At 51.1% G+C, this 71542-nt stretch overlaps 4 protein-coding genes across 4 annotated transcripts; 2 read left to right on the forward strand and 2 right to left on the reverse strand.

Annotated features, from left to right (window-relative positions):
• Positions 1–12497: 12497 nt before the first annotated feature.
• On the reverse strand, positions 12498–13229 carry LOC120847245 (CBL-interacting protein kinase 21-like). Its single transcript, XM_040219048.1, has one exon. It carries the CDS (start codon positions 13227–13229, stop codon positions 12498–12500), a length of 732 nt encoding a protein of 243 aa, XP_040074982.1.
• Positions 13230–19792: 6563 nt separating this feature from the next.
• LOC115332661 (serine/threonine-protein kinase pim-1-like) lies at positions 19793–20620 on the forward strand. Its single transcript, XM_029995070.2, has one exon. It carries the CDS (start codon positions 19793–19795, stop codon positions 20618–20620), a length of 828 nt encoding a protein of 275 aa, XP_029850930.2.
• A 22-nt stretch (positions 20621–20642) lies between these two features.
• LOC121833877 (sialidase-like) lies at positions 20643–22845 on the reverse strand. The gene is made up of 2 exons (XM_042287581.1): positions 20962–22845; positions 20643–20764 (listed from the first exon to the last, which is right to left on the reverse strand). The coding sequence occupies exons 1-2, from the start codon at positions 22187–22189 to the stop codon at positions 20667–20669; spliced, it is 1326 nt and encodes a 441-aa protein (XP_042143515.1). The 5' UTR covers positions 22190–22845; the 3' UTR covers positions 20643–20666.
• An 11274-nt stretch (positions 22846–34119) lies between these two features.
• Positions 34120–52981, forward strand: LOC120847273 (Fanconi anemia group J protein homolog). Its single transcript, XM_042287594.1, has 3 exons — positions 34120–34127; positions 51389–51578; positions 51897–52981. Exons 1-3 carry the CDS (start codon positions 34120–34122, stop codon positions 52857–52859), a joined length of 1161 nt encoding a protein of 386 aa, XP_042143528.1. The 3' UTR covers positions 52860–52981.
• The last annotated feature ends 18561 nt before the right edge of the window (positions 52982–71542 follow it).

Genomic DNA, 71542 nt, shown 5'->3' on the forward strand with positions numbered 1-71542 from the left:
CATTTTCGGCAGCGTCATAAACAAACAGGGCGTCGAGGCAGCGCAGAACCCGAGCTCGTCGTCCTCGTTCGAAAGCGCCTTTGTGGGCATCGAGCCCATAGCCAAGACTACGCCCATGCCACGCAAATACATCAACGTCCAGACGGTCTACCTTCTGATCCACCTCTTGCCAAATTACTTTACCATCGAAAAGAATTTCCTCAACATCATGAAGCACGTGTGGCGTAACAAACGTACTACAAACGACCAGACGACGGCCGAGTACCGCAAGCTCGTGTCCGAATTTATCGAAAACCTAAAGCACGAATCCGTGTCCCCAGACCGACCACCCGACTTTCTCGACCACGCCCTGACGCGCGTTCAGCAGATATTTCGCTTCTTCGAAATTAGCGGCACGACCGTCATGTTACCCACCGCCATACACAGACTAAACGCGCTCCTCCAGGGCTTTGACATCTTGGACGTTTCCATACCGCAACTCAAGGAAAGCACCCAGAAACTCGGCAGGAAATACGGAGTCGTGGTCCCGGTCGTGTACGCGTCCAACAATACCGAGCTGGACTTTACCAAACCCCAAGACCGTGCGGCCTCCGATAGTTTCCTCAGAGGCAGCCACGCCCTCGTGTTTATGGGTATGGCAAACAGCAACGTACGCGACCTGTACAACGTTTACGTCGCGCCCGACCTACGACTCTTCTCGATCGCCGACGTGCTGCGTTCCCACGCGTGCGACAACGTCTTTCTACTGAACCTGCTGGCCAACATGACTCGAATCAATCCGTACCTTCAAGGTAGCGTCACCAAGTATTCGGACCTCGATGTATTTGTTAGGGCGGTCGAAGTAATCTATACCGGCAAGTATCCCTTTGAAATATCTAATTTCTCAGAGTACATGTCGGCCAAAAAGAGAATACTATGTCTCCGCGTGGCTCAAATGTACGTCGAATTACAGTTTAGCGCCTTTCTAAAGTTTGGCTTGATATTGTACACCGAACACATAATCAACACGCTCGCTTTCTGGCAGTCCTTCTTTTGGACGTTGCCACATTTATTGAAACGTCTCTTGAGTACGGCCACGAACAATCCTGGCCTGGCCAAGGTGCCCATGTATCTTTTTTTGGATCTTGTTCGGCAGCTCGAGATAGACGAAGACAAGTCGACGTACGAATACACGACGCCCAATCTCAAACCATACATGTCCGTAGCGAATCCGGTGTACATGGCGCTCGAATTTATAGATATGATGAGAAACGTCCATGGCTATTTTCCCTCCGACACTCTACTCGACTTTGTAAAGTCGTTAGAAAGAATATACGGAGAGCGTTTGGTGCCGACTTTCCAGACGCTCTGGCGAGACATGAGGGACCCCCGATGTTCACGCTTTATGCCAAATCAACGAGTAGCGCCTCCGGGTGATGACGAAGATATGGATGTTGATATGGAGGGAGGAGGAGATTACGACAACCACGACTACATCGAGGCAATGGGTATCATCGATCAGATCGGCATTAACGACGAGGTGAAGAAAGAACATGTCGTAAGGTACCTCTCTAGCGTGCTGGAAGAACACTCCGACACTGGTACGTTCGACATTTCGCCCTACGTAGGCGAGGAAAACCTTGACGAGTACGTCGAAGTGTCAGACGACGAAGAGAACGACTTGGCGATAGACGAACCTGTCGTCGACGAAGTAGTGCAGGTTCCGGTCGAGCCGCCGCGGCAAGAAGAGGGGATTCCAGCCCTAGAGTGATTTACAGGAGATTAACGCGACGTGCCACGTTAACCACCATTCGTTTCTTGGCCTTTAGGATCATGTATGTAGATCCTCCACGCTTCTCCCCTCTAGTTTTTTCGTTGGATCCGCGCGAACCGTAGACCAAGTCCCGATCGACCGCCGGATCAAACATACAGGTCCGTCTCGTCCGCTCCACTTCGTGTTCGCTCGGGCCCTCGTACAGGTTACTCGACGCGTACTTTTTCAAGTCTTCGCGCAACAGCAACCCCTCGATCGGCGAGATGTATCGCTTAGCACGGTCGTCCAGAAACTCTTCGATGTATTGAAAATCGTTGAGCTGGACTCCGTCTTTGGCGGTCGTCAGGTCAAAGTTGCATTCGCGTAGACAGTAACAAAACGAACGATCCGACTTGACCGCGCTGTCAATTTCTTCAAAGGCCTCGGAACCTGCGTTTCTATAGCGACCAAATAAAAGACCTCGAATCGCTTCCCGTTGCACGGACAGCTCTTCCTGGACCTGAACACGGAGGTGGTGCGTCAGGACCCTGTAGCCCTTTCGCTGCACGACGAGTTTCTTTAGGATAGCGTACAAGATTTTCTTGTAACTGGCAAAGAAAGATTGGTTGTCCGACACGTAGGTCTCTAGTTTGTTGACGGTCTTTGAAGAGTCCTTTAGCCCACCCATCGACGGTACGACGTGCTCCAGTAGGATCCTGCAGATAGCGGCGCCCATCTTCTCCTTGAAGTCTGGACTAACGTAATTTCTGTTGCCCCCGAGCCATCTCTGTGTGGGGATGAATCTCGCTGGCTGCTTGATTGTCTGAATCAAGGATTCCGACAGTATATCCTGGTAATACTGCGGAAAGCAAATTTTTTTATAGTGCAGATTTATATTGTCTTGAGGAAACATGGTGTTGGCCTGTTGGTTCATATTGACGACGCAGTCGAGCTTGATGCGCGGATACTCTACGTTAAAAAAGAGTCGGCAATAGCGATCCGCGACCATGTTGCCGATTAGGTTGCGCCGCAAGAGGGCCCGGTCCTGGATAAAGGTAGACAGAGCCGGTACGATCATGATTCGCTTCTGTTCGGCGCTCATGTGTAGCGGAATGTACGGTAAGTCGTTGGAGGCCGTGAGAAATTTGGAAGTGAGTATGAAATCGTTGTTGCAACGATCGTAGGGTTGGCGGTTGGCCACCGTATTGCCTCCGGTATATTGCTTAAATTTCCGGCGACCGCCTTCGTCCATGTCCAAAATCGGCATCTCGCTCTCTATCACAAAGCGCACCTCCTCGGCGTTGTAACGGAAGGTTGCGTCCATGCGCTGGTCCGACTTTGACGTAAAGAAATTGGACGGCAAGTGTCGAACCAAAAGATTGTCCTTTCCAAACATCTTGTTGACCAATTCCAGAAACATTGACTTTCCGTTCGTAGACTGGCCGTGGAGAAACATGACCAATCTCCCGTTACTGTCTGTCGAGAGCCCTAGTGCCAAAAACTCCAGGACCATGCGTGCCTGTTCGCTAGATCCAAACACTTCTATCAACATTGTCCAGACGAGTTGATCCCAAGTGACCTGTGTCGTTTTGTAGATCACGGGACCTCCGTCGTCGTCCTCTTCCGTTGGGGTAAATGCGTGCGCCATGATCATCTCCGATAGATAATAGTGCTTCTTGAGTAGAAAGCGTAGCGCGAGGAGATATATGATGACGCAGATGTAGACACCGCGCTTCGAATTTTGGAGGAACAAATTCATAACCTCGTCGTAGCGCTCAGACAACCTAAGGGTCGGAGTTTCGTCGGGAGTGGTCACTTTGCCTTCGTCGTCGAGCTCGTCTTCGTCCGACGTGTCCTTGGGGTATATAAAGAGGTCGCGGTTGTAATAAAATTCAAACTTGTTTGGCGCGTCGCTCACGAGCTCGTCCATGATGGCGTCCATGTACTCTTCCTCGTCTTCATACTCGGCCATCTTTTCGCACACGACGGGACCCAGATTCTCCAAGACCAGATACACGTCGCAAGACAGACCGTTCTTTTCGAAAATGTTCAACGCCTTGTGGGCAGCGTCGATAAACAACTTGCATCTGTACTTGAAGCCACCACGCAGAGGGTGCAACTCGGTGTACGTGTGCGGAACGAGTTCGTCCTTTCCGAGGTCTAGCCTGCACTCGCTGCGTACGGTGCAAACCTGATCTTCGCTCCAGGGAATAAATTTGCACTCGTACAGGTCGTACGTCGTTTCGTTGGGAAACACGAGGTGGCGGTTGCTCGTGAGGTGAGCGGAATGTGCGCACGCCATACTCTGAAAGTACGAGTGCAAGTCGGAAAAGTCAAACTTGCGCTCGAGGCGACGAGTCACGTTTATGATAAATTTCTGACACAACATAAAAGGCATAATGTTGTCCGATACGTACTCCTTCTGGAAGCAAGTCTTGGCCGCCAAAAGCTGTAACTTGAGGAAGACGCTCTTGAGCGCTTCGGCCGACATTACTCCGTTGGACTTGTTGTAGATGAACATTTCATACGTGTCGTTCGCCGTGTTGTGTCGGATCATCTTGATCTTTCCTAAATGCAGTAGGCGCTTCAGGTATTCTTCGAGCACCATGTTGATGCGGCCGTATCCCTTGGACATTTCGGAAATCAACCATACCGACATCTCTTCCTCTTCTTCGCTCATCTGAAAGAGGGGTTCGTGTTGCAGACGGAGGATGCGTCGAGGCAAGGAATACGGCTTCACCTCCTTCTTGTCGGCGGTTGGCTTTTCGTACACCACGTCCAAACGACCGTTCATCCAGACGTAGTTGCCGGCCGAATGCTGTCCCGCGCTTTCTTCGGTGTCCTCTTCTTCCTCGCTGGCATCGTCGTTTCGCACCGGTTTAGAATATTTCCAGAGCCAGGCCACGGCCCTGTCGTAGTGGTACTTGGGATCCTCTTTCATCTTTAGTTTCTTGGTCTGCGACAGCTGGCGAAAGATTCGCAGACCCACGTTATAATTTAGGTTGCTCGCTATTATCAAGAGCATGCGACTCCATCGGGCATAGTCGTCGGCATAATTCTCGAGATATACGAGCTGAAGGAGAGACCACTTGAATATAAATTCCCTGGCTTGAAGACATTCTTTAGAGGCCACTTTGAAGAAACCATGATATCGTTTCGCCAACTGGATGCACTCTTCTGGTGAGTTTTCGGTCGCGTCGCCGACCGCGAAGCTCGGTGGACCGGACGGGTAATGAATCTTTAGGTTCCCGAAAGCGTCGCGTTCGAGATCGCCCCACTGGTCGTTCTTTATCGAAAACGCCGTAGACTCTCCTTCCACATTCTCCTCCGCACATTCTTCGTCTCCCTGCTTGTCGACAAGGTCCTCTTGAAGACCCGGCGAAGCTCGGTCCCAGTCTACGATAAAATCCTCGTCCTCGTCCACAGGCTTGTGCATCGATAGGACGAAACGCAGTCTCCTGTCGCCACCGGGGGGATCCGTCTCGTCCACCTCGCAGCTATACTCGTAGGACGACGAGTCGACGATAAACGTGACTGTGGCGGCGTACTTGTACGCCGAAGACGACTTGTACTTTTGGCTGCCGTGCACCAACCAGAGCGCGGAACCGGCCAAGGTGTCCAAGTCTGTCCACGACGCTCCGACGGCTGCCTTCATACGCTCCCAGACGGACGTCAGGATGTGATTTCCGTTGCGAGCAAGGTGCGAGAGGACGACAAAATTGGAATAGTGAACGTGCCACCGCGTCACTCGCTGCCCGTCCACTTGCTTAGTCCGCTTCGTAAGCACGCACTTGATGATGTGAGCGTCTTCCCTATCGGTCTCCCCCATCCGCAAGGACCGATAAGTGCGTACCAGATGAGCGGCGCCCTTACCGCTCCTCGCGACGACCTCGTCCAAGTCTAGCGGCGGTTCGTCGGCCCGGCAGTCGAAATCGAGGACCAGCCTGTAAATGTACTTTCTGTATTCGTTGTCAAGCTTGGCTCCAATAAATTCTTGACAGTTTGCAGGCGGCTTCTTTTCCAGCAGCAAAGCGGCCTCGTCGTCGTCGAGGGTGCACGTCCGTTGCCCCACAAGGTGCGTGCCCATGTCGCCTGGAAGCAAATAATAAAAAGTATTGCAACGATGCCGTTGTGTTGTCACAAACCTTCCAACATAATTAAAACTACCAGTCAGGGTTTTTGCGCAGACGAAATGAGTCGAGTTATATTCATGTGCGGCGTCTGTTTTAGAATCGTGACCAACAAGAACGGTCCCGAGCGACGAAGAAAGCCAGCAGCCCCGCTGTACATTCCGCGTAAATTCAAGGTCGACGCCACCTGACAATGTACACGCTACTATACGCCATGTATGCCGCCGAAAACGGCAAGGCGTCGCTAAACAGATTCAAGGAGGTACTCAATTCGGAATGCAACACACACTCCAAGCGCGTGGCCCACATGGCCATGCGCAACAAAGTCTTTCAGACGATCGTGGACTTTATGGAACTCTACTACACTACCATGGGACCGATCCAGATACAGACAGACCTCGGAGACGCACGTTCGGCAGCACTCAAGCACATCACCAAGCTGTTGGACGACGGTCTCGTCTTTAGTAGCGAGTGGTACGAACCAGACCTATGGATACGTCTGGCCAAACACCCTGTGATCAAGCTCTTGGAACCGGTGGTGGTGGCTTACAGGGGAGTGCGTAGGTCTTCCAGCAACCTGGCTCAACTCTGCTCGCAGCAACTGGATGACACTATTTTTTAAGTCTACGCGCTTCGTATCATTCGTGTACGCTGCATACAAAACAAACCAACACCACGCTCTCTTCTCCATACTACCGAAGGCTAGTTTATTTCACCTTCACTCGCGACTCCAAAACCTACAGCCGAGTAACGTCTCCCTCCGTCCCATCGACAAGAGCCTAAACAACGTCGTCCAGGGAGAATTTATATGCAAGGAATACATCGAGCGACTCCTCCACGAATGCGAGACGTCGAGTGTAAGCGACGTGACAAAAGTACCCGCGGTAGAGTACTACGCACAGGCACCCGCTCGAACAATGGTGGACAAGGCATTACAGGTAGATTTCCTCCAGTTGTCCAAATCGCTCGCAAAACTAGAGATGCCGGTATTGGACAATTGTTATGTCCCTTCTGGAAACGTTGAAGAGGAAGAAGAACACGTCTACGTCCCGACCAGCATAAAGAAAAATCGTTTAATGGCGTCTTCTATATATAACCCGTTCAATTAAAGAAAGGATCATGCCTTCTACCAAGACAATGAACACGATAACGTTCGGGGACCTGTTGTACAATTTCCCCCAGTACGTGATGTCCTTCATGAAAATAGTGGACGGAAGTCGGCACGCGACTATGGGTTGCGTTCAATGTTGTCGCGACAGACGCAACACGACGGTCTACGTCCCTACACACTCGTCATTCGGCTACCTGTTTGTCGTGTCAGAGACGTATCCACGAGGGGGTAACGAACGCAAAGCCTACTGCATGTGGTATCAGGTCCCTATTGAAAGCTCCCTTCCCACCAGAAGCTTCGTTTCCGAGCACCCCGACGTTAGCTTTAGTCTTCGAGACGACGCGCCCCTGGTACTCTCCATATTTCCCGATTTCTGGGATCACCACGACGATCGGATACGTATCCTCGACTCTTGGTTGTACCTCGGGTATTCGCTCACAAACGTTCCGTATTGTCAGAGAAGAGCCTTCGCTCGCAAACTCGGACTTCGAGCCGTCTCTTCATCTCGAAAAACAAAAAATCATTCAACCTGGTGCGTACTACGGCAGTTTGGAAAGTACGTCTGGGTCCCCTCCGAAACGTCCTTCAACCTTCTAGTAGACGCAAAAAGGAGAGTCTACTCCAACCAGGGCGACATGTTGACGGCAGACTACTGGAAGCCCGTTTCGCGGGCCGTAGTGGCCAGCTCGGGAGACCCCATAATAAATCTGTACGTAACGAATTGCAAGTCGGGACACAAAATAAAATTGCTACATTCTCGCGGTCGCGACAGAACCATAGTGGACGTTCCTTCTCTCTTTGTTTAAAACAATGGAAATCAAATACGACAAAACGCTAGACAGGAGCATAAACGAGGACGTGGCAATAATACTGATTCGACTTACCGGTCGATTATTTCTACGAGAGGTTACGTTTCCAGGTTTTCGCAACCCGTACTTGAAGAACGCTCCGCCATATAGGGCCGACGCCGCTTCCGCTGGCCTCAAACTTATGGTGGAATACAACGGTCCGTACCACTACGCCGTCGACAACTGGCAGCGCACGCGCAACGACGTTTTAAAGCGCAGGTGGTGTAGATTAAACGGATACGATCAAATAGTGGTACCGTGTGTCGTGTCAAAGACTCAATTGGAGCGTTATATATACTTTCGTCTATTGACGGACACGACCTTGACACCATTAAAGGGTGATAGCCACGCTGAGTCAAGGGTCACCTTCAACTACGCCTACCTACTCGACCGAGAATTGCCAAGTCTCTTTGAAGACGCGGGAAGGACATTAGAGGTAACAGAGTCGAACGAACGGACCCAGGAATACACGTTACGCTACCGGATCAGGAGGGAGCACGTGTTTGATCCGGCCACGAACGCCTACCTGCACGCGTACGACGAAGGCTCTAGCGACGAGTACGGCTATATAGAGGTGCGTTTCCGGCAATCCATGCCGTTGGAAAATATAAAAACTCCACGAGTGTTCCACGTGCCGACGTTTCTCTTCAAGAACGAAAAGACTCTGGCGAGGTACTTGGCGGCTCGGATACTCGACAGATTGGACCAGGCCACGCTCTTTTGGAAAAAGGCCAATGTTTTCTAGATACAAGGAGAAGCGGATGGTGGCTCATCTGCGCTCTCTCGGTTGGAACGTTTCGGATCAGTACTCGCACGAGGACCTGACCGTCGACCGAATGTTTACCACTACATCGGCGATCGTCGACAAGAAAAGAAGTAGGTCGCTGCGGATCGACGCAATGTGCGACCGAAAGGGAAGCCGCGTGGCCTTCGAGTACAACGGACCGTACCACTACTACTGCAAAAAGATTAAGAGGAAACCCACGATCGCTTCGCTCAACAACGACTGGTGTAAGCGCCTGTGGTGTCGCTCAAACGGCGTGCGCGTAATTTGCGTTTCGCCGGCGGCACCCACGGGTCGCGATTACCTCGATTTCAGGTACAAGGTGTCTAGTCTGGCGACTTGTCTTCCGCTCAAAGGCAAGATGAAGTACACGACGGACTCTGCGATTCCTCAACGCCATAGGAGACGTCCCCAAGTACCTGATGCATCTAGGCATGTGGACCGTGTACGTGATCCGGGACGACGACGCCTGTACCACCTGTCTGGTCGTGTACTTGATTGACCCGGGCTACGAATGCTACTGCGAGGGGGCTGGTTTTTGCGTGGTCCGCCAAAGGGAACCTAGCCTGTGTGCCTTTGCCGTCACGAGCTGGTGGCGAGAGAAGCAGCTCGAAAAGGACGTCGTCGCCTACTCAAAAGCCCGAGATAGAGGCGGTGACAGAGTCGTGTCCATGGACGACTACAGTTCGAACGGGGAGTCGGTGCATATGCTCCCGGTTCACATACACGTTCCGAGATACCGTTCCACAAACAGCAGATACTTGGCGTGTAGGATCATCGACGAAGTTGACGACGTGGCCCTTTTTCTCCTACCAGACCAAGATCTCTTATTCGGAACAAAAACAATCAAGGAATGCGTGGCCGACCTCTTTTTTGCGGCGAAACAACGTCGCCGTACACTTAGAGTATAATAAAGACAAATTCACACACGACGACTAGTAAAGTGTTTATTACTCGTCGGTACCGCGGCAGTCCTCTTCCACGTATCTCTCGTAGTCTATGTGCTCGGGATAGGTAACGACAACGTCCTTGGACGCCATTGCAAACCCCTCGTCGAATCGAACGAGTTCTCTGGGATCTTCTCCGACTGAGCGAATCTCGCGAGGCACTCGTTTAACAAAGTCCACAAACGCCCTGTGTTTGTGCGACGCAAAGTAGAGTGTGTACTGTATTTTGAAAGGGAGATATTTTCTGGCGTATCTCACGTGGGACGGTTCGTAGTCCCGCCAACCAAAGTCTCTGTCAAAATCTTCGCTAACTTGTAGGTACTTTCGAAGTGCGATGCTCATGCGCACGCCGTACGGTCGGACATAATACCGGAGTAGGCTGCGCTCCAGGTCCGCGTTCTACTCGCTGACGACGCCACTGTATTCGGATGAGGTGGTGGCTGCTTCGAGACCGAGCATCCGATCGCAAATGAGCCAATTTTCGCAGAACGGTAGCGTCACCAGGACGTGTGCTGCAACGTCTTGCGGAAGCACATTCTCGGGCTTGAGCATCCTGGCAGAGTCCGACGCGTCGAGCGTTGGCAACACCCTCTCCTTCCAGTATTCTACGAGTCCGACGACAAGCTCGTGCGTCGAGGGGACATAGTCTTCGAATACTCCACGAGCTTCCTCGAACGTTCCGCGATACAGGTGTCCGAGTCGTCTTTGTATTATGTCTCGAATTTCACCAGTGGGTGCTCTAAAGTAATTTACAAACACGTCGTCTTCGCCGCACTTTGTAATCTCTTCGGCGAAGCTGGCCAAACGTCCCCTTCGTTCGGTCGAAGTAAAGCAGGGATCCATCAGCAATACTCGTATTGGTTGACGACCACGTCTCTCGTCGGAATCGCCAATTCCTGCATGCGTATCAGGTGAACGGGGTCCTCGCCCAGCTGTCTAATCTCTTCCGGAACCCTCCGATCCAGGTAATCGAGGACTCGATGAGTGACGCGGTTATATACGTCGCGTTGGACCTGAAAGGGCAGGTACTTGAAGGCGTAACGAAGTACGCGAGGCGATACCTGCAATGTATTGGCGATATCGTCCGCGTTCGATAGTCTGTCGCGCAGGAACGCGCCGAGTGCGACTTGGTGCGGTTTTACGCAAATGCTCAGCATCCTGCGAAAGACGCTCTTGTTCCAGCACGTTCCGTAAAATCCGAAGTCAGTCGACTTGTCGCGAACAAACGCCTCTTCCCCCAGCAAACACTCGTGCACGAGCCAATTGTCACACGACGGCAGCGTGACCACAAGGTAGCCGCAGTCGCCAACTGCGTTCTCTACGTTAAATAACGTGGGAAAGTGGGTTTCGGGAAGCACGTGCTTCTTCCACATCTGTATGCACGCATTGAGCACGTCGTATAGCGGAACCAGATAGTCTGGGTCGTCGGGGCTCTCTGTATCGTTAGTGTAAAAATGGCGGAGCCTCTTGGCTACCACGGTCTCGATGTGCTCGGACGGTGTGGGAAAGTCGGCGTTCGTAGCCGCGACCAACCTCTCTAACTGTTCGTTGTCGTATATTTGCCTCGACAGCTCTATTCGGTTTGCCTCAAACAACTTGTCCATATAATCGGCCACTACCACGGCTTCCATCGCGTCTACCCCCATCGTCGTACGAAATGAAGATAAACGAAAATGCGAGAAACGTACTTTATTTTTCCAAGGTCATTCTGTCGACGAAATATTTCGTCGTTTCTAGACTCTGTCGCTTCTCTGGAAAGAAGGCCAGGCACTTCCAAATCAGCATCCGCACGTCTCTGGGAAGGTTGCAGGTGTTCTCGACCAGTCTCGACTGTAGGTCTTGAATTATGGTAACTTCTCTCTTGACCTTGTTGTACATAACGTTGCGGACGAGGTTGCCTGCACACTTGAGCTCGCTCCGCTCAAAAGGAATGCTCGACAGGTACAGAGAGTATAGACCTTTTCTGTGTACTCTCGTCCCCAGCCACCTAATAGGCGTATCCGGTATGGGCGACGAAAAAATAATCCAACGTTTCAACCTGCAAATAATAAAAAAATAAAGGGGAGGCAAAACGAGAAAGTGTGACGGTTACGCTTATATCTTAAATGCCTTCTATTGGCGCGGCAAAGGCAAAACAATGTTTTCGCCCATACTGGAAGTGACGTCAATTCAAGATGGCGGCGCACTTGCAGAAAAGGTCTATAGAAAGATGCCGAGGCTCCAGACGAGCTGCTTTTCCGGACAATAGTCCATCTCTGCGTACTTGTCCGTGCGATGGGCCTCCGGCGATCGACTGTCCTTGTTGCAGGCAGTGAACACCTCCGTCTTCGTCGCTCCGGACACGTCCGATACGTCGCCCAATTGCCAACCACCCACTTGGTATTGGTTTTCGTTGAAAAAGACGCAGTGCAAACTCAGGGCCGTGTGGTATATATACCCCTCGCTTGGCGCACTCGTAGACGCAGTAAAACACTTGCCGAAAGCACTCGCAGCGGTCCCAGTTGAGGTAGGCACCGGCGTCCACTAGCGTCTTGACGGTTATGTAGTTGTACGAGAGAGTCGCGTAAAAGACGACGTCGGCCGATATCCTGCCGTAACCAAAGATCCGTGGCAGGCCTTGTATGTCGGCGAGTCTAAAGGATAAGCTAACCTCCGTCGGCACCCCCGTGACGATGCCCTCGACGTCCCAGGATGCAATCATCTTTGACGCGAAGCCGACGTGAAGAATAGTTCGCACGCCACTCGACGCGTGGACTGCGTCGTAGCGGATGGAGACCGGGTCGTAGTCGATGATCGAGAGAACCTTGTAATCTCGAGGATACAATTTGACAGGGTAAGACATCTTTACGCCGTAGGTCTGCAGGAACTACTGGCGAGTCGACTACTAGTCGGCTTAAAAAGAATGGACGAGAGAGAGAGAGAGAGGGAGAGATGGTGAGGAGGGTTTATTCGATGAACTCAAACATTTCCTCCAATCGGCAACGTTCGTTAGGATTTGCGTTTAGCATACGTCGCAACATGCGGTTAATTTTGACAGATTTCACGGTGGCGTCTAATTTTGCATTGAGTTTTCTCTGAAAGGAGGGGACCCTCGACGACGACGACGACAACGACACATTCGTTGTACACGCGTAATAAAGCCCAATCTTGCAATAGTCGATAAAGTCCTTCTTTTCGTGCAGCATGACTCCGACCGCGAGTTCGTACAGTACGGCGCCTAAACTCCACACCAAGAGAAGTTCAGGGTCGTAGCCTTCCATACTTGATTCCGCGACCAGCGATTCGGGCGACGAGTACTCCGTAGTGCAGGTCCGGTGCCTCGGTTTCTTATTGCCGACGAGATGCACCGAGCCCCAGTCGATCACCTGGACGTTTTGCAGGGTCGCATCGACAATCACGTTGCCCGTCTTGAGGTCTCCGTGGTAGACTCCGGCCGAGGCGGCGGCAGTGTAGACGCAGCGCAGGATTCTGGTAAAGATTCGCATAATGTCGGCCTCGTCGAAAGACATCTTGTTCGGACCGTGGATACATTGAAAGAGGTCTCTAGAACCCGTGTCTTCCATTACCATGTAGCCAATCTCCTCCTTGTTCCAGCGAAAGTAACCGTAGTCCAACAGTCGAGGTACGTCGTCGACTCCCCTCGCACATAGGTGCTCGATGACGTCAATCTCGCACATCTTGTTTGTAAAGAGAAAGTCGTAGCCCCACTCTTTGTCGTAGGATATCGGAACGTTCTTTATGACGACCCTCTTGCCAGTGTTCTTGTTCAGGGCAGAGAAAACTTTTCCGAAAGAGCCGGAACCCTTGGATTCCACGATGTGGTATTTTTAAAACATAACTTCATCGGTCGTCATTCTATAGCCACTATCTGTGATGCCGGCGTCTTTATATAGGGTGGGTGACGAAATATACAAAGAAAAATGTTTCATTATTATTCATACGTCGACGACCAGGGCGAAAAATACGTCATAAAGATAGGGCCGTCCACGAACGTGTTAGTCCTAGATTACGATATCTACCTGACAGTGTTCCCACTCGAGTTGTACGTGCTGGTTATATGCGCCGGTTGCAAGCAGATGCCCGAACTGGTGAACCACAGGGAAAACTGCAACGGCTCGACGTTTGTCTTCAAAGACGCGGCGTTTATGCGAGCCGCCTACCTACCGGATCTCGACAAGCTCTACGTGCTGGAGCAGGTCCTGGACTGCATGCTGTTTTGTGCCGAGAGGCAGGTGTATCACGTTAACCTCTCGCTAGAAATGGTTCATGTCAGCAAGCTCGACCGTCGTAAAGTCTGTCTTTGACTGGCATCGGAGCATTTACCTGCAAAACTACGAGTACGTCATCGAACCGGACGAGTATGACAACGACGCGTCCAGACCGCCCGAACTACGGCACTCGGTGCCCGACTCGCTAGACTACGAAAAGATTGTTTCGTGGCAGTTTGGTCGCCTGACATACGAATACTTGCTCGAGCGCGAGTTTGTCTTTCCACTCGGCGCGGGTGCCTGTAGGGAAATTGCCGCCCTCAACGAACGATGGATAGACGGCGAGTTCTACGAAGAGATATTTAATGCCGAGAACAAATTGAGGCGTGCCATAGACGTTGGTGTGAAATCCCCCGTGATTCGGCTTTTATTGAAACACACGCTGCGCGCATGTCCCGCACAGCGCGCCAATCTGAAAGAAATTCAAAGGTTAACGCTTTCTCGCTTCGACGTCCTTGCTTTCCCGCTCGATTTCTTTTTCCGCTGAACGACTTTTCTACGAAAGGTGTTTAGTATGACTTCCTTGTTATTGAATATGGAATAAAAGTCAGCCGCCATGTGTTGGGCGTCTATCTTATTCTTATTCTTTCGCTTCAAGTGTAATTGGGCTCTTCCGATTGCGATGGCCATGGCATATTCCAGTATAGTCGCCAATGTCACCGCCGCAGTACTGCTAGTCCTCCACGTGTACATTCGATCCAAGAGGATTCCGTGAATGCGCCCACGGGGTATTATGAGCTTGACCCTTTGCCTCCTGGTCACAGATTGCGTCGACTTCTTCGGCATGTCTGTAAAAAACCAATCTGTGCACGGTTTGGATATCTATCGAGTTATATATTCCATCATGAAGAGACGAGATTTTCATTGCTACATCAGGAAATACACCAAGGATAAGTACGATTGTTCGATCGATGTCTAGGCAGCCGACATCGTGAACGACCTTCTGCACGACACGTTGAACGAGGTGTGTGACAAAACAAGTCAATTGGTCCACAGGTCCAATCGCCAGACCATGAACGCGTCAATGATCGTGTCCGCGATACGCCTCCTCTTAAAAAAGGACATATGCGAGGACTTGGAGATTCAAATCCAAAACAGGTTAAAGGAATATATGATTCACGAGAATAGCGAGTAGTAAAAAAAACCCACGCTTTACTGTTACTAGTACGCTTTATCTGGAAACATGTCTACGTCCGCTAGCCGGTTTCGTGCGCTGAGTTGCCTGTTCTTCATCGTCTCTATATTATGGATGATATGCGGCATTGTGATGTGGAACCAGACAAACTACATAGAGACACGCTCAAATAGCTCCGATCCCATTAGCTTACGCATACAGATATACAACAGCCTCGGCTTTATCATAACTATAGCCATCGTCTGTATTAGTACATACGCAAGCTATTACGAATTCAAAGAAGAACGATCGTTTGCCTCTTTGACATTTCTCGCGATCTGCTACCTCGTATACGTACTAATAAACGGAGCACTCAACGTGGTCGTCTTCTACATATTCAGCAGGACCGAGGTACTCTGTCAAACGTACACAGTGAATCGAACACCGGCGTGCATTGACGTCACCTCAATATGGCCCGGTGACAGAGTTCCGTTGTGTGGATACGACGCGGAAGAGTTTTGCGAAGCTCTCCTTCCGTCCTTTACCTACACGCTATCCTGGCTCGTCTCTACGATTCGAAATACTTTGGCTTAAACATGTACGATTCTCCAGAGGACATTTGTGACATGTGCAAACAAAACAACACGAGGTGCCCGGGCCACCCCGCGCTGGTCGACTTGGGATTTCGCTACGTTCTACCCCTGTACGTGGGTAAAATTCAGTCCATGCTGAATACCAAAGACGTAGCATCGCCGGCCGCCGTCGAAGCGTTTCGCATCGCATACCCCGACCAGTACGAGCGCTACACTTCCAGATACCTGGTGGTGAGACCTCCGTGCGCGCGCCTAGAATTTATGAAGGACAAGAACTTGCAGCAGCTGATTCATTCTCAAATCACCTATGAGTCTAGATCTTTAAACGCCATGGTCAACTCTACCTCCCAAAAGAATCACACGTCCAAGCCAAAGACCGTCTACAGGCCTTGCGAGTACTATCCGATCCTAAACAAGCTCATCAGCTCCGTAGAAATCTCGTCCGACAACGTGCCCGTCGTAGCTCCCGAGATAAAGGCAAAGATCGTCACGATGATTCACAACATGGCCATAGGCAAAGTCGTCGGCAGTAGAAGCGCCGGCTGCTCTTCGTCCTTGCCTTCCGGCGGAAGCGGCAGCAACGACGCGGCCTCGTCCGTATCTAACACCATGTATATGAGCGTGTCCACAAACAACAACGCCATGATCCCGTCGGACGACATACGGAGGGACGTCGCCTCCAACCGATACAACGGCTCGGTCACCAACAACATCTTTTCTGGCGGACGCATTCACATGTCTCCATGCTGGACGTCTTGGCGCACAAAAAGGGTCTCTTTAGACAAATGTACGGAGGCACTAGACCCATGTACACGGTGCGAGGAGTCATAGTGTGCGACACCGACATTGACCTGTGGCAAGTCGGCGTGCCCCCCAAGGTGTACAACTACGTGCGGAACAAGGACGTGTTCCTCTGCAGGCACTCGTCAGGAATGCAGCTAATTCAGCCGGTGCCGTACGACGACGACAATCTACTGGTCCTTAGCATCCACCACGAACTCAGCGGCTCCTTTAACCAAGACTACGACGGGGACGAAATGACGCTGTACGTCTCTTCGACCAGCTACAAGCCCTGCGAGCCCGACGCCATCCTAAACTCCTTACCCGTCCTCTTATTTTCCGAAATTAACGGAATGGGCATAATAAAGTGTTCGTACAATACGGTGATGGCGATATTTGTCTTGATTTCGTGGCCAGACGAACGTCTGGACGACGCCTTCGTAGACTATTTGCGCCGTGCTCGCTCAATCTCCACGAGGCCGCCGCGGACCTATCGGCAGCTGTTTGAGCACGTCACGTACGAGTGGATGTTTGGCGCGTCGCCTGTCAAGCCACGATTCCCCTGGACCTTCGAGAAAATCACGGAGGCCTTTGGAAAGTCCCCGTGGACCAAAAAGACGACGAATCGATTCAATGCGTTCGCGGTCAGGATATGTAAGGGGTACGAAGAAGACTACCTACGCCACAGGGGGTGCGTGACGCGTCTCTGCGACGACTTTATGACGCAGTACGGCTTTGATTTGTCTGCGCAGGAAATGAATCGCTGCAGCAAACTCTTTAAGGCCGAGTTTGGAAAAATACCGGAGCACTTTAAAGACACCAAAGACATGGTTTATTACTGGCAGAAGATCACATCTTCGGTGATGAGCGTCTTGGACGAAAGGGACACGCTATCCGTGATGATCAACTCCGGAGCCAAGGCCACGTCAGTTCACTTGCTTCAGGCACTCGGATGCATCGGTCCGTCCATAGTAAATTTCTATTCGCGAAACTACGTACACATGTGCAAAGACGTCGGCGTTTGCGTTTTCGACAACGATGGTGGTGGCGGTAACGGAGACGTGGCGTGCGCGTGGCTCTCCGACTGTCTCTGGGACGGTCTGCGCCCCGTGCAGCAATTCATCATGTCTTGCAACTCGATAGAAAACATGGTGCGCTCCATCGTCTGCACTGGCGAAGGTGGATACTGGCGTCGCTCCGTCCAATTCACTCTCGACGGCCTCTCGGTGCTGGAAACCTACTCTGTGTGCGACGCCGATCACGACGGATTCGTTTACCCGCCCGTGTGCAACGTCGGCGGAGCGGCCAAGTACGTGTCGGGCCAATTCTTCGCACGGTTCGGGATACCCTACTTTGTCAACGGAACCGAGGACGTGTACTCCAAATGCGTCGATTTCGACGCGGGTGTCGTCCTGCGAATCAACGGGACCAGCTTCTTTGTCGACTCGGACGGAGGCCTGGTGCGAGAAACGACCAGCTGCAACTCGCACTATATCGTAAATTCCTTGTTGGCCGTCAATAACCTGCCTTGACAAGGTACGCCTCAATGTCCACCAGTCTACATCTCTCCTCGGGCAACGGGGCCAAGCAGAGCCAAATCAATTCGGCCACGTCCACCGGCGCCGAGTACACAGCCTTGGTGATCTTTGACTCGAGTTTACGAATCGTTTCCTTGGAGGCCCCGACTATTCCACTGGGAAGCAGGTCTTCCTTGGGTCGTTGAAAGAGTATTTTGCGGAAATAAAGTTCGTACAGAAAGACTCCCAGGCTCCATGTCATGAGGAGTTCCGGATTGTAACTCGTCTTGCGGCTGCCGCAATATATTGTCACGGGTGGTGACCAAAGGAACACTAAATAAACAGAAAGAAAGAAATGTTTAATGTGGCGAACTTGTGCCAAAAACTAAAAGGGTACAAAGATAATAACAGAGCGTCGCGGGCGTCGAAGTCGGCGTAGCAGCACAGTCGAACGCTGGGACGAAAAACTGACTGCGGCTCGCCACGCGGAGCCCCTTATGTACATGCGTGGTCTTCTGGAATAATCGGCGAAGAAACTTCGACGCGTGGAACATTCGGGCCTGGAACAAGCAACATGATTCTCGAATTCTCCAGAACACTAAATTAGAGGAATAAACAAAAGACATGTCGCTCCAGGATTCGAACCCTAGCTTTTCGCGTGGGAGGCAGGCGCGATAACCATTAGGCCACGCGCGCGCTGCCTACTTGGCGAGCGCGCGCGGCAATATGGCCACGACCTCCGGTGACGAATACGCCATGGTCGTCCTGACGGCAGCCGGATCCGAAACGCTCGGTTTGTGTATAGCGGGAGCCAGGTAGGCGCCGCCCCAGTCTATGACCGTACACTTCATGTCGGCGTTCACTACGACGTTGTTTGGCTTTATGTCACAGTGAAAGACGTTGCATTTTTGCACGCACGCGTGTAACGTGCGAAACACTTGCTTAAAAACGCTTCTAAAGTTTATCGAGCTCTTGTCGTGATATAGTATCCGGTCTAGGGGCCTACTCACCGAGTCGGCAAATATTATCGCCGCGCCCTTGTCGAACGCTACCTTACTCAGGCACTGGGGTATGCCCTCGCTTATTCCGCATTTTCTCAAGACCGAGAGGATCGTATACTCGGCGTATATCTCGCTCCCCTTGTTCTTACGCACTTTTATCACCACACTCTGGTCCTTGTTGAACACGAGCCTGTATACTTTAGCATACGACCCCTTGCCTAAAAACACGCACTTCATGCCCGATTATTATTTTTGTAGTGTGTAGAAAAAACTCCCTCTTCGCATCAAGTCTCTCCACAAGATAGTGATATCGCGTCAAATGGAGGAGGTTCATAAATACTACGTCGTCGAAGAGTCAGAGACCGATGGCAGCACGGTCGTGGTCTCGGAAGAACTACGAGATCAGGCGACCTCGATTGCTAAGGTCATTCGCGAATCCATCTTACCGCACATAACGGTACCACCACCGGTTTCTTCTCCCGTCTTGATCGAAAACTCCGTCATCTTCCACAAGGACGAGAGCAAAACGGAAGACATTCGGACCATCGGCGCCTTTATCGATTGGCTCAAAGAACATTACATAAAAATGCATTTCAACAAAAGCGAAGACGAAGAAGACGAAGAAGAAGAAGATCCGTCTGAGGAAATAGACGATTGGGATCAACAAGACACCGCAGTCGTCTAGTCATTTAACCCACCCTGCGCCATTTAATTGCACGCATAAAAATCGCACCTCCACCCATCACTACCATGTCCACGCGCTACTTACCCAACGTGCTCGGCATTCACCACCAGATAAAGGTGATCTACAGCATTCAAACGGGTGGCGACGTTCGCAACATCCTAAACTCGGCCTACAATGATAACGTCTACATAGAGCGCAAGCTGACCGACGGACATATAGAAAAAACGTTTCTCGGTGACGTTTTCGTGAGCAAAAACGTTTACTGCGTCTATTCCCTGTACGATGATTAATCTCGAATTCGAGCTGGCGAAACGAGGCTACGACGTCGATACGACCTACAGACTGGGCAAGGGCGGCTTCGGAAAAGTCTACGCCGGCAGACGCATCTCCGACAACCTTCCGGTCGCTACAAAATGCATCGACTCGACCATGGTCTGGCACTGGTCGGAATATCGCGTCCCCATGGAAGTCTCCAACCTCCTCAAGGTCAGACTAATTTCGGGTGCAATTTACATGTACGACTGGTTCAAAATCGACCGCGGTGGACCATACGTCATCGTGACCGAGCGTTCCGAAAACGACGTTACCCTCGCAGAGTACCTCGACTGCTACAGACTTCGCGAACGCGAAGCCATTCTACTTTTCATCAAGATAGTCAGAATCGTTTACGACTGCTGGCTACTCTTTGGCCTGCTCCACTGCGACGTCAAAGAAGAAAACGTGCTCGTCGACATCGACACCGGAGACATCAAGCTCATCGACTTTGATTTTGTTCTCCGCGACTCGGACAAACCGAGAACCTCCTTTTGCGGAACTCTCGAATATGCGCCGCCCGAATGGTTCCTAGAGCACGAGTATCTTCCCGAAGCCTCGGCTGTCTGGACTCTGGGTCTCTTATTCTTTAGACTCCTCTTTCACGAGTATCCCTTTCGCAGCTTCCAACAGATACGAGACTTTAGCGATCTAAACTACAACCCGATCTTTATTCGCTATAAGCACACCTTTTCGCTAAACACTATTCGGCTCCTGACTAGACTACTGCGGGTCAAGGGCAAGTCACGCATGAGGCTAGTCACCCTCTATAACGAACTTCGTCTCTTGACAAAGTAATCACCACAGGTAGACAAAGAGGTCCGGTATATGTACAATTCTTTATTTACACCTCATAATCTAAACTGTCTAGATATTCTTGTATTTCGTCATAAAGAGACATGGTCTTGCTCCGCTGCTCCTGCAAGGATGGAATCTTGTGACCTGTAAATCAAGGAATATATACAAATTAAAGACCAGTCTCTTTCCTCGTTCTAGACGGTCTTACTCGCCGAGGCGGTCTAGGACGTTCTTTTAATAGCATCCCGATTTTTACGAGACGCGTCGGATCTTCCATCCCATCAGATACACTCTGCTAGAAAAAAAAAAGGTACAACAAGGAGTTATATATGTACACTCACTTTTTGGGGGAAGGATGACCTCCTCGTCGAGCTCTTCAGTCTCCGTCACAACTTTCGCCACCACCTTATTCACCAGGTCCACAAGCAGGCGTTTGACCTCCTCCTCTTCTTCGTCTCCTTCGTGTTGGCAATTGTATTCACACATGGCCTGATGCAGAGCAGTTTCAAAGAAATCTTCTACTTTGTCGCTTTTAGAGTCTTTTTTGTAGACCGAATCAATCAGGTCGGCTACCATTGCCACGTCCTCGTCTGTCATATCTTCACCCGTAACGCTCGAAGGAGTGACTGGAACGTCGTCGTTTAGGGTGATGGCCACTAGTTGTTGTAAAGTGGTAACAGACTCGTATTCCCTTTCCAGCTGCTCCTCCGAGGGAAAGGACGGGGTAGAGCACGATTCCGCTTCCGACAATTTTGACAGAGCTTGAAATGCGCTCTGCATCGGTGAAAAATACGTATTCTTTTTAAGCGGTGCTGTCAGCAATTGACGTAATAACGAATTAGAGTCTTCGCTCGCCTCAGACCATGTCGAGGAGGAGTCATCTCCAAAAACTGCCTTAGAAAGGTGATGAGCCATCGGTGGACTAAATGCCGATTGAAGCGATGGTGGACAAAATCCAGAGTGAAGCGATGATGAATAAATATCTGTCGACATCGTCTGCCGATGGTCATTCGATAATACAGAATGAGTGGTGGGTACCGCCGCCGCCGCCACCGGTACTTGTTCCCGATGCCACGTAAATGGGACGTGCACTTCATCGCACTGCCGCAGCGCCGACATTGACGAGGGTAGAAATCGCACAGACTGTGGTGCCACTAGCGCATCTTGACCATGCACCCACGTCGCTGGTAGTGGTAATGTTGGAAGCACGGTCTGTGCCTCCGCCACTGGCACTGTCGGAAAGACATCCTGTGGTGTCGGCACTGGCACTGTTGGAGAGAGAGTCTGTGCCTGCGCCACTGGCACTGTCGGAAAGACATTCTGTGCTTTCGGCAGTGGCACTGTTGAAGAGAAAGTCTGTGCCTCCGCCACTGGCACTATTGGAAAGAGAGTCTCTACCTCCGCCATTGGCACTGTCGGAAAGAGGGTCTGTGCTGTCGGCACTGGCACTGTTGGAGAGAGAGTCTCTGCCTCCGCCACTGGCACTGTCGGAAAGAGAGTCTGTGCTGTCGGCACTGGCACTGTTGGAGAGAGTCTGTGCCTGCGCCACTGGCACTGTCGGAAAGACATCCTGTGGTGTCGGCACTGGCACTGTTGGAAAGAGAGTCTGTGCCTCCGCCAGTGGCACTGTCGGAAAGAGAGTCTGTGCTGTCGGCACCTGCACTGTCGGAAAGAGAGTCTGTGCCTCCGCCACTGGCACTGTTGGAAAGAGAGTCTGTGCCTCCGCCACTGGCACTGTTGGAAAGAGAGTCTCTGCCTCCGCCACTGGCACTGTTGGAAAGAGAGTCTCTGCCTCCGCCACTGGCAATGTTGTATGCACAGTGTGTGGCATCAACATTGGCACTGATGGGAGCACAGCCTCTGGCGCCGACACTGGCACTCTTGGGAAGACAGTCTCTGGCGCCGACAGTGATGGAAGCACAGTCTCTGGCACCAGCACTGATGGAAGCACAGTCTCTGACACCGGCACTGATGAAAGCACAGTCTCTGGCACCGGCACTGATGAAAGCACAGTCTCTGGCACCGGCACCGGCGATCCTGTATGTAGAGTCTGTGGCACCAGCAGTGATGAAAGCACAGTCTCTGGCACCGGCACCGGCGATCCTGTATGTAGAGTCTGTGGCACCAGCAGTGATGGAAGCACAGTCTCCGGCACTGGCACCGGCAATCTTGTGTGTAGAGTCTGTGGCACCAACAGTGATGGAAGCAGAGCCTCTGGAACTGGCACCGGCGATGTTGTATCTACAGTCTGTGGTACCGGCACTGGTGGAAGTAGAGTCTCTGGCACCGGCGCCGGCGATCTTGGATACAGTCTCTGGCGACGGCGGCAGTAGGAGCTGCGACGGCGACGTCCTGAACTGTGATGGAGAAAATGAGAGCTCGAGCTGCGGACTTGATGGTGATGAAGATGGATGTGGCAGCTCGGACTCGGGCTCTTGCAGGAGCGGTTCGGCGTTGGGCGATGCCTTCGGCACGATCGGAAGTTCGGGCGAAAGGGATAATACTTCCGAGTTGCTCGTGGAAGGAGATGCCGCTGGTCCGGTGAAGGACGAACACTCCGAGAGCTTCGGACTCTCTGGTAGTGGCGTTAACGGCGGCAGGATCGGAGACTTGGGTGAGGGGGTGAATGATTCCGCGTTAACCGCGGAAGACGATACCACCGGTCCGGTGAAAGACGAGCACTCCGACTCTGACAGCCAGGGACTTTCTGGTATTGGCGTTGACGGCTCGTCCGACCAGAACGGACTTTTACTTTTTTGGGCTTCGACCATTTCGTCATCCGTTGAATCGGATAGAATTTGTCTCCGACGTTTCACAATGGGCCTAATTAGAGAATCCGGAGATGATGTCGATGAAGATCTGTTCTGGTCGTCATCCGAGTCGATATCAATAATTTCGTTTTCAGAATAGTATACAGGTTTTTTTGGAATCGGTCCGCTGTCAGAATCGGAGTCTAGACAATTCCGTTTCCTGAAAGAAGAGGTGTACCGCACGATTTCTTCTTCCTCGCTGTCCGACGAATCAATTTTGGATTTTGGCACTCCTGCGTTCTTCAATACCATCTCGGTTGCAATATCCAATTCGTCATCGTCCGAATAAGAGTCTTTGTTGCCAGATTGGACGCTTTCGGATTTTTTCGCGGAGCCCGGGCTACTAATCGAGTCGTCCTCGATCCCTTCAAACACCTCCTGGCTAGACAACGTGGCAAATACCAATCGCTGTTCGTCGCCGGTAGGCGTCGACTCAGCAACAGGTTGCTGGAAGCCAATCGTTGTCCGAACCGTGTCCATGATAGAAGCGTTTTTGAAAAACCTGCTCGGCATCATGGTATTGGCCACGTTCATCGACGTGGCCAGGAGGGTCGGACATTGCTTCGACCATAGGTCGAGCAATTCCTCGGTCAGCACCTCGTCCTCCCTCGTACTGAAATAAATGAAGAGACCGAGGACGAATGGCCACAGAGTGGTCGCATCGAAATATTTCTTCACAAATGCTTCGACGGTCGCCTCGTCTTCGAAATTGCACAGGTGCATAACGAAGACGCGGCGACTAGACTTTTGAGAAATTTTGGTCACTACTTTGGTATATTCGGTCACGCAGGAGAAACCGAGAAAGGTTTTCAAAGCCTTAATGTTTTTCGGAGTTTTAAGAGTATCATAATTATCCAGGCGGCCGTAATTCAGGTCCTCCTGCGACGCCATGTTATGACGTATTAGTACGGATGAACATGTGGCGGCAGCGTTACAATTGAATGGTCGCAGGAGGTCCGATATTAAATTATAAAAGGCCGCCAGGATAGATTCGTTTTTAGACTCGACAACGAGGCGACAATCCCACACCCGCCGTTTTTCAATAATAACATACAATACATAAAAAAATAAAGATGTCATCAATTCCGATGTCTCCCGAGCGACAGACTCGTACTCCGTGGAATAAAAAAGTCCTCTAGAGAATTCTGCAACATCAAAGTCCCCAATTGATAGGCCGACCCCGGAGATGTAAACCCATGGATCGGTCAAAATGCTCGGATACTCTATGAGTTGCGCCAATTTAGATTTTTTTCTATCCGTCATTTTCCGACTTTCAATATTTGCAATTACATTCACGCATTGATTAAATTCCGACGAATAAAAAAACACAGATTTATACACCAATGTTTTAATGGATTCGCAAATGTAATTTACCATGAGGGCCCTATGCTTTTCAATATTAATACTTAAGCCAATAAACTCGGCGAGTTCTCGGCGCATCGTCAACGACGTTAGCGCTGGTAAGATGAAATATTGCAGGAGAATTACCTTATTAGTTTTATCTCTGCTATCGTGACTGAACGTGTAGCTATAAGGATAAAATACTTTACCCTTGTAGCCGTTAAACATATTTAAAACAACGTGGGCGCGATTGCATTCATACCCTTGATAGTGAGTGAGCAAAAGAGGTTGCACCACGTGTTTAGGTTTTTCACGTGCGCCACGATAAAATACCCCATTTTCGCTGGAGTCTCCGTCCACCGGCAGCCAAACGGAATAGGGGGCCGACGCTACAGAATCCTCGAGAAACTTTAACAATTCCTTCGTTACATGTCTCTCGCTCATCATGCGGGCCACCTCTTCGTTAAGGTAATCGATGAATAAATGCCTTAAAGAATCAACGGGAGAATTGTCCAGATTAGCTATGGACCACATGGCGAAATGAATTAATAAAATGATAAGAGGAGATGGTTTCACCGGTACCGTTAGGAGGTCGTAGTCTTGCGGCATCTCCTTCCACGTCCTCGGAACGACGCCGGGAATGAATTTCACTTTGTCCTTGGTCATTTTCTTTCGCTTCAAACTTTCAAATACTTTCATACTGGTCGAGGCTGGTATGGTCGAATGATTGAAGGTTGCTTTCACCGGCGTCTTCAGATGATGGCCCGGAGCTTCTAGTCGTGCCGTCGGCATTGGAAATCGCCTGGACTCCATGTCTGCCAGTAGTAGTAGTCCTGTCGTTGCTGCGAGGGAGAGGGTAGGCTAGTAGTCGGTGGTAGTGTGTCGCCCGTTTTATACCTCACTAAGACCCCCCTCTCACAGCCCATGTGACTCTCTGGCGGCGAGCTATTAGTAGCATTGACGTCAAAAACCACTCGAATAACAACCAACCTTGCATATTTCCATATCTAGTTACCGCTCGACATCTGACCTTGGCGATGAGACTCGCGTGAATGTAAGATCAGTTCCACGAACACTCGACAGTTATCAGTGACCAGACTTTGAAGATAAATTAATTTTCTAGAAAACATTTTGAGACGAAACTTACAGTGTCTGTCCTGTGCTGGCTTGCTGATACGACTACCACGAAAATGTTCTCATTTATATAATCCCTTCTATGAGTCACTTTGTTTAAGCTTAAATTGAAACTACTTCATATTCATTGTCTTGTCAACTTTTTAACTTTCCCTGGTCATTACCACCACCCTTAGTAACACTATGGTTCAACACTCTTCATTCTAAAAGTCAAAAATATTAAAGGGGTGTTTTTGTTTCTACCTAAATTTTTGTCTTCAAAGTTAGCGTCCCCACGCAACACGAAGGTTAAAACACTCTTAGTCACAAAATATTAAAGGGGTGTTTTTGTTTCTACCTAAATTTTTGTCTTCAAAGTTAGCGTCCCCACGCAACACGAAGGTTAAAACACTCTTGGTCATAAAATATTAAAGGGGTGTTTTGTTTCTACCTAAATTTTTGTCTTCGAAGTTACCGTCCCCACGCAACACGAAGGTTCAACACTCTTAGTCACAAAGGGCAAGATGCCTTAGACTTTCCACGTTCCTCTCCCCCCCCCCCACCCCCCATACAACTATCAGCCTGTAGCAACAGCGCTCTTAGTCAGAAAGGGCAAGATACCTTAAACTGTCCACGTTCCTCCTTACCCTCACCCACACCCCCACACCCCCCCCCCTCCCCCTCCCCCCCTCTCCCCCACCCATACAACTATCAGCCTGTAGCAAACAGCGCTCTTAGTCAGAAAGGGCAAGATACCTCAGACTGTCCACGCCCCCCCCCCTCCCCTCCCCCCTCCCCCCATACAGCTATCAGCCTGTAGCAACAGCGCTCTTAGTAACAAAGGTCAAAATCCATACAAGATTGTTGCTTTGCTCCTCCCCCTCCACTTAAAATTGTTATCATCTAAAGCCGAAATATGCGTATATCTTTTGTGTACTTACTGACGTCAGCTATATGGATTGCAACGCCCCCTTTAGTGTATATATATATATATATATATTGCGAGTAGTGTTACACATCACGACACGACGACTAGTACTAGTACCGACGAAGATGCAGGACGTAATTGCAAGGTTCCGAACTTTCGAGGGTTGCCAAATGCGATACCCGACACCTAGGTGTATGGCATTTGCCGGCTTCCGTCGCCTCCTCGGGGTAAATTTCTGCCAAGATTGCAACCTCGTTGTGACAGACGAATACCTGAGACTCTCAAACTCCAACGCCTCGGCATTGGGAATGTGGGTGCATCCACATAAACTCCACGCCGCCGCATCTCCAGACTGCAAATTTATCAAGACATATCGGGACCCACGGCTGTTTGTGGATTTCGACCCAGTAGTCTACGAGTCACCAGTTCACCCCACCATGTGCAACGTTATGGACAGAATGACGTCATTTGGAAGGCATTCCAAGTACTACAAAGAGTTTGCAAACGCCGGATTCTTTATGAGAGAATGCGAGACAGCCGAAGGAGACGTCACCTGCTTTTATTGCTGAATGCAGGCGTGGATGGGAAACTTCAACGAAGAAGAAGACCCCTGGGTGCTTCACGCTCGGCACTCGCCGCACTGCTTCGTCCTCCGAATGCTCAAGAGCGAGGATTTCATCCGAAAGACTGTGACGGACTATAGATTAAGTGAACGATTCTGGGCACTGGCGCTCCCCGAGGTGAAGAGTCTCTTGATGGAGCGAACGACTCGTTCCAAGACACTGGACTATCTCAGAATGTATTGTGACCTGTCGCGGCCGGACAACGTGAGGGACTTTGTGGCTGCAATTTCGGACAAGGGATACTACGACTTCCGAGTGCCCGCCAGACTATTGAATCCTGTGGTGATCGCTCCGCCGTGCGTCCCTCTGGTTGACGGAAGAGAAGACGTCGACGCTCCCGACGAATAATAACAATAAATCGCAATCAAACAAAATATGGTCCAAGTTTCTTTTCCAATCTGGTCCAGACTAGAAGTGGTCTGTCGACCCTTTTAAAGAGTTCTTCGATAGAGTGGGGATGCGAGAGAACGAAATGTAGAAATTTACGTTCTTCTGGATCGGCGTACACGTAGGGGTTGGTGCGAAGGGACTCGAGTTTGTTTTTTACGCGGAGTAACCAAGCGACGCCTATATCTTCTCGCCAGCCATCGTGTAGCGTCTTTAACTTTATGATTAGGGAACGAAAGTCAAAGTGGCCGTGCACGGCAACGAAGCGATTAAAGTTGCGAACAGTTGCCTCGTAGTCTGACGAATTGAGGAGATAGTCCCACAAGCGCTGCGCCATCGGCACGGTTCGCACAACTTTTTCGTAAAACGCAGACTTTGCGTACTGTTTCTCGACGTTCAGCATGTAATGGAGGTCGCGGAGCCAGTCTCTGTCGTCGTCGCAGCGTGTCTGTGAACGTCTGGCGGCGGTCTCGTACTCCTCGACCTCGTAGACGCTGGATGCGCCACCGTCGTGTCGCATAATGGCCTCGAGTGGCGAGAGCCTCGTTGCTTCCACAATCAGGACTCGAACGCGATGCGACATGGGCGTTTTCGTAATCAGGGTCTCGATATGACAGGCGTTGTCGCGCAAAATGCACAGGGCCGTGTAAACGCGCATCGTAAAGTTTACCCACTGCGTTCCCTCGTTGCGGAAGTATCTTAGCGCCTCGGGTAGCACGCGGGTCCAGTCGGTCGTGACCAAAGACGCGTAGCGAACAAAGTCTTGTAGACTCCTCTTATCGCCGCGAAGCCAGAACCACACTCTGACTAGGGCTGGGTTCGTCTTTTCGTAGAGGAGATGCGAATAAAGGTAACCCAGCACCCGCTCGCTACCGTGTACATTTTCGGGACGCATCATGCGAAACACTTCCATCGAGGGACTAGTCCCGGTCGGCGGATCATTGTCCTTGAGAAACTCGTACACGTCGATGGGCACGTCCCCGCTCGAAAACTCCTTTCCCGTGGTGGAATAGACGAGTTTCCCGTAAAGTCTAAACACGACGTCCGCGTCGTAGTCGTGCTTCCTCAGGAGCTCGGCTGCCACCAGTTCTCGCCACAAGTGCTTGCCCACCCAGGTGTTTGCGGCGCGCGCAATCGCACGCAGCACAACCTCGGAGGCCTCGTTCCCGGCCGATACTCTGCCTTCGCGCCTCTCCAGAAAACCAAACACGTCCGCGTGCTTGTCCAAGAGCCGCTCGGCTATCGCGGTAGTCTTTTCGATCACGGTGGTCCACAGATCCATGTCGTGAAACACCGACCCGTAATCCAAATTGTCTTTTGAAGAAGAATTTTCTCTAAATACGGAGCTCATTGCGTCTTCTTCCGTTTCGGCGTCGCACACGAGCTCAAACAGTTTCACCGCCGCGTCTCCGTGTGCGAGTTTGGCCGCGAGGCTCGGATGGACGCGCTCGCTCCAGTCTGTTCCCGGGATCCGTTCGCGAGGCATCCGCCTGACTCTCCTGATCAGGCCGGCCCAATCCAGCCTGTAGTTTTCAAACGTGGACACCGCCTCACGGTATCGCTCGAACAGCCCTAACAACCTACGCTCGTCCTTCCGCAACTCGTTTATAAATTCGATCACGGTAGGGTTCAGTTCGCAAACCACGCCCTCGGCCAGCACGGTGGCCATGAGTTTAACGTCGATCCAATCGTTTCGGTAATTGAAGGCCCGAGAATGAGAGGTCATCATGGTGTCGTACTCTTCTTTCGAATAATACTCGCGCATCCGCCGAAAAAACCACTCGCAGACGGTGGACCGCTTCGCGAATGTCTTGGCCGCTTCCACGACCCTGACGAGAAAGTACTCGTCCAGGTCGGGGTGATCGTCCACGTAATTCAAGAGCGGAACGTTGGACCGAGCGTCCTTCAGGGTCTTCTCCATTATTTCGCACACCAGGGCGGCCAGCTCGTGGTTGCCCGCCGCCAACAGAGCGTACTTGCGAAGAATCTCAACGTCTCTCTGAAGTGGCGGCGGGGGGAAGCGCCCAAAGAACACGTTTAGAGCCGTCTGTGTCTTTTCAATCGTGCGAACGCAAGCGACGTGCGCGAGAAGAAACCTCATACTGTCGACCGCGTCTCTGACATTTGCGAACGTTTTGGCAAAGGCACTCGGGTCGCACGACTCGCCCAGTTTGGCTCGAATCTTTGCCAGGGCCTCGGCCGCGTGTAAAACCCTGCCTCTGTAATCGGCGTCCGAGAGCACCACTTGCTTGACGACGCGATAATACAGACTACACAATTCCGGAGGAAACACGCCGAGTATCTCGTTGTACAAGTTCTTTACCGACGACACCGTTTTGAGGAGTTGCACTATCTCGGCCGTGTTGTAACCTCTTTCCGTGGCCAGAGTGGACAGCCACTCTTTGGGCGACCGCGTTCCGCGCGTCGTCTCCAACGCCGCGTCGTATCCAAATACCCCGTGGCGGTCTTCCGTGTAGTCGCTACCAACTCCCGTCAGAAAACCCCAGTGCTCTCCGAACGTAGTCAGGCGGCCCACTTCTTCGATCACGGTCCGCGTCCTATTCAAGCTTTCTCTGATATTGTCTTCCAGTTCTGACAACTGCGATTTATTTAACGCACCGGTACGCACGATTGCGGCCCTGAGGTTCTCGTTGTCGATGGTCGCGTCCAGAGGCACGGGCGATATTCGCTCCTTGGCTCTGCGCATGTGATCGATGGCATCGTCCGTAAATACCTTACGAACGTGTGCCTCGTAAGCCGCCAACGAACACACCAGGGTCTCGGCGTGAGGCACGTACACTTCGGCTAGAGACTCCTTCGACACCGTTCTGCCGTCGCGCATTGCCTCGAATTCGTCGTAGAGGCCGGCCTGCGCGCTAACCGCGTTCAACGTCTTGGCGAATGGCATACAGTCGCGCTGGTAGTAGTAGTTGGTCAGGTGGTTGGGAAAATCTCTCCCGACCGCAAACGCCGCAGACAACACGGCCCGATGCTTTTCAAAGAGAGCGGCCCCTTCGCGTATCCTGTCGGCGATTCTAGCTAGTGTCGCTCCAAACTCGGCCAACTCGTCGGACGCCACTCTGCCTAGGACGTCCTTGGAGGCTCGCAAAAACTCTTGGTCCGCTTCGAGGGATCTGACTCGCGCGCTAGTTTGGGGCACCACGGCTAGGATCTCTCGCCTAGACTCCACGTGCGTCTCGTACTCTGCGTCGTAGATACGGTAGTGCTTAGAGGCTCGTTCGTAAGACGCCACGGCCTCGTTCAACTCCCCAGTGGTGTTCAAGTCTAGGCTTTGGACAAGAGACGCGAGGGAATTTTTGACACAAGCATCGTAAAAGGCCAGAAACACTTTATATTCGCGAGCGTTGGCGACTCCCGACTGGATTTCGCCCGATTCAAAGTCCGGGTGTCGCGAAATGTAGTCGATAACGCGAGATGGAAGTCGAACGCATATCCTCTGTCGTTCGCTCTTTAGAAAACGCAAGACTCGTCCGACCTCCCTCAACCGATCCAACAACTGTTGCGCGTCTTTGAAGGAAACGAGCGTGTTGTTTTGCGCCCGGTTGCGCAGGCGTTCGTACTCTTTTAAGTCCTCGTCAAATTTTGTCAAGCCGTTCTTCTTTAACTCGTCCACCGCGTCGGCAATTTCTCGGTCGGACTTGGCCACCCCTATCACGCGCTCGTTCGCCTTCACTATCCCTTCGAGTCTAGATAGGTCGATCCATAACGTCTCGAATAAAGAGTCTAGAAACTCGATCCTATCACCACTCTGCAAAGACGCGTGTTTCTTTAGGTAGACGTCGATCCATTCGACCAGGTCCTTCTCTCGTAGAGCCAAAAAATCTAGAGTTTGTTTCTGGGCACCGTATTGCAGGGCGACTGGTTTCCAATCGCGCACGTACAAGGCGTCCCGCACGTTTTCAAAGACTCGCATCCTGGCTTCCTTCTCAAAGAGAACCTTTACATAGTCGCCCGTGTGCCGGAGCGCGTCCGCGTCCATAGTCGCGAGCGCGTCGGGAGAAGCTATCGCTTCCAACACCCCCGTCGTCCCGTCATCCGAGTCGGCGTACGCCCTGGCCAGCGGATCGGTTCTTCTCGCGCTCTCCGCGTAAGGCGTCAGGTGCGACTCTATCGCATGAGTCACCTCCTTGGTTTCTCGCACCATTGTCGCTACGAATCGGGCCATCTCGGTAAAGTCGCGCGTACTCTGTTGCACGTCGAGGTCGTCCGTAGAGGTGCGTCGGCCCAATACGTCCGTGAGGAAAAGATACTTTTTGGTCCGCGCAATCCGAGCTCGCAACACATTTTCCTCGAACGGCGTCCCGATTCCACGTATGGGCGCGACAATCTCCCTCTCGATGATCGCCCTGCGATCCTTCAAAAATTGCATCTCGGTCGCGTACGCCTCGCCATCGCTCTCGTCGCACACGTATCTGGGCAGGACCCAGTTTGAGTACCAATCGTCGAATCCCGACCTCGAAGATGCAGCCAACGGAGCGTCCGAGTTCGGCCACCGGGCCGCGGCGGATCGTGCCGACAAAGAAGAAGATAGGAAGACGAACAAGTCTCGAGTAAACGGCTTGCTTCTTTTCAATCAATAAAGATTTTATTCGCAGAGACTCGTTCCATGCGTCCACCTTACTCTTGACGGCGCGGGCCGAACGCAGCGTCGACAAGACGCTAAACACTGTGCCAACGACGGGCTCCGCGTTTAGGTTAGGACAGGTGTCGATGTCAGTGTCTGCTTTCGCGGATCGCAACGCTTCCCTCGTCGCGTCCAATTCCGCCAATAATTTCGAATACAACTTCAAATCCCTTTCCAGGTGCAAGTGCCGATACTCTACCGCATCTGCGTCGTCTTCCTTTAGGTCCGACATTGAATTGCCCAGCGATTCGTCCGAGTAGATTCTGGTCACTAACTTTGCGGGCGATTCGTCTTCGGCGCGACGGTGCGCGAGGATGGACTCGTAGATTGCTACGTATTCCCGAGCCAGAGACGCGCGCTTGGGTTGTACCTTGTCCTTCAGACGAACAATTTCTTTCCGACAAGATTCCCACGTCGCGGCAGGCAAGGTGCGGTGCAAGCCCTCCCTGTACGCTCGCCTGACGGCGACAAAGTCGGAATTGGCAGCCGCCTCGTACGCCTCGGCGCGAGGTTCCGTGATCAAACGTTCGGCGTCCAGAGCCGACGAAATGTCTAGCGTCTTTTTGCGATCTTCGTACGCCGCGACGAGAGACCGACTCGCCTTTTCCCAGTCTACCCGAGAGTCGAAGACTCCCTCCAGCCACTTTGGATACGAGACGGTCTCCGTGTCAAATACAGTCTTTGGCACGTCAGGTGCATCTGTAATGTCCCACAGTTTGAGCTGCTTCACTATTCCGAATATCTTGTACTTTTCAAAGACTTTGTACATTGCCAGGTAGTTTTTGGCGTCCCTACACATGTTCAATAGCTCGGAAACGAAGCTTCGAGTCAGGTCGGCGTGATGACGCTTAATCAGGTCTTTTTGCGACATTGTCGTCTATTCGATTCGCTTTAGAAAATCGAGCACTCTCGCGTTATCGCCTCGCTGCGGCCAGGGAGAAAGCTTCAGGTCCCGCGTTAGCCTTTCGACGTGTCGAAAGCAGTCCATCAAGTCCGTTTCTTGGCCCAGAGCCTCGTATATTTCGGCCTTTCGCCGAACGTAGGCCGCTCTCTTTGCGTGGGCGTTTGCGATCCTGTCCCAGGGAAAGGTGGCCACAACGTCGATGGCGCCTTCGCGTATTATCCTGGCGAGGTAATCGTCTTCTCCGGTAACGCCGTCCTCGTACTGACGAACGTACTCTCCGTCCGGAGAGTCCATGCCCCAGTCACGCAGAGACTCTCTGTAGCGCTTTTCGTTTTCCACCAACTCTCTAATCTTGGCGACTTTCTCGGTCACGGTGGCCAGCGTGTCCTTTGGCGAGATCATTTCCGTGTTTAGCCACTTGGCGTAATTCCGACCGGCACGTTCGATCGCCTTACGTACCTCTTCCGATCCGTGCACTTTGAGATTTTCGACTCGGGTCAGGTCGGGAAACTCTTTGCGGACCGCGTCGACCATCTGCGCGTAGGCGGCGTGGCACGCCAGCCACGCCTCTAGCTCTGGTCTCAGGTCCGTCTCGTCGGCGAAATCGAGAAAGAGACGCTCCCTAAAAGTTTCCAGAACTGTGTCCTCTAGCCGTAGAAATCGGCGGTCCACGCACTTTTCCGCGTATTTGGCCTCGCGAAAAACCTCGAAAAACTCGACCGTCACTCTTTCGCGCAAGAGCCTCCACATGGCGTCGTAAGATTTTGCGACGAGTTTGCGAGCGACGTCGGCGTCCTCGTTCGCCACGGTCCAGCGGATAAATTCGATTTTCCAGTCGTCGTCGTCTTCCGCATCGACATCTTCAGCAGACTCGACACCTTGAATCTAGACAGTTTGGAAGAGACGGCGCTTTGCGAAACGCGCAAGGTGCCGACGAGATTGCGCAGGTAGACCCTCACTCGAGCTTCCAGACTAAACTGCTTGGTCTTCCAGTACGCCGTTCGCGCCGCGTGCAACAGCTCGGTGATTTGCGCGACCCCGAGGTCTCGATGCAGCTCCCAATAGTTTTCGCCATTTGCCGATCTCGTCGAAAAGAGATTGTTTACGCTTTCGCGCGACGCCTCGGTGGACGGAAAAAAGGAAGCGCGGTGCTTGCCCCACGTCGCGACGTGTTTCACGTACTCCTTGTTCGCCTCTATCAGTGTAGCGACCGCCGACCGAGCTCGCCTCACAATCTCCGAGTGCCGCTCGAAATTCTCGTGCGCCTTTCGAATGCGATCAAACTCCACCGTCGCTACAATGTCGTATGGGGCTTTGATTTTGTCCAACAAATCCTTGTCGAAACCCTCGTACTCGCCAAAGGCGACTGGGTCCTTTTCGTGCGTCTGCGGGTATCTATCGATGGGTCCGCTCATTCCCCACTCGCGGATCTTATCTCTACGTTCGCGCTCCGTAGTCATTAGGGATTTGAGTTCGGAAACATTTTTGCGCAGCGTCTGCAAGTTACACTTCGACTGGCTAATTATCTTTTCGATCCATAGTTCGGGCGCAGCGTTCATGGTGGCCAGGATCGCGTCGTTCCAAGTCTTTAGGTTTGGTACGCTCGAAGGCAGTTTCACGAGCGGAGGGGCACTAAGCAGGCCGCTGTCACCGAGAAACTTTCTCATGTTTTCGTAGTCTCTGTGGCGTTCCTGTACGAGCCGATAGAGTCTATCGAAATCGTCTTTGGGAAACTTTGACTTGAGACGCACTTTCCACTCGTACAAACCTTTGGAGGTGGCGTGAGCAAACAGAGACGCGGCGTCGGCCTCGTCAAACATACATTTGCCGTGCCTCGCGATTAAAGGATAGTAAGGTCCCAATTTTTCCATTTTTTCATCGACGTCGCCGCTATCGCCCACGCCAGCGAGGAGTAGTCGTCGTAACTCGTTCAGGTGCGGTTTCAATCGCTCAAATTTTTCGTAGAGCACCTTCCAGTCGACGTCGATCAAGGCCTTCTTAATGTCCTCCTCGTCGTTCTCCAGCCAGCGCTTTCTCAAGACGGCGTCCTTGCGAACGGCATCGAGGTCCCTAGCAAATTCTCTCAGGAGATCCTCTAGGCTCCGAAACTTGGCGTAATGTGCCAATAGTGACGTTATGAAGGCGCTACCGTCCTGCAAATACTCGTCAGATTTAATCTTGTTAAACAAGTCCCTCGTCTCTTCCTCTTCGCAGACTTTGTGCGCGGCCGGATGGGTCACCGCCCAGACGAGCGCGTCCCTATGTTTGTGCTCCGTGTAGTTCTTCAAAATCTTTTCGAACGCGTCTAGTATGGCCTGCAACTCGGTCGGCGACAGCGTAGGTGCGGAGAGAAAGACGAACCGCTTGACGTTGTCAATCTTTGCGATTTCGCCAACGGCTTTCAAGAGTTCCGGAGAAAACTTTTCGTCGATAAAGGTCTGGGCATATTCAACCTTGGCTTTCAACTCGGCGTAAATGCGAAGAGTCTGACCTTCCTCGGCGGCGACCCAGCGAACGAGCGCCGCGTCCCACTGCGGCGTGCCCGCGGCATCGAAAACGGCCCGGAGCAGTGGATCGAACGCTGGATGCTGGCTAGACCACGAAGAGTGCCGCGTGACTTTCTTGCACCACTCTTCGAAGAGTCGCTTAAACTTTAGAACGGAATCCTGCCAGATCTGGGACTGGTATCGCTCGAGCACAGAGTTGTACTTTTTAAACGTATTGGTTTTAACGTCGTAGTACATTCCGCCGCTAATGCCGTACAAGTACTTGTCCACGGCATCTAGGTCGTACACGTCCAAGTCGTACAAATTACTAAGCATGTCGTCGCCAGCAAATTCCACGCCCAACGCCTCGGGGTACTGCTTTATCACGTCCCTGGTCCTGACTGTGTACATGAATTCGCCCAGGACGTTGTTTGGGTCCTTATACATTCTGTAGATCAAGTGTTTGAGGGCCGGGATGACTACGTTGCGCAGAAACCCGGGCTTGTATTTCTCGCTGGCCAGCGAATTGACCTTGGACTGAATGCTCTTGAGATAGAGTGTGTAGGAAAAGACCAAGTCTATGGCTCGCTTCGGATCGTACAACGCCGTTCGAATGTCGTTAGCGTGGTTCGCCACAATGTAATCAAACACGCGATTGGCCGTGTCGCCGTAGTCTTTGTAACGGGTAGTTTCGACACCAGCGTTAGAGTACAGCGCGTAGTAAAAATCTTTAAAGTAGTCGTCGACTCTACTTTCCAACCTTGCCTCAAACCCTATGGGAATGGCTCTCAAAGGTTTGAACAAGAGATTGTCGGTGGTCATTTTTTTATTTCAGCTACAGAAACACGTTTTCGCCTTTAGCGCGTTTATTTCTATAATAGGTCATTGTCGCGTAAGTCACGACTCCCGCTGTGGCCAGGACGGCAACTCCACCGACGACGTACAGCCAACCGCTTCCTTCGTCTTCCGCTGCAACAGTCTGATACGGCGTCTTGGCGACGTCCGACACTTTTTCGTTGCGCGTCGTTTCTTTAGGAAGAGCCGAATCTCGAAGAGACGGTATCGCGTCGTCCGACCGTCGTCTCTTGGCCGCCTCCGCCGCAGTCTGAGGGGACGTTTGGGCGACGCCCGACTCCTTCTCTTTGGGCGTCGTTTCCCTAGGAGGAGCCGAATCCCGATGAGACGGTATCGCGTCGTCCGACCGCCGTCTATTGGCCGCCTCCGCCGCAGTCTGAGCTGATGTTTGGGCGACGCTCGACTCCTTATTGATTGATTGATTGGGTTTTAGTGGCGCAAAAGCATCTAAGGCTATACTGCGCCAAGTACATAAACTATTGTCGGGAGAGGGTTAAGGAGAAGAAAGAGCTTTAGTAGCAGATGATAGGATAAAACAATGGACATGACCTATGTATAAGTGTAAAAGGAATGGACATGAGTTCGAAACAGTAAAATCACAGTCGGTGTAGAAAGCCGATTGCTTTGAGAAAGTTAAAAACACAAGAGTGTGGTATGAGGGGTTGATCGCCAAGTAAAATCATCAGATGTAGGGGAGTATGCTCTTTGTAAAGCTCTGAAAAGTGGTTACGGCGTTCTAGGCCATACGCATTGCATTCAATTAAAATATGAAGTATAGTCAAAGGACAATGGCAATGTTCGCACTGTGGGGCATCTTCACCCCGCAAAAGATGCCCATGCGTGAGCCGTGTATGGCCAATCCTTAGACGGCAGAGTATCACCTCGTAGAATCGTTCACGGTGCCGAGCACTCTCCCATTCCTTCAAGAGTTGTTTCACCATATGCAACTTATTGTTTATCTCAGTATCCCACTCATGTTGCCATCTCTGTAGTATGCAATGTTTAACCACCTTGTGATAATCCTTGTGGGGAATTTCTTTAAGGTGCACAATTTGTGTGGCCGCAGAGTGCGCAGCTTGATCTGCCTCCTCATTACCCGGGATGCCAACATGACTTGGCACCCAGCAGAACACAGTATCACATTTGTTTTTGATCGCACAGATTATTTTACTCTGCAGGTGTGAAACCAACGGGTTTGTGGGGATATTCAGGGAAACAAGGGCTTTCAATGAGCTTAAAGAGTCTGAGTATACTACGGAGCGACGTAGCCTCTTCTCAACGATATGTTCAACAGCAAGAAGTAGACCATGCAACTCTGCCGTTAAAATTGTGGCAAAGGGGTTCAGTTGTTGTTGTTGTCTGCGGGTTTTTTGGCGCAACAGCAACGGAGGCCATACTGCGCCAGACTAAATTAACTAATGAAACTCCTATGGTTACCTCATTACAAAAAGATGATCCTGAAAACAACTGGGACTAGATCTGGTGTATAAGGCCAGTACTAGTAATATATGATAAAACTCGATCAAGAGGAATGAGAGGGTGCTTTCCCAGCAAAAGAGCGGGATGAAATGGAATACAAAATCTAAAAAACTCAGGAAAATGAGCGCGACGTTCGGTGTCGAATTCCGGGCAGATCCACAAAATATGAAGTATAGTAAGATTGTCTCCACAGTGCTCACAAACTGGTGGATCCTCCCCATAAAGAAGATATCTGTGTGTAAGGAAGGAGTGCCCGATTCGAAGCCGGCACAATACAACTTCGTGAAAGCGGTTCTTAAGTGAGGAGCTCTCCCAAGACCCAAGGACTGGTTTGCTTACATGGAGCTTGTTATTAGACTCCATGGCCCACTCTGCCTGCCATAGACGAAAAAGTGACGACTTAATTAATGACTCGATATCCTGATAGGGAAAACTAGCTTGATATCGAGAGCAGTTACCTGTAGATGCAGCGAGCCTGTCTGCCTCCTCATTACCCTTTATTCCCACATGACTCGGAACCCAGCAGAATTTTATATTGTGACCTTTACGTAAAGCTCCATTAAGTTTACTTCGCACCTGTTCCACAAGCATATTCTTAGTGGCTTTTAGAGAGCAAACTGCAGTAATCGCACTTTGAGAGTCCACAAATATTACGGCCCGTCTAGTCTTAGTCTTCAGAATATAATCCAATGCAAAAGACACAGCATAGATTTCAGCAGTAAATATACTCGCAAATTCCTCTAGACGTGTAACTTTTACAAAACGACCTGAATGCACGGCACACCCGACAAACGATGAAGTCTTGGCACCGTCTGTGTAGAAGTGAGCATAATCTTTATATTTCTCTTCCAGGTCCAGGAATTCCTGCTGAATAACAAGAGCTGATATGCTATTCTTATTAAACTTAGTGAGAGTCCAGTCACAAAAAACACGTACCACATTCCAGGGCGCCACGCAGACTGTGTTTTGAATTAGGTTAAGTTCGTCCAGACGAAGTTGAAGTGAGGAACAAAATTGCTCTACACGAAAACTTAACGGTCTGACGATGCTTGGCTTATTTTCAAAGAGACGGTAGAATTGAGACCTTTGTATGGAATGATACGTTGGGTGATCAGGGTTTGCTAGGATCCTAGACGCGTAGGTTAGGCTGAGGTATTGACGTCTTTTGCACAGCGACATCTCATTTGATTCCGCATACAAACTAAGTACAGGCGATGTCCGAAAAGCACCCGTTGCCAAACGCAAGCCAAGATGATGTACAGGATCCAACATCTTGAGAGCAGATGGGCGAGCCGATCCGTACACCACGGCGCCATAATCAAGACGAGATCGCACAAGCGCGGTGTACAAATGCAACAGACATTTTCGGTCCGACCCCCATGATTTATGAGCCAAAACTTTCAGAAGGTTTGTGGAACGAAGGCAAATTTCTTTCAGAAATTTCAGGTGGGGAATGAAGGTAAGTTTTTTGTCAAATATGACACCAAGAAACTTGTGCTCCTTCCTAACAGGAATTAGAGTACCGTTTAGTTTCAAAACTGGGTCTAAGGAGAGCCCACGACGTAGGGAAAAAGGCACACAGACTGTCTTTGCAACAGAGAACTTGAAACCATTTTCGTCTGCCCACTTACGAAGTTTGTTTATAGCCAGTTGTAACTGCCGCTCACAACTAGAAAGATTGCAAGAAGATGAGGAGATCTGTACATCGTCAGCATAAAGAGAGTAGGAAATAGACCGAGGTAGCATTCGTGTGAGAGAATTCATTTTCAGTACAAACAAAGTGACGCTCAAAATGCCTCCCTGTGGGACTCCGTTTTCTTGAACAAAAGGTTTAGAGAGGGTGCTCCCAAGCCGGACTTGAAAGGTTCTGTTTGTTAGAAAGTTGTTAATGCATTGCAACATCCTACCACGGATATTGCAATCATACAAGTCTTTCAGGATACCATATCTCCATGTGGTATCATACGCCTTGTCTAAGTCAAAAAACACTGCAACACACTGCTGCTTGTTCACAAATGCCTCGCGTATAATGGTTTCCAGGCGAACCAAATTATCGAGAGTAGATCGACCTCGGCGAAACCCGCACTGATTTTTGTCAAGGACCTTTTGCCTTTCTAATATGTATACTAACCGTCTATTTATAAGCCTTTCAAATGTTTTCCCAACACAGCTCGTCAGAGCAATGGGACGGTAACTTGATGGTAGTGAAGGGTCTTTCTGCGGCTTTAGGAGCGGGATGACATGAGCATGCTTCCAGGCATGGGGAAATCAGGCTTTTTCCCACAATAAATTGAAAAACAAGAGAAGACTTTTCAGGGACTCAGGAGGAAGGCGACGGAGCATTTCATAATGAACTGCGTCGGGCCCTGGAGCAGAAACCCTCGTTATGTCAAGTGCCATTTCAAGCTCATACTGCGTAAAAGGCTGGTTATAAGGCTCAGAGTCTCCTCCAGACATGGAGATATTTTGCCGCTCTGCACGAGATTTAAATCTACTGAACGAATCACTGTAGTTTGCCGAGCTGGATGTGTTATAAAAATGTTCACCAAGGATGTTGGCGATGTCAACTAAAGATGAAGAAGGGGCATCAAAAGTAGGAATTGCAAAGCACCTATAGTCTCCATTTATTTTCCTGTATCTATCCCAAACCTCCTTGGCTGGCACAAAACTATTTATAGAAGAGACATACTTCATCCAGGATTTCCATTTTGACTGCTTCCTGGTCCAACGGGCTTTAGCTTTCCGCTGCCTGAACTCTGCGAGATTACCTGATGTGGGGTATCTGCGAAGTTTGCCCCAAGCCCTGTTTTGATCCGCTAAGGTTGTGGCACACTCCTTGTTCCACCATGGTTTGCATTTTTTTGGCACATTACCAGAGGTTCGTGGAATAGACACCTCAGCAGCATTTAGTATCTGCTCAGTAATATACAGTGTAGCATCTTCCGGTGACATAGAAGAAAGCAGAGAAGGGTCCAAGGTGGAATGTAACCCAAAAAGTGACCAGTCAGCTTTATCTAACTTCCACCTAGGGATACGTTTTAAAAGAGAGGGCAACTGAACAACACTCTCTAAAACAATCGGAAAGTGATCACTGCCAAAAGGGTTGTTGAGAACATTCCATGTAAAGCAAGGAAACAATGAGGGGGATGAAATCGACAGATCTATGGATGTAAATGTGGTGTGAGCTGCACTAAAAAATGTTGGCTCTCTCCCATTAAGAAGGCATAGTCCAGATGCCAATAAAAAACGTTCAACTACACCTCCACGAGAGTCCTGACGAATACTACCCCATAGGGGATGATGGGCATTAAAATCGCCTAGAATCATAAAGGGTTGTGGGAGCTGACCCACAAGACCCTGCGATTCACTAAGATGTAATGGAGTGTTAGGTGGTAAATAAAGTGATACTACAGTTATGAGGCGGTCTAAAAGAAGGCGCACTGCCACGGTTTCAAGTGGTGTGCAGAGCGGGACCTCAGAGCAGGCGACCCCACCTTGTACAACCACTGCCACGCCACCAGAGGGAGTATCACTAAGACGGTCTTTTCTAAACACTCGGTGACGTCTTAAAATATGAGGAGAGCGATCATGAAGATGAGTTTCCTGGAGAGCAAGAGCTGTCGGCCGAAGCTCATCCATGAAATGATTTATATCATCAATATTTCTTAAAAGGCCGCGACAATTCCATTGCATAAAATTCACTTTTGACATTTATAAAATTTGTTTATATAGGAAAGTGTAAATCAATAAAACTCGGTAGTAAAAAGATTAAAACTCGGGAGGGAGACCACTTGGATTACTTCGGCGCAGTAACCGGTTTTTTGTTCTTCCCTGCACGGGTCTGCGTCTGCCACTCCATGCTATCCGGGTCAGAAGCAGGAGCAGCCGAGTCGTCCAACTCCATGGACAAGTCTGCCTCTTGAGGCGTGTCGCTGGTGTTGGCCAGCGTTTTCTTCCGGCTTGGATCACGGGGAGCCAGGCCCCGGCCGCGACCAGCCGAAGAGGCAGCGGAGGTGCTGGGCAGAGTATCTTTCAACTCTGCCTGCTCCGGCCCCTTGAGTACAGGGAGAGCAGCACGAGAGTTGTGCCGCTCTTTGGAGGAGGCCCTCTCCAGTGAGTTGGAACGAGAGTGTCGCTCCTTTCCACCGGAGGAAGGCGTCGCGGTCAGGACGGGCATTGGCATTGCCTGCCTGTCCTGAGACTTGGGGCTGCTGATGTGCTCTCTCCAGAACGTGGGGGAAGCTGCTGCCCCTGCGGGGGGGTGGGGGCCCGAAAGGCCACTGCCAGGGCTTCAGCCGAGACCTGGGTGGCCTTCGATTCCGTTCGCGGCGGAGGGCCCCTGCGCACCGCGTCGGAGTATGTGCCTTTCGAAAGAAAGGAGAACCTTTGGTTTGCTTCCGGATAAGATAAGTTTTCTTTTGCTCTTAAGGTGAGGATTTCCTTTTCCTGTCGCCAGGAGGGGCAAGAACGAGAGTACGCAGGGTGAGGACCCTTGCAGTTGGCACAGAAAGCTGCCGCTTCACAGTTGTCGGTTAGATGGTCGTGGCTGCTGCACTTTGCACACGTCTCCTTCCCTCGACAGCTGCGTGATCCGTGGCCATAACGCTGGCAACGGAAGCACCGCTGGGGGTTGGGGACATAAGGGCGGATGCGGCAGTTAAGTTATCCTGCCTTGATGGTTTCTGGCAGTGCGTTTCTTTTAAAAGTAAGGATTACGTGTTTCGAAGGAATTTCCTCACCATTTTTACGGAATATGATGCGCTTAACGGCAACAACGCCAACACCTTGGAGTCCCTCAAGAAGTTCTTCCTCACTAGTGTGTAAGAAGTCGTCCTCGGAGAGGACCCCACGGATGGTGTTGAGCGTGCGGTGAGGGCTAACCGACACTTTAACATCAAGAAAACTAGTCAGTTTAAGGATCGCTTCACTCTGTTTTTTGTTGGTTACCTCCACTAGGAGGTCTCCGGAGTGCTGCTTTTTAGCTTTGTAGGAAAATCCGACAAGGTTTTCTAGTACCTTCGCAACAACAAAAGGTGACAGCTTTGCAACAGGTTTTTGTTCATCAAGTGAATGAACAACAAAAAACTTCGAAAATGTTTCTCCTTCAGAATCTTTGTCGATGGTCTTGGGTTCAAGACAACGCCTTTTAAAGGCTTGCCCTGAACGAGGTTTGGAAAAGGGGGGCGCCATAGGAGGGCAAAGAGTGTTCAGAACCTGTGGTGTGCCGCCCACCACGGAGCCCAACGAGGGAATAGTTAACGGACCATAACAAAAAGGGCTTTGCTGGAACCGTTAGACTATTAGCACTGCCCAGGTACTATAACCAAGTGTGGTTTTGGACAAGGGGTCTGTCGCCACCCAAGGTTAGCCCTTGCCGCCAAAGGAGTTGAAAAAGGAAAGAAGAGAAATGAGAAGAGTGAAAAGAAGGAGAAGACAAAGGGAAAAGAAGGGAGGGGATAGTAGAAGTGGCGACTGACTGAATCATCCTGGTCGGGCCAAGCCAGGACACCCGTCTACGGGAAGCGGGGGCCGAAGTGGTGTATTGCCTCACCCGGGGGGCCCCGAAGGGTCCAAACCTACCCCGAGTTCGACTCAACCACCAGGATGCCCTTTTCCCCGGACACGGGAAAGCCACGCACAGCCAGACGTGGGCGGGCGAACCCGCATGGCTCGGGGTCCGTGGAGACGCCACTCTCCAAACACCTGCTTTCACAGGTGCCCCCTGCGGGGAAAGGGGTTCAGTCTTTTTACCTTGGAAACAGATGGTCCAACCATTGCACAGCCTACAAACGATTCAGTTTTAGTACCATCTGTATAAAAGCTTGTGTAGTGCTGATAGTGGCTCTGTAGTTCGAAGAACTCTTGCCTCAGCACTTCGTCCGGAGTGTCTTTCTTGCTGTGTTTTGTCAGTGTAAAGTCACAATGGACGAGGGAGTAATCCCAAGGAGCTACAGTGTTTCTGTGCTGTGTCACGCAGGGTTTGGGCTCCAGACCAAAGAGTTCTGCTGCTGTAGTATTTCTCAAGGCAAAAGGAGGAACAAAACTTGGCTTATTTTGGAAAGTCCTTTGAAACCTAATTTTTACCACAGAATCATGAGCAGGATGGAGAGGAACAGACCTTACTCGGAGTGAATACATAAATCCTAGAGCAAAGCGTCTTTTCTCAAGAGAGACCTCATTGGCCTCCGCATAAAGGCTGGGAACCGGGGATGTGCGGAATGCTCCGATAGACAGCCGTAGCCCCTGATTATGAATAGGGTCTAACATCTTCAATACTGATGCTTTAGCTGAGCCATACACAAAGCTGCCATAATCTAGACGGGAGCGAACCACTGAACGATAAATGCGTAAAAGGCACAGTCTATCAGAACCCCAAGATTGATGAGACAATACTTTTAGGATATTAAGTGTGTTTGTGCATTTCAACTTCAACTGCTTAATGTGAGAAACAAAATATAATTTTGAATCAAATAGAAGACCTAAAAACTTATGTTCACTCTTCACAGCTATAGGCAGTCCATAAATGGTTAATGAAGGATCTTGAAAAATTCCTCGCTGGCGAGAAAAGCATACACACACAGTTTTTTCTGTGGAAAACCTGAAACCGTTGGTATCAGCCCAGTTCGTCAATTTGTTGATTGCCAGTTGAACTCTCCTTTCACATATGGAGCGGTTACATGATGATACTGAAACTTGGATGTCATCAACATAAATAGAGTATTGAACTGAAGGAGGTATTACTCGGGCAATGGAGTTTTTTATAATGAAAAGAGTGACACTTAGTACACCACCCTGGGGCACACCATTTTCCTGTACAAAATCCCGAGAGAAAGTTGTTCCAAGTTTCACACGAAATGAGCGGCACTCTAAATAGCTTTTAATGATGCCGAACATGCTCCCGCAAATACCGATGTTGATGAGGTCTTGCAGGATTCCAAATCGCCAGGCAGTATCATAAGCCTTCTCCAGATCAAAGAACACAGAAAGGCAGTGCTGTTTGTTCACAAATGCCTCTCTCACGGCTGTCTCAAAGCGAACCAGGCGGTCCACTGTGGATCGTGCCGACCGAAAGCCGCATTGATACCTGTCTAGAATTTTGTGAGTTTCAAGATAATGCATAAGCCTTCTGTTAATTATTCGTTCCTGAGTTTTTGATAGACAGCTAGTCAATGCAATAGGCCTATAACTAGAAGCACTAGAAGGATCCTTTCCTGGTTTAAGCAAGGGTACTACAAAGGCCACCTTCCAAGAAGTTGGAAAGTGGCCTTCAGACCAAATTCTATTGAAAAGATATAAAATGAGTTGAACAGTTGAAGGATGAAGATGTTGTAGCATAATGTAATGAATTCCATCTGGGCCAGGTGCAGTCTGCTGAGAGGAATGAAGAACCATTTCAAGTTCATGCAACGTAAGTGGAGCATTATATGGGTCTTGATAGCCACTCGAACTATTTACTGACCTTTTTTCTACCTGTACTTTGTGTCGAAGGAAAGTAGGCGTGTAGTTCTTTGAGCTGGAAATGAACTCGAAGTGTTCGCCAAGAATGTCTGCCTGTTCTTCGAGGCTTTCAGGACATACTCCATTTTTTGTCAAAAGAGGGATGGAAAAAGCATGATAAGACCCATTTATTTTGCGGACTCGATCCCATACCTCCTTTGGTGTCGCCTGACTATTTATAGATGACGAATACTTCATCCAACAATGTCTTTTAGACAGCCTGCGAACAAATCGCGCAGAAGCCTTCATTTTCTTGAAAGTAACAAGGTTGCTCGGTGTAGGGTACCGCCTAAAAATGCCCCATGCTTTGTTTTGTTTCTTTTTAGCCTTTTGGCAATCTTCATTCCACCATGGCTTCGGTCGTTTGGGAAGGTGAGTGGATGTCATGGGTATTGCTATCATAGCAGCTTCCAATATGTGCTTTGTAATATGGTCTACTGCCTCTTCAATAGAAAGTTGATGGAGAGATGTAATAGCTAAAACAGAGGATTGTTTGAAAAGTGTCCAATTGGCTTTGTCAATCTTCCACCTAGGTGTCCGAGTTGGGACTGTAATAGGGCGATTGTGAAAATCTAAAATAATTGGAAAATGATCACTGCCATATGGATTAGGAATGACTTTCCATGTTAGAAAAGGAAATAATGTGGGATGCACAATTGAAAGATCAATTGATGTGAATGTACGTGTTCCTGATGAAAAATGTGTAGATTCTTTCGAGTTGAGCAAACATAATCCTGATGACAGTAAAAAACGTTCAATAAGTGCTCCTCGTGTATCTTTTCGTCCACTTCCCCAGAGAGGATTATGAGCATTAAAATCACCCACAAGCACAAAAGGAGAAGGAAGCTGATCACAAAGTAATTCAAGTTCCTCATACTTAAGCTGGTAGTTTGGAGGTATATATACTGAACAAATAGTAATCAATCGGTTAGTCAGTATACGGGTAGCAACGGCCTCTAGTTCAGTGTTTAAGGGTACTTCCAAACATGGTACAGAGCGTTGCAAAACGACAGCAGAACCTCCAGATGGATGGCTTGAATGCTGCCGATCTTTCCGAAACACTTGGAAATGCCTGAGGACATTTGTGTGACTCTCTTTTAGGTGAGTCTCTTGCAAACAGAGGGCAATGGGACTGTGTTCCTCTAGTATATCAGTAATATCATCAAAGTTTGCAAGAAGACCTCGACAGTTCCATTGTAGAACAAGTGGAGGCATTATTATGTAAAAGAGATGCAAGTATAAAAATACAATCAACTACTCTGGTCTTGGGATGACGTTCCCAGAGGAAACTACTTTGGAGGTATTACTGGTTTTTTCGTTTTTTTCTTTGTTTTAGAAATCTCCCATTCCATATCGTCCTGATCGGACGAAAGAGCGGAAGGCTCGGTGGCCTCGTCCCTCGCCTCCACCTCTTGAGACGAGGCTTGTTGTGTAGGTTTGGGCAAAGTCGAGGTACGGGGCCGGACTCCCCGGCCACGACCGCCCTCACTCAAAGGGGCAGCAGTGGAGGTGCTGGGCTGAACGTCGCCCAACTCCATCCGTCCCCGCCCCTCAGCTGTTGAAGGAGCGGCGTGATGCCGCTCCTTAGACGAGGCCCCCTCCCGTGAGTTGGGGCGAGACTCTCGCTCCTTCTCCCTGGGGGGACACCTTGGAGTGGAGACAGCTAGAGGGGCTCCCTGCCTGTCCTGTGGTCGAGAGGCAGCTGGTGCGCTTCCTCCAGAAACCAGGGGAAGCTGCTGCCACTGCTGGGGGGTTGGGGACTGAAGAGCCACTGCCAGGACCTCAGGAGAGACCTGAGTGGCCTTCGATTCTGTTCGCGGTGCTTGTCCCCTTTGCACCGCCTGCGCAAACGTTCCTTTTGCTAAAAAGGAATACCGTTGTTTTGCCTCTTGGTAGGTAATATTCTTTTGTGCTTTAAGGGTTAGGATTTCGTTTTCCCGCTTCCACTGTGGGCATGTTCTAGCATAAGCAGCATGGTTGCCTTGGCAGTTAACACAGTTGAGAGTATTCTCACAAATGTCAGCAACATGGTCGTTGCTGCCACACTTTGCACAAGTTTCACGGCCCCGACAGTTTCGCGAGCCATGCCCGAAGCGCTGACACCGGAAACACCTTTGTGGGTTGGGGATAAAAGGCCGGACTTTGCAGTGTAGGTAACCAGCTTTAACAGTCGTAGGAAGCGTATGCAGTTCAAAAGTCAGGATCAAATGCTTGGTTGGCTGCTCCTGCCCGTCTTTACGGATGGTGATCCGCTTGACGGCCACCACTGCCTGTTTCTGGAGTCCAGCCAGAATTTCATCCTCAGTGCAATCTATCAGATCAGGCTCAGAGATAACACCTCGAACACTATTCAGTGTCCGATGTGGGCTTACTTTTATCTGGTGTTCGCCTAGACATGTCTGTTTTAGAAGCGTCCTGCTTTGAACTTCTGTTTCAACCTCGACAAGAAGGTTACCAGAAAGCTTTTTCGCCTTGAAAGCTTTGCCAATAATGGCATCAAGACATTTTGAAACTAGAAAAAGCGAGAGCTTAGCCAGTGGCTTTTCTTCATCTAGAGCTTGAATGACAAAAAATCTTGGAAACTTTGGCGGTTCGGATGCTTTTTCGAAAGTAAGTACGGAGCAACCCCTTTTAGGGGCACGCGCCGTGTTTGGTTTGGAGGAGGGGGGAGCCATAAGAGGCGGAGAGTCTTCAGAACCTGTGGTGTGCCGCCCACCACGGAGCCCAACACGGGAATAGGTAACGCACCATAACAAACAGGGCTTTGCTGGAGACGTTACGCTACTAGCACTGCCCAGGTACTATACCCAAGTGTGGTTCTGGACAAGGAGTCTGTCGCCACCCAAGGTTAGCCCTTGCCGCCAAAGGAAATGAAAAAAGGAAAGAAGAGAAAATGAGAAGAGTGAAAAGAAGGAGAAGACAAAGGTAAAAGAAGGGAGGGGATAGTAGAAGTGGCGACTAGGCTGAATCATCCTGGCCGGGCCTTACCAGGACTCCCGTCTATGAGAAGCGGGGGCCGAAGCGGTGTATTGCCTTGCCCGGGGGGCCCCGGAGGGTCCAAACCTACCCCGGGCTCGGCTCAACCACCAGGATGCCCTTTTCCCCAGACACGGGAAAGCCACGCACAGCCATACGTGGGCGGGCGAACCCGCATGGCTCGGGGTCCGTGGAGACGCCACTCTCCAAACACCTGCTTTCACAGGTGCCCCCTGCGGGGACGCTCGACTCCTTCTCCATGGGCGTCCTTTCCTTAGGAGGAGGGGGAGGAGGAGGAGGAGTCGACGGCGACTCGTTCGTGCTATCCCGAAGAGACGGTCTAGCGTCGTCCGAAAGTCGTCTCTTGGTACCGACACCCCTCAGCTTCGAGTTGTAGCTGGAAATTAAAGACTCGACGCCGACATAGTCCAGACCGTTGTCGTAAAAGGTCTCGATCAGGCTGTCTACGTCGTGAAGGTCGGCGTCGTACAGCTTTTTTTCCTCGGTCTTCATGACCACCTCGACGCCGGCATCTTTAAGTCTGTCTCGCGTGTACACCGTGGCCAGGAACTTGCCGAGTAGATTGTTCTGATCTCTGTACATTCTGACGATGACGTGTTTTAAGGCTGGCACGGCCACCTTCTCGTGTTCGGCCTTGAGCTCGGCGGACCTCTTAAAGTGAAGAAGAAACGCGGTGTATTCGTTAATCACGTCGTTCATTCGGGTCACGTCGTTAAATAGACCAAGTATAACGTTGCGATACTTGGCCACGATGTAATCGTACGCGGCTTTCATTATCTCTCTGTCGGTCCTGTACCCCGTGTGCGCCCCGGCTCTATCGTACAATTCATTAATGTGCACTCGCAAATAGTCGTCCATCGACTTTTCGAGTCGTTCTTCAAACTGAGAAGGAGGCTTCTTGAGTATAACGTTATTCTTATTAGACATTGTTAGGTGTTTTGTATTAGTCCTGGACGTCAGCCGTAAACTTTGATGTTGTATTCGGAAAGAGCTCGGGTCACGTCATCTACAAAAAGCGTCTTGCGGTGTTGCATCTGGGCGTAGACGACGGCCTTTCCGACGACCTCGGTGACGAATCTATCGACCTCGAATTGCATGTTACCGTACACGTTCTCTGATATGCGATCGATCTCCATCTCCTTGGCCAATCGACGCAATTCGTTCTTACAGAGAACGTCGTCCACGGCAGTCGTTGGCTGTCGACTCTCCAATTGCTGCTGCTTCTTATTCTTGGCTACCGTCCTCTTTTGCCGGGTCACGTTGTTTGAGGCGTTTTTTATGCGCGCCATATTCTCACCATCCATCTCCTCTAACGATATAAGCGGGAAACTTCAGTTTTTTATTTGAAATCGACGTTACAATCATGTTACGCGTATACTACGACAACCTGGCAAACACCATCGCGACCGGACTTCGAAATCCCGGCGACTCCAGCGTCTTTGTCGACTTTCTCTACGCCTTGGAGACTATGCACGCGGCGACGATCCTTCTCGTCGGCCGCCCCTTCATGACGGTAGGCGCAGCGCTGCATCGATTCCATAGCCGCACGAAAAACAGATACAGACTCAACCTGTACGTCTACATGAGACTGGTTCGGACGGAAGTCTGGTACCTCAAGACGGCCTGTCGATACATCGACTTTCGCCTCTACCGCGACGACGCAAGCGCCCTCGGTTCGGTGATCTGCGACTACACGTACGAAAGCGGTCGAGTGTACGCGAACGCGACCGCCTTTCGCTACGAAGAGGCCAGCAAGATTCTGTGTCTGACTCTGACCGACTCTCTCACCTTCTTTGTGGCCTGCGTTCGCAAGTTGAGTTACCTGCTTGACATGCCTCCCGATCGAGTCGTTTGCAGCGTCGTCGAGCCACGCACCGTGAAAAACGCCAGAGTGCATCGAGATTTTATGAGCCTGTACGAGAGCGTAGATCCGAGGTACTTTAGAGTTTGCGATTACCTTGACTGGTTGTGTAGGTATCCTTTGTTTGGGCAATAAAAATAAAAAAAAAACCGTGCACGTTGAGTTTTCGTCTCAATCTCCTCGCGTAAGCATGAGTAACGACGTAGATATGACCAAGGTCGAAGAAGAAGAAGAAGAAGAATGGATAGTGTTAGACGAATGGAACGATGGCGATGATGAAAAAGAGGAGGGAGAGATTACGGACGACGAGGTCAACCACTCCGCTCAGACTATTTATAGTTCCGAAGACGAGACGAACGATCGGTATAATCGTTTCAAAAACGAACGTTGGCGGGTATGGAAGAGGCGCCCCGCTACCGGCTCGTACTACCGGGCGACCGGATACCTTACCCCGTACAAGTGGACGTCTTTGAAACAATGTTGCGCGGATTCGGAGAAAAAGCCAACGTCATGATAGAAGCTCCTACCGGATCGGGCAAGACAATGGCCATGCTCGGAGCCGTTCGCGAATGGATAACGACACGACCCAGCGGCAAAATCTACCTCTGCTCTAGAACGCACCAACAGCTCGACCAAATGGTAGCGGTGGCCAAGGCGTTCATCGGAGACGCCGCGCACATTTCTCGTCTCGTCGGCAAGGACCGAGTCTGCCTCTTGGAACGGGAAGTCCACAGCGGTAACGTGCCCCAACTCTGCAGTCAACACAGGGCCTCGTCAACGTGCCGATTCTACCGCAATTGGAAAGAGCAGCATGGACCAGAGACGCGTTTGCCCGACGTTAGGGACATCGAGGACTTGGTGGAGAGTTGTGCTGCAAAAGATATCTGCCCCAACTACGTCACCGAACAGTACTACGTAGCCAGGTCGAAAATAGTGCTGGCTCCCTACAACTACTTGATCGATCCCTTCGTCCGTAGCACGCTCAACATCAATCTCAGCGGCGCGATTCTGATCCTCGACGAGGCGCACAACATTGAAACGTTTTGTAGAGACGCCATGTCCCTACAAGTGTCCAGATCGCAGCTTCAGACGTACGCACGACGATTTTCTCGCTACGTCGAGCTTCGCGAATTCTTCGAGGGGCTCCTGGCCATGATGAACGACGTTGGATATGCGATTGTTCGCGGCGATGATCTCCTGGCCAAGACGAGACGCTACCTCAAGACGGACAACGTGAGCCTGGGTCAAGTCGTGAGTCCCTTAACGTCTCGACATCCTTTGTCCGACCGGTTAAACACCACGTTGATTGACCGCATCGTCACTCAGTTTTACTACCCCGAGATATTTGGTGCCCAAGGCTTTGCAATGTTTGTCGTCCAGGGTCGCGAGTCGCCAGAACTCAGGATGACCTGCATGGACTCGAGTTACGCCATGAAGTCTGTGTCGTCGTGCACGCACTCTATCGTCCTGGCCTCGGGGACTCTCAGTCCGATGTCGTCGTACGAAAAGGAATTGGGCGTCTTCTTTACTCACAAGGTGTCCGCCAAGGAACACGTCGTGTCCAAGCGTCACGTCTTTGTCCGTAGGATCTCGCATTCGCTCAAGGGTGACAAAGAGTTTTACATGAATTACAGCGCATGCCAGAACGAAGAGCTACTCAAGGCCGTAGGTTCCGTCGTCTACGAGTCGACCAAGATCCTGAAGAAAAATGTCGGCGAAACAAAGGCTGGCGTCCTGTGCTTCTTCCCTTCTTACAAGCTACTTCAGACCTGTCGAGACGTGTGGCGCAAAGTGCCTCTATGGGCCAAGTTGGTCAAGGTGGTCGGCGGGCATCTGTTTCTGGAAGATTCTGAAAACTCGGACCTCTTGTTCGATAGGTACAAGACTGCGTTGATTGACGGAGAGCCCGGCACGGTGGCCCTGTTTCTAGTCGTGCACAGAGGCAAAATGAGCGAAGGCGTCGACTTCTCCGATTCGCTGGCTCGACTCGTCGTATCCGTGGGGTTACCCTATCCGTCGTATCACAGTCCGGACGTAAAGGTCAAGGTCGAGTTTAACCGCAGCAGGGGCGGAGACGGGGACGAATGGTATAAAACGCAGGCGATGCGAGCGGTTAACCAGTCCGTGGGACGCTGCGTACGTCACGTGAACGACTGGGGGGCCGTCCTATTGCTCGACAGTAGGTATTTTAGACCCGACGTTTGGAGCGATTTACCGCATTGGGTCCAGGTCTGCGAAGACGAGTCGTCCACCTTCAAAGACACGAAGAAATCTTTGCTCGAGCTAAACTCGTTTTTGAACGGTCGTCTATGAAAATGCACATCCTCAGTTTGCACACGTATCTGCGCGAACACAGATACACGGCTAGCCGACAGGGCTACGCTTACTGGTATTGCACGATTCGCGACGCTACTATTGCTCCTACACCAGCTGCTTCGGTCAACAGCGATCCCGTTTCGACCGACCAGGCTCCAACACGAGTCGCTACTGTTCCATCGGACAAGCGGGGACCGTCCGACAAGCCTATACTCGAATCGTGCACGTGCGAGACTGCTCCTACACCAGCTGCTTCGGTCAACAGCGATCCCGTTTCGGCCGACCAGGCTCCAGTACGAGTCGCTACTCTTCCACTGGACAAGCGGGGACTGTCTGACAAGACTATACTCGAATGGTGCGTGATTGAATACGCCAATACTCTACCGTCGGTAGAAGAATTTCAAACGAGATACAACCTGTGGACTGGTGGAAGGGACAAGTTCGACGCAGGAGTGTTGAAAAACTTTATGACTGCGCCGATACCTCCCTCTTCGGACGAATATGACACCTACGTTAGAGAAGTGGAGATTGCCATGGAGAAGCTGGGCATATATTTTACTCCGACAATCGTCTCGAACCTCATGGAATTGTACGAAAGATTGCACGGACTGTCGGACGCAGACACGCGCGAGCTGGTGTTGCACTTTTGGAGAAAGCCCAAGGCCACCGAGTGGATTCTCGTCGAGATTCTTCTCTATTGCATAAAGGTGGGCGTCGGTGTCTACGACATCGTTGACGGGCATCTCGACTGGATTCGAGGCGAGATCCGGAACGACATGCTGCGCAACATTCGAGACCAGTTGAGTGCGTCTTTCGACCCGGACAACGTGCAGCGAGACAAGTTGGAGAAGGACATTCTCGCGTACCGAAGAGACCTGCGAAGACTCTCTCGACAAGTGTGCGTCAACACGGACCACGAGTTTACGCACGAGTTTATTGCACCACTCTCTGGACATTGCGAAAACTACGTGCCGTGCAAGAAAGGCCGATGGTATCTATGGTCTTAATAAAATACGTACGAATGATTGTCGAAGGTGTTTCTTTGGAAGCTCTGTACTCGCGTTTGAGCGAAATATCCGCCACCGAGATGGAACCAGCGACGCGACGACGCTACCTGACGTGGCTGCTAGTAGAGTACATTTTGACCTTTCCACCTTTCAAAGACTTTAAAGCGTCGCTCGCACACTGGTTCAGTCTCGACACTAGGTTTACGCTCAGGTTATCTACACGCGAAGGCGAGTTGACCGATTTCCTCCGCGTGCCCGCAGCTCCAGTGCAGGACAAGATCACCAGGGACCGATACGAATACGTCCGCGAAGCCGGACTGAGAAAAATGGGGGTCCATTGTACGCCAAAGGCAAAACTTTATTTAAAGAATGCGTTCGAAAAGTTGTTGCGCTTGATTCCCTACGACGTTCAGGGCGTGGTCATGTCCTTTTGGAAACGCAAGATGAACGTCCAGTGGGCACTGGTAGAGGTCTTGTTGACTTGCGTTTCTAATGACGTCAGGGCAGACGATTTGTTGGTCGGTGGCCACCTCGACGGTATCTGGCACCAGATCAGCGAGTACACTGTGCGCGAGGTCGCCGAGCAGATAGACGTGGCACCGGCCGTCGCCGATAGAGACACGCTTCGCCTGTTGAATCAGCGAGACGTGGAGCGTTACAAGATTGATTTGTTAAATTTAAACGCCACATTGAGGGTGGATCTGAATCGATCGGCTTCTTTCGTCGTGCTCTCGGACGCTGAGTACGAAAGACGAATGCGCTACGCGCACGAAAATTACAATCGAAACATATACTCCGAAGCGCCGAGGAATCAGGAGGAAGACGAGACATGACCTCCTCTTTCTCACTACGAAGACGAGGAGATAAAGAAGAAGGCCGGCGACACCAAGGTCGTCCTAATGTTGTGTTCGCCGTACTGCGTGTCGTTGACGGCACTCGCCTACGCTGGGTACGTCATGCTCAATAAATAATAAAATGGACGCCTACGTCTATTTGTACAATGCGATCAAAGAAAATTGGCCCGATGCGGATTGGATGTGCTACGCGTATTGGCTCGCCAAAGTCAAAAACGCGGACGCAGACGCCGCGTGGTCGCGGATACTGGCCAAGAACCGCGTCGTCGGTTCGGATGCTCAGGCTCTACTCGCCTGGCTCTTTGCAGAGTACGCCCTCACCATGCCCGGTCGTCGAGCTTTCCTCGAAAAGGTCGGCGACGTAGCCGTTGACTTTACCCCGGGCCTAGTCGACTTTAGAGAATTTGCATCTCAAAACGTTCGCGAATCCACTGCCGGTCGCCACGCGCACGAGACGTACGCCGACCACATAAAGCGAAACTTTGCAAAGTTGAAAATGACGCCCACCTCGTCCTCGTTCCGCAAGCTCGTCAACCTGTACGAGACGCTGTCCACAATCCAAGATCCGCTCGAGCTTAAAGGATTTTGTTTGCGAGCGTGGGCCCTGGACAAGGACGGCGTGTGGGTTGCGGCCGAGACGTTGAGCTTATTTGCGAAACAAAAGATTCCGGTCGGGACGCTCATATCGTTGCACGGAGAGAAACTGCATTCTCATGCCGGCCCCGAGCAAGTCCGGCTCTTGCAAAAGGCCTTTGATTCGCAACAGCAACCGTCTACCAACGACGAGGCGAGCTACCGCCAAGATTTGATAGAGATGAACAATCGAATCCGATCGGCCACGCCGCTACCTTCAGTCGGTAGTCTAGTAGCGATCCTCGTTCCTTCGACAGCGATCGGATTGGTACTTGGAGTCGGGACGTATTTGATCACGCGTTGATCAATACAAAAATGTCTAGAGACGCGTTGAAAGACTACGAACGGTTTTACGATTACGTAAAGGAAAATTGGACCAAAGTTGCCCTTCGCACTTTTCGATTTTGGCACCAACACGTCAAGAATATACAGATGTACGAATTCATAGGTCTGAGTAGACAACTTTTCTATATGCTAAATTCCAAAGTTCGCATGTGGATCGTCGCCGAGTATGCCCTGACTTTGCCGGGACGAACCAAGTTTGTGGAGACGGTATGGCCGTCCTACAGTCGAAGGGATCCCGAAATCTTTGACTCGTTTTACGACGACGACACCGCACTGACCAAAGAAAACGATGGCAAGAACAAATGGCGCTACGAACGGCAAGTCGACCAGTACTTTGCGGATAGATTTAGAGTTACGAATGCAGCGCCGATCACGTCCAGCACGGTCCGAAAATTTGTCGACGTGTACGAGAACCGTCTAAAGACGATCGAGTTGGCCAAACTGGAAGACCTGTGCGTGCGCGTCTGGTACAGCGAACACAACGACGCGCTCTGGTTCCTCACCGAAGTGTTGGCGGCGTGCGCCGGTCGCGACCTGTCCACCGACCAACTCATGCTAATGTACGGCGAAGAGCTGCATTCGCATCTGAGTACGTCAAACTATAAAATTTTAACCGAAAAGTTGGACGTGGAAGCCACGGAAGAGGAACGCGGGTCCATATACAATTCGGACACGCTGTCAAATTACAGGGTGGACCTCGCCGAGATGGCCATGGAGCGGCAGATCACGTTTCTACCCAAACACTTTCGAAGTAGTAAATTCGCGACGACGACCGATGAGGAGCTGCCACCGCCCACTGACAGACCCGTTACGACCGACGACTCCACCCGTAAAATCGACCCCTTATTAAAACTCGTGATTCCGTCGGCCGCAACGGGTCTCTTTGCGGGCGTGAGCGTGCACCTCGTTACGAGTACAAAACAATAGAGAATGGATTTAGTTTCGTTTTATTCTTACGTCAAGAACAATTGGAGCAAAGTCAACGCCGCCGTCTTTCCGTACTGGCGAGTCCACGTTAAAGATTTGGACTACGACATGTGTTGGGAAGAGATAGTATTTCGCAAAAAGGGGCTCAACGGGGCCCTACTTTCCGTGTGGTTGGCGGCCGAATACGCCCTGACTCTACCGGGAATCACAAGGTTCGAGACGCACTTGCGCTCGAACGCCAAGATTGTGAGGAAAGACATCTTGGAGGAATTTTACGATTTCCGACCGCCCGCCACCGCAACGGAGCCGTCTGACGACATAAACCGTTACAAGTACGACGTAAATAGAAACTTTAATAGACTCGAAATTCAACTGACCTCGATCGTCTTCAGATTCTTTATCGAAGTGTACGAAACCTTCAAGACGGCCGCCCGCGAGATACTCGAAAAGGTCTGCATAATCACCTGGTTTCGCCACGGGAACCTCTGGCCCATGGCTGAAATCATGACGACCTTCGCCAACGAACGCCTACCGACCGACGAGTTTCTTCACGAACACGGCGAAAAAATTTCCACGCAGGCGACGACCCTTCGAAACTATTTAATCTTGTGCGACGTCTTCGAACAGGAACAGGTTGGCGACTACGACAACACGCTAAGTCTCGCGTTACGATCGTTGACCACCTACGAGACGTCTCTCGCCAAACTTTCCGAGGCTCACGGCATCGACTTTATGGAGAAAAGCTTCACTCGTAGCGACACTCTGTCTACTTCTCGGCCCGAGGAGTCCGGCGCAATGACCGCGATTACGTTGAGCTCGACGGCCGTCGGCGTGGCTGCCGGACTAGGCGTGTATTACTTTACGGCTCACAGGTGAAATATAGTCTTGAGATACTTGTTGTCTCGACCTCTTTCGTCTCCCATCGCTGCCAGTCGAGCCTCCAAAAGGTTCTTACACTCCGTCAATTGCTCCTCTTCTTCTCTCCTCTGTTCGAATCTACAGTGATCCAACACGTTCGCGGCGGCATTATAAGCGTAGCGCAAAACGTCCGCGGCATCCACGTGCTTGGCCAAGACGTGCAGCAAGTGGTCCACGTTGCCCCGTATGGCCGACGCGGCCCTCCGTTCGGCACTGGGAGGCGGCGTGTAGTACATGTGTCCGTGGAACAACTTTCTATCGTGTTCGACATAAAAAGTGTCGTTTCCGAGCAGCGGTCTCACGTATTCTTCTGGGTAGCGTCTACATTCCTTGACTAGTTTGTCGTCTTCCCTTCCGTTTTCGCACAGCAGAGTGAACGTGGCGTAAACGGACATGTTTTTTTATCTAAAACAAAAAATGCCCACGTTCCAGGACGTATTGATGTCATACGTAAATCTCACGCGGGAACAGAAACACATACTAGACTCGCAAGTATCCAAAGACGCAGATAACGATCCAGACCGTTATTCGAAAGAGTACGTGTTCTTTGCGTCGCTGCGAGAGGCCCATAGGTTGAATCGAGACATATTGGAAACTCTGCGACAAAGCAAGGACGGCGTCCCGATCTGCGCCGACGAGTCCTTTTTTCAAAGCTTGCTCGATAGAATAAAGACGGCAAAAGACATTCACGACCACGTATCCAATTGGGGTATGGGACACCTGATGGCTCTGACAGTGAGCGTTCTAGGCCTGCAGCTCGTGGTCACATCGTTAATAGGCTACGGTTACAACGAGTACGTATTGAACAGATACGTACAGCGACAAATACAGGCGTTCGACGATAGAAGAAGAGACATTTCAGAGCCGAGAATCGCCAACCGACCGCTTCCACCGAGACCACAGATAGACAACGAATACGAAACGCTACCGCCCCCTTCGCCATCGGTGTACGACGTTCCGCGTAGTGCGGAATCTCTATACAGCGTTCCACCTCCGCCTCGGCCCGTGCAATAATTTTTCACTAACCTAGACGTATCTATAATAAAAATATAATGGCAGCAGTCGTACCAGGAGGAGGTGGTGGTGGTGGTGGTGCTGGTGCAGGGTCGCCGCCGCTCGCCGCAAATAACAATCAACATTCGTGGGCAAACGGAACTCTGCGTCACGCATATCACCAACCCGGCGCGTACACGGCCGAGGCCCCGAGTCCCGTCGAACACGTTGTTGAGGTCGTCCTCAGGGGTTCCTTCACGACAAACTACTGGGGTAGTTACGATCGAGACTCGTACGCCGACAACCCGATCGCCTTTAGACCCCACGTACCCAACAAGAGTCTACTCTACCCCTTTTTCAACACGAACGGCGATCCTCACGACGTGCACACGATTCCCTTCTTTCGCGTCTTGTACGCGGTACCCACCTTCTTTCACATTCCCGGAGAAACCCGTCGAATCATCCACGCCGAGAGCGACTGCGTGAAGAACCTGACCGCCAAGTGGCGTCTCACGATGGAACTGGACCCGAACCAAGGAATGCTCCTATTTCGAGTTGGCACGCGCTCCGTCATCGATAACGGATGGGTCCCCTCGCATGCCGTGCCCTTCGATCAAGTATTGGCCCGCATGCTCTTTACCGACGAAATAGAGCCGCACCTCGGCGACCTGCCCTACGATTGGGCTCGCGAGTTTAGGGTAGGCTACGACAAGGCCCTGACTCTGATCCCCAATCACGACGAAATCTTTAGCGTGTGCAAGACGATCCTCAGGTCCCCGTACTTTGCAAATACAAAGATATTTGCGAAGACCCTCAACCCATTCACTTCGAGCAGGTCCTCGGTGTGGGACGCGTCGGCGGCCATCATGCTCCTGGCCGAGCGAGAAGGAGTCTTTTACGTTCCGGCTCTCAAGACCAGACTGGCCGAGCGGTACCCGTCGCACACGCTGTACGGAACGGTGATCAACGTACTCGTCGGCGACTCACGCGGTGGACAAGAACGTTTTGGGCCGATCGCACTATCACCTGCACGAGACAAAGTCTCTTTCGGACGACGTAGCCGAATGTCTCTTGGACTTTGTCGCTCTTCGCTACGTGTGCAAGGCGTACGCCCTCATGCGCGCCGGAATGGTAGTGTCCAACACCAATCTGCCCCGCCTGCTAAACTCGCAGACGGGCCGGCCCGAAGAATCGTCCACGTCGGTGCCGCCGGTGGTGGCCCAACTGTTTCCGCACGACCTGCCTTTTTTCATCACGGGCGGCAGCGCCGAGAGCGACCTGATGCACATGGAGTACAGCTCGTCGGTCCTCTTTCGCTACTTCTACCATTTTGTGGTCACGGACCCGCTCCCCGACACGGACAGGCGCTTTGCCGTGACGAGGCGCGTCGCGGAGCTCTGGCTGCAAAACCTGGCACCGTACGTGATGCGCAGGGTGATTCTCACACACTTTTTACAAGGCACCGCCGACAACATCGAGACGCAGACCAGAGACGATTTCCACTACATGCGCATCATGAACAATTCGCGAAAACTAAACGAAATCATGGTACTAGTCGACGGACTCCGCAAGGCACTCGGCGTGGCATCTTCGATCGATAACGGAATAAACTTGGCCGGGTACGACGGAGACGCGCGGGTGGTCAAAAAATACCTTAGTCATCTGGGTGCCGGCGGGTCGGGCATCACCGACATGGTGGAAACGTACCACTTTCAACTCCCCATACACACGCACAACGGGCAGAGCCAACACTTGGACGCTCGTCTACCCTACGAGAGGGTGGCATTACCCGACTCTATGGAATCCCTCTGGGACAGGCGACCATCGGCACCGACGCAAGGGCGTGCGGCTCCGGCGCCCCCCCAACAACAACAACAACAACAACAAATCAGCTTCCCGGGACAACTCGTATTGCCAAACAAACTCATTATTTACGCCACCAAGGTATCTACCGATTTCGTGGCGTCCCAAGTGGACGAAACGGTCGACTACGGCAGGAGACCTGAGAGAGACTCACCCGGCACCGTTGTCGGGACCGAAAACCCACCGCCGCCTCCTTCTCATTCATCACCAGCTCCGGCAGAGCATAGTGACAAGCCCAACAACGAAGTGTTTTACATGCTTACAATCGGGACGCTAGGAGGATTGCTGCTTGGCAGCGGTGTCGTGAATTACCACCAAACAAAAGAAAAACCAGCGACACCACAAACCAGAATCAATTAAATTTTATTTGTACCGCTTTCGATATATTCGCATTATTTCGTCGCCACTCATTTCCGTAACGGCCTTGCGCTTCCCGTACATCCTACCGGTCGTCTCCGACTGCATCGCGGAAGGGGACTTTGCATCTCGTCGTAGAGTAAACAGGTTTCCGGCCACGTTGCGGGCAAGCAGTCTTGCAAAGGGGGAATCGCTGACGACCAGTCCGTTGACGTGCAGTATCGCGTCGGCGACTTCGGAGCTGTTCTTGCCGAGGCTTTGTGCAATCTTGTACGCCAAGTCTTGGGCGTTGCGATTCTCGAAAGCGTAAGGAGCCGTTCTCGCCATCAACTCGGTCATGAAGGTGGAAGAAGAGTCCATAGTGGCCTTGGCAGACGTCCTCGGCAGGACGAAACGACTCCTCTTGGATTGGTGGACGTACAACGAACAAATGGGAATTTCAAAGTTTATTCTCAAGAGAGCCAGCACCCGGACAGAGTTTAGTTTAGTTTTCGTCGAGGCTGCCGAACTCGTCTTCAACGCACAGGACATGAACCTCAAACACTTGTTGCTCGTCGTCGTACCTGCGGTATATCACGTCTTTTCGCCGACACAGACCATGATGGCGACAAACACGCGCCTCGCCACAAACACCTTTTACAACATGAGAAACGCCCTGATCAAAGTACTCGAATACGTGGCCGTTCAAGCGCCGTCCAGGTCCGTCACGCCGTGCGTGTCCGATCTCGCACACTGCAGTCCCTTTGCCAAGCAACTGCTAGCCGACTGGAACCGCGTGTACCGTCAGCGTAAGTACGACGACGAAGGCGACGACGAGTGTCTGGATCTTCAGATCAGGTGCAGATTCATCGAGGCGCTGGGCTACGCGATCAAGGGCGACGTCGTCGACGTGACCGTTGGCATCAAAGACAAGATTACCAATCTAATGCTCCAATTCCTGTACGACGGCACCCTCGACATTTGGGACCAATATAGGCACATGTACGGCATCAATCGACAGAGGAGAGAATTAAATCACATGTTTGATTACGCGAATCGGTGTTTCGAAATCCTATGCGAGGTAAAGTCGTGGATCAAGGGACATCGTCTGGTCGAGGCCTTCAAGGACCTGTGCCGAGCCAACCCCCGCAAGAGCTTCCGAGACTTGGAAAACGTGGTGTCTCTCCTCCAAGACCTGGACGCCTTTCAAATTCGAGACGTAGCCGAGCAAGCGGACGGAGTTCTCGCCGACACGAGCCGTCGCTTAAACTGCGCCGAGATGGACTTTAGCCAGTCCGTCAAAGAGTACGCTGCGCACGTATCGCTCGACGATTTTGTCAGGAACGAGGCCGAATACGCCAAGCTATACTTTCGAGTCGTTCGCGATTTCTACTGGCGGCACAAGCAAAAGATGGCCAACGTCAATTACACTTACTGTCTCGACAATCTCAAGGTAGACGGAGCCGATGACCCCTATTATCCCCTGCAGAAACCGATCGAAGAGCTCGTCGAGGTCATGAAGTCTCTCGCGGCTCGACACGTAGAGTACAAACGGGTCTACTTTTCTCGAAATTGACCCTGTAAACGGCACCGCCCAGAGCAGCAAGACGATGAACAAGACCGATGTTATCTATTTGACCTCAACGAGTACGCCGAGTGCCAGGAAACGGCATCCGTCCTCGAACTACACTCGATCCTCGGCTACTGCGATTCGGACGACTGCCGCTGCAAAACGGACGAACTCCTGTACAGCAAACACCTGTTGTACAAACAAAAGCGCTGTCACTTTTGGTTCATGGAACTCGTGTTGGAATTTCCCGTACGCGAGCACGTTCTGAATCTGGAATACACCAGATTGTAGATGGGCAAGGAGGGGTGGGACGAATATCGTCACGGAGATTTTGGGTCGTAAAATTCAAAGTCGTCCTCTTCTTCCTCCACGACGACGACCTTGCTGGTGTTTTACAAGACGCCCACGTGCGAAATGTCGAGACCAAATGCAAAGTTGGTTGAAGTCCAGCCCCTCTTGCGTTCTTCGCACAGCGCCGACTTGACGAGCACCTTTTTGGGGTTCTCGAAACAGGCCGCCGAGAGGCGATCTCTCGACTTGCCAATGTACGATCGATTCAGAGAAGCAATTTTGTTTGGGTCTCGCGTCAGCATGTTGATGTACAAACGAATGTAGGCCAATAAAACGTTATCCTTGTTCGAATCGGCATCCAACACGTTCTTTAGACTCTTGTACAGGTGAGAATAGATGCGCCTGTTTGTTCGACACAATACCAACAGCGAAGACATGTGATCCAGTGGATCGATATAGTCTAGGTTCTTCAAGACCCACCGGGTAAACTGAGGGCACAGGTTGTTGGTAAAGTACTCTTGCGGAATGACAAAGACCAACTGCTCGTCTTCCGTCAAAAGGGCGCAGTCCAACAACTTTTCGACCACCACATCGCATCCGCTAAAGTCGACGGCGACCTCGTTCGCGAGACGAAAGTAGACCGGATTAAAGTCGCCGTTCTTGACCCTCTTGCCGTTAAACAGGGTGTACACAATCTGCTTGCCCTGATCGAGGGCGTCCACTTGCAGGCGCGACCGACCGGCCGCCCTCTGCCTAAACACCTGGATCGCGTTTTCACAGTCTCCTTCGCGCTCGTCGGGCTTGAGGTCCCGTCCTTCACGTTGCGCATCAGATCTTTACAGGCCTTTTCTCGATTGTGCGAAGAGTCTAGATAGTCTTGGGTGAGTGGAGAGGTGATGTTTTGCGCCACCACGTCGCCCAGTCCGATTCCCACTTGGGCAAAGGAAAACATCACGGTGCAAACCATGGCGGTGAAAAAATCCACGCCGCAAGCGTCGTCCACGTACTCGTCGTATTTGGGGGGCACGCGCATGTCCTCGTCGCAGTACGATATCAACACGAGCGTGTGGTGCAGCACGATCCTAAACATTTTGCGAGTGTAGTAGCGCAGGCTCGCAATCTGTTCCATCGCGTCGGGTGGGTCGCGATCGGTTGACACCAGAGTAGAGTGCACGACGGGGTCTAGGGGTGCCGCCACCGAAACGTCGTAAAATAGACAGCCGTCGTCAGTGGCATACTCGTACGTTTTCAATAACGCCTCTAGGGAGGGCAGACTACTGTTGGCATCCGGCTCCAGAGTCTGTAAATAGGCCTTTCGAATGTTACCCACTACTCTCCTGATTCTCTCCATAGATAAAATATGCGATGGACGGTATAAAGAGGGTGGGTTCGAAGCACCAATATATTCCAACCAAAAACAATGCCGAGAGCGGTGGTGGCATAAGCTGGAGCGTCGTCTATCTGGCGTGCAGCGTCGGATTCCTTTGCAGTTTATATTACGTTCATTACAAAAATAGGCGGAGGTTGTTGGAAACCTGTCGATCCTACAGACACCTTTGCGAGCGCAAAAACGCCAAGAAAAACGCCCAGATACTGACGGACGAGCAACTGCTCGAGATTCTAGACGGGCTCGCGTACGTCAAACTCAGAATACTCGCCAGCGACCCAAACAAGCTCAGAAAACTCGTTTATAAAGAAAATAATGTGGACGCAATATTCAAACATGCACCATTCTCTGTGTAACATAACGGCCGACGGTTACGTCTACAAGCACGGGCGGCTCATTGGCTACCCGAGCTGGTTCGTAACCGAAGAGTACGACAAGCGTCACATCGAGTGTAGGGTGGTCGATACCTCGGGCCTCCTCAAATCCGACCTCGAAGACTCGATGCGCCGAATGTTGGCACCCGACGTCATCCTGTCGCCCTACATCGACCGATGGGAGCAGAAACCGCCCGTCGTAGCCGTCGACGGAGAGTTTGTCTCGCGAATTTACAGTGACCTCCGCGAGCTCAGAAACTCGGCCGCCTTTGTCGGTTTCGAAGACGCCTTCGAGCAGAGCCTCGTAAAAAATCTCCCCGACGGCGACGTAGTCTTCGATTTTAGATGCGTCGACCTGGCCTTTTCACTGTCCACCACTTACAAGACGGACCTCTTTCAATTTTTCTTCTACGTGCTCGTTCCCGTCTTGAGAAACTGCATCGTCCACGCCCAACTTACGCTCGACAACAACGAGTACGAAAACAGAACATTCTGCCACGCGTCCAACGTCCTCTACTACTTTCTGGAAAACCTAGTCTACCATCTCCTCACCAAAAATTCCTCGCGCAACAACGGACTCGCATCCCTCGAAATTGTAGACAAGTGCAAGCCCAGGGTCGACGACGCCAAAATCACCAAAAGCGTGCTCCAACCCGTCTACGTCCGCAGAGCCATGACTGAGGCCTTTCGCCTCTCCTCGTGGGTGGGCGACGGATCCGTCGACTCCAACACACTCTGCATCCGCGTGGGCCATCTCAAGGCCCCGAGCACAGTCGAGATACGAAACGTAAACGCGCCCGTCTCGTACGTAAAGTACAACTCGGAATGTCCTTCAGAAGCCTATTTTGGCTCGGCAGCCACCTTTCTACTCGACGTACCCAACGACCGAGTCTTCAACTGGGCCGTCGTCAAGTGCAACGAGGCGCACGTCGAGGGGCTCCACTTCCCCATACCCGCCATCTCGGGTAGCCACACCGATCCCGTGTACATAAACTACCTAGACACGTGCGCCTCTAGCATCCGCGTGCTAGACATGGGCTACTTTACAGTGCCCGCCTTCTTTGGAAAACACGAATACAGCCAAAAGTTTACCTCGCTCGAGTATCTCCGCTGCGGCAGCCTGCAAAGCGAAAGCTGGTACGCGATGCTACACGAAAACACCTCGCCCGTGGCCTTCGAGTGGAACAACATCGTGAGGATTCTAGACTCGCGTACTCAAAAGCCCTGCGCCCTAATCAAACTCATTTCGGACCACACGACCCACATTGGCCTCACTCACCCCGATGACCTATACTGGCTAACTCCAGAACTCGACGCAAATTCCTGGACCTCGGCGTCCTTCGTAGACATACCGCCGTACGAGTTGCACCGCGAATATAGCGCTGGCGGCGACGTAGAAGAAGACTCGAACATAGTTATCACGCGAGACCGCTGGCCCTTCGTCAATCTTTTCAAGGTCAAGATATCCGTCGTAGAAGGGGGGCCACTCTGCAAGTATCTCGACTCGTGCATCTTCAAGCGCGACACGCCGCTCCTACCTCACTTGCAAACCTTTCACGTGCGGTGTCCCATAGACATGTTTACGCGCATATGCACCAAACACCTCAAGGGCGGCGAGCGACTACAAGAACTCACCGTCTACTGTGAAACCAGATTCTGCGACAACAGATACATTCAAATCATAAATCAAATATGCAAAACCGCCACGCGCCTGCGATCCCTGTCCATCTACAGCAACCCCTCGACCACCGCAGAGTATATTCTCAACAACATCCAGAGTCAAAGTCTCCAGTCCCTCTATCTTCTCTCCAACAACATTAGCGTACCTGGCATGAGCGTTCCAGTCATGTACGGCGAGTCCGAACTCTCTCGCAAATTTTGCGTCGACCTACTCAAAAAGTCCTTTCCCAATTTGCGCTACTGTCTATGCGCCTTCAATCACATGTACAACATGGACCTGTCACCCACGCCCGCTCTGTTGAGGCAAAACTTTATTAATCCGCCCACGCCCATATCGTCTGTACGAGAAGAAAACGAAGATACGTACCTGCCGGCAAAGAAGCCTCGTCCTCCGCCCAGACAACAGCAAAGGCCCGTAGAGCCACCCAAACAATCCAACATGTCAGAGACTCTCTTGGAACAAGACTTTATTCCACCACCCAGCATTTCGACAACTTCGATTGAAGAATTTAAAACTCCGGACCCACCCTTATCGTCCACCACGGAAACTCCTCTGACCAGCGAAGTAGACAGCGTTAAGAACTTTCCATCGTCCGAAGACGGCAACAGTATTAACCTATCCAATCTCGGCAACAAACCCTCCATTTCTACAGTCTATGCAGATGGCGCCGTCTACTCCGACACGTCGGTAGAGGCTAAAAGAGTCTTTGAAAACGACCAAGTCGGTCGAGACGTGGTGCAATCGATGCAACCCAATCCCACCTTCCCAGTCAACCCCTATTTACTTAAAGGAACGGCACAAGAAGAATACGACGAAGACATTTAAAATAATAAAGTTTAATTATTTGCCTCCGACACCAGAGAAGCGGTCTACGTCCCGTCGGACAAGAGGGCGGCCGTGCAGTCTTTCCGCAAGTCTCTCTTTATTGACGAAGACCGGGTGTTTGATCCACCGCTGACCGACCGGGAAGTTAGCATTCGCCTCAACGACGACCGAAGAGGAGGGGGAGACAGGTTCGTCTATGCCTTCGAGATCGACAATCGACTCGTCGAGGAAACGAACCTACTATTCGCCAGGCACGTGCCTCAAGTACTGGACGCTTCGCTATTTGTGCCGCACGAAGCGGAAAAACTCGTCTACCCAATCACAGACTCTTATCCGGCCGTCTGTTGGGTGACGCCCATCTTTTGCCTGTGCGCCTTTGCCGTTCTGTTTTCGAGCGAGTATGCGAATAATAAAAATGACTAATGAAACCAACAACGTCTACAGGGTCATGCTTCAGAGCATTTACTTATATAACCGAGACTTGCACGATCGACTATCCGACGTTGAGAATGGTTTGATAGTCGTTGGGATCTTATCAATACTTCTGTTTTTTGCTGTCGTTTTTCTCGCCTTTCTCGTATACAGAGAGGGCCCGTCTTTGATACATAATAGTAAATAAGAAATGGAACTACCGGTTCTCGAGCGATTAGACTTGGGGCAGGCGGACACAGAGCCGTCGCCTTCTGCATTCGGAGACTACATCGACGTCGGTTTGGACGTGTGCCGCTCCATAGACCCCACGATCCTGGTCTACGTGTCCCGGTACTTTGCGGAAAATCACCACGTCCAAGATCCGCCCTGCGAACAGGTAGACGCCAAAGACATCGTCCTGGTGTTTACGTTCAAGGCCACGACCACCGTGGACGACGACACGCGCTACAAGATGACGATGGTCGTAAACTTTGTGAACGCCTGTAGAGACGTCGTAATATCCGACATGATGTACAGCCGACGGCAGATTTTTCTACAACTGGAATATAAAAAGAGACTGTACGGCGGTCGTCACAAGTTTACAAAGACTCTGGGCCTGATTGACTACGTACTCAACGGCTACCTCAATTCCAAATCGGGATTTTACAAAATTTGGTACGATTATTACGACGTGTCCAAAGAAGACCGCGTAACAAAGACGATAAAGTACGTGGAAGGTCTAAAGTACAAGGGCGTCTACAAGCAACAGGATTTTGAAAAATTATCATCTTCGTGTGGCGAGCGCAAGTGGATGAATATGAGAAACGCCGTCATTTGCAACGGCGTCGACACGAACAAGTACTATTGTTACGTCACATACCTCGGTTGGGACCGATATGACTTTTACATAGTGCCGAGATAACCTTGACAGAAGACTACCGCCGTCTACGAAAAAAAATAGAATCGCGAAATACTCTACTCATCTACCCTCGCTTCCCCCCCTACACCGTCCACGCATGGTGTGATATTACGTGAGCGGCTCTCATTCGTCGGCTGATAACACGTGGGCTTCTCCGACGCGACTGCTTGTACTTACAGCAAAGTTAACCCTACCCTCTCCCCCCACATCGCTTCGAGCCAGCCCGAGAGTAGCACCATGTCCATCCTGAAGAAAATTTCCACCGCCGACCAGTGGGCCTCCAACTACGAGAATCTTCAGAAGATGTTCTCGTATGACGATTTTTTTAAACCCTACGTGGATGTGCCAAAACAGCTCGGCGCCGCCACGAAGCACGTCCTCCAATATTTTATAGAGTGCGGGCACATTGTCTCCGGCAATGACAACTGTTTTATCAAGAACTTTGTGGTCGCCTTCGCGAACCCAACCGTCGACCCGGTGGATCAACGCATAGTCGACGTGATTAATATCATAAATGCGTGCCCTTATCTGAATGTCTTTGAGTTGGCAGTGACAAAGTACTATCTCTTGATATTTGTGCGGATCGTGCCGTCGAAACGGACGGATGCTGTCGGGCTGCGGAGAATACTCTGTTTTTTACACAGCGTCATCACCAGCTACGTGGGAAACCACCACGTCGAGTGGAGCGAAGACTGCGACGTGTTGGCCCCGCCGCCCCCGTCCACGATCCCCATGTACGAACTGGACTACAGGGGGTTTTTGGAAGTGGTGGACACTGACGTTTTCGTGGCCGAGTTGAGAAGCCAGCTCAACCGGGAGCGTCCATGGACGACCCTGAGGAAACTAGTCGTGAGACACGCCGATACTCCAAAATATTATATCGAGAGGGTGCGCAACTACGACCGTGCGGTGATTTACTAGGAAAATAAAAAGAAAACACTCGCAAACCAGAAACTGTGTCTTTATTCCCACAAAAAAACAATCGCCCGGGTGGAAACGGGCGCATTCGTTCGTCTTTTCGGAAGGCAGTAAAGTTGTTCCCAACGCGTAACAATAGGCGCGGTAAAACGCTTTTCGAAATGGGCAAACACCTGCGCAGCGCAATTTTTGCTTTATACTAAGTCTTATATCGACCTTAGCACATCTCAATGTCAACGCTCTGGGACCAGGTGCATTCGTCTCTACCTTTCCGAACAACAGACTTCTGGAGGTGTTACCTAAGGCGGGGGTAAACCATTCGCTTTAAAAATAAAAATGCATAAAGTCGTTTCCAACGCGTAAAAATAGGCGCGGTAGAACGCTCTTCGAAAGGGGCAAACACCTGCGCAGCGCAATTTTTGCTTCATACTAAGTCTTATATCGACCTTAGCACATCTCAATGTCAACGCTCTGGGACCAGGTGCATTCGTCTCTAGCTCTCCGAACAACAGACTTCTGGAGGCGTTACCTAAGGCGAGAGGTAAAACATTCGCTTTAAAATTAAAAATGCATAAAGTCGTTTTCAACGCGTAACAATAGGCGCGGTAGAACGCTCTTCGAAAGGGGCAAACACCTGCGCAGCGCAATTTTTGCTTCATACTAAGTCTTATATCGACCTTAGCACATCTTAATGTCAACGCTCTGGGACCAGGTGCATTCGTCTCTAGCTCTCCGAACAACAGACTTCTGGAGGCGTTACCTAAGGCGGGAGGTAAAACATTCGCTTTAAAATTAAAAATGCATAAAGTCGTTTCCAACGCGTAACAATAGGCGCGGTAGAACGCTCTTCGAAAGGGGCAAACACCTACGCAGCGCAATTTTTGCTTCATACTAAGTCTTATATTGACCTTAGCACATCTTAATATCAACGCTCTGGGAAAAGGTGCATTCGTCTCTAGCTTTCCGAACAGCAGACTTATGGAAGCGTTACCTAAGGCGGGGGGTAACGTAGGAACCCACCACGTCGAATGAAGCCAATACTGCGACGTGTTGGCCCCGCCGTTCCCGTCCACGATTCCAAAGTACGAACAGGACTACAGGGGGATTTTTGGAAGTGGTGGACACTGCCTTTTTTTTTTCGTGGCCGAGCTCGGAACCCAGCTCAACCGGGAGCGTACGTGAACGACCCTGCGGAAACTAGTCGTGAGACACGCCGACACTCCGAAATATTATATCGAGAGTGTGTGCAACTACGACCGTGCGGTGATTCACTAGTAAAATAAAAAAAACACTCGCAAACCAGAAACTGTGTCTTTATTCCCACAAAAACCAATCGTCCGGGTACCATGGGCTCGCTTGAATAGTATCGACACGTCAGGCCGCCGGCGACGCTTCACAGGTGGGAAAGGCTGAGCTTGATACTATTGTAAAAATATTATCGTGTTTATTATTCTCAAAATGAAATGAGCTCGTGCCGCGTAACGTCCTCTACCGTTGCTCGATCGGGCAATGGGATCCGGAACGTAGAGCGATGTTTGGTGACAGGCGTAGCGAGTCCACCACAGAGGGTTTCCGGTGGAGGAGGCCGACTTAACGGCCAAGAGGACGTAGGTGCTGTCGTGAGCGCCGACGACCGAAGATCCCTTGAGTGGTATGGGGAAGACGACCTTGACCGTCCTGGGCTCGGTGAACTCTATAGGTTCCTCGTCGCGCCCCAGCCGTATCTCGACCACCTCCTTGCACATGGTCACGGTGCTATCTTCTTGGGAATCGTCGTCGACAGTCTTCAAAACTACGTCCGCGCACTTTTCCACCTTCCAGACGTATTCTCGACCGCCGACATCGGTCAGTTGGATCGACCGAAGGTCGCACATTATTTAGATTTTTTCCACCACGGCAGATATTTTGTCGACGAGTCCTGATTCCATTAAAAGACATACACGCACCACGTGGACTCCGCGCACGCCCTGAGTCAGGAGGTGATCTAGCGGAATGACAGCCGCCTTTAGGAAGGGGAAGTGCTCAAACACGCTAATGTGCTCCTTTATATAGTCGGTGTTCTTTTTCACCACGTGACAGAGTTCTGGGAAAGGGACGTACTTGACGGCAACGTCTTTGAGCTCTACCGTCACCACAATCTGCTGCATGTAGGATACGTACTTGAGGTCGGGATGCTCGGCGCACGCCTTTTGCGCGATGTGTACGAGCGCCTCGACTTTGGCGAGCGGCTGCGTGTCCTTTCGCTTGTGAAGCGACACGACACGCCCCATGCCGCCGACTTCTCCGTTGATCTTGGCGGCGATGCGTTTGAGTCTGTGCGACGAGTTGTCGTTCATGAGCGCGATGCGGAGAATGCCTTCGCCCGATTCCGTTTCGCAGTGATACACCGAGTCCAGTCCGCACTTCTTGACGACGTTTTCGTAGACCT

The sequence above is a fragment of the Ixodes scapularis genome, unplaced genomic scaffold (genome assembly GCF_016920785.2).
Source record: "Ixodes scapularis isolate PalLabHiFi unplaced genomic scaffold, ASM1692078v2 ptg000005l_1___fragment_1__unscaffolded, whole genome shotgun sequence".
Classification (NCBI taxonomy): Eukaryota; Metazoa; Arthropoda; class Arachnida; order Ixodida; family Ixodidae; genus Ixodes; species Ixodes scapularis.

Coding starts and splice junctions, on each gene's coding strand:
- LOC120847273 (XM_042287594.1), top strand. Junction 51,579..51,896: donor TCCTCGACGAGGCGCACAAC/ATTGAAACGTTT, acceptor GAGATATTTGGT/GCCCAAGGCTTTGCAATGTT.
- LOC115332661 (XM_029995070.2), top strand. CDS start 19,793: ATGATTAATCTCGAATTCGAGCTGGCGAAACGAGGCTACGACGTCGAT.
- LOC121833877 (XM_042287581.1), bottom strand. CDS start 22,189: ATGTCTTTCCGACAGTGCCAGTGGCGCAGGCACAGACTCTCTCCAACA. Junction 20,765..20,961: donor GGTCATCCTTCCCCCAAAAA/GTGAGTGTACAT, acceptor CTTGATTTACAG/GTCACAAGATTCCATCCTTG.
- LOC120847245 (XM_040219048.1), bottom strand. CDS start 13,229: ATGTGCGAGATTGACGTCATCGAGCACCTATGTGCGAGGGGAGTCGAC.